The following is a 72,089-nucleotide window of genomic DNA, read 5'->3' on the forward strand; positions in this document are numbered from 1 at the left end:
TTCCCGCGCTGACTCCCGAGACTGCAGACTTCCGACTCCCGCCGTCCTGGATTTTGAATGCGTCTGACGTGGTCTGGGCTCTCGTCAACAGGAAGGCTGCAGGCAACCTCCCTCCCCACCACCGCAGCCAGCACCGATTGGTTCGGACGGCTGCCCCAACAGCGTCATTTCTCTCAGTCTGTATGCTGCAGAGAACGGAGAGGAGGAAGCGGAGTACTTAATCGCTGTATCCTATCTACTTTATCAGAGAGCATTGCAGTGGCATTCCTAGCTTCAGTTAAATCTGTTTGCATCTGAACAATAACCCTCATTAAATCATCCATGGTGGCCATAATGTCAAAACTCTCAGACCGGGAGGAATATTATTCGTGGGCTCACTATTCTGTCAGGTTGCTTCTTCCTCAGGGTCTGGAGTGATGATATAAGGGGCCCACCTCTCAATACCTCCAACTCTGATTGTAATGATTACACAGAGTATTGAAGTGATTAAGCGGGGGGAAAGGGAGCAGCTGGGAAGGAGATCTGAAAAGGAAAAGTTACTCGCAAACAAAAATACACGCACTTTCCTCCGCACAAAGACGTAATTTAGGACATCAGATTCTGTCCTTCAATCAGGAACTAGCTTAAGAGTTTTGTGGCTTGCGTTTATTCAGACAATCAGACCCTTAGTTGACCTTTCTTAGATCCGCTATATTGTGGCGATAATACTTCACTTCAGTATCAACTGCTCAAAGGCATAAGCGGCAGAATTTGGTTTAGGTCTTTCTATGACTAGGTTTTCAATGACCTAAACAATCAGTGTCTTATATTTCCTTATTTTATGTGACTTAAAAGTGTTCCCAAAAACATTCATGGAACTACTATAGAACGAGAATCGCACTCGTGAATATGGTAAATGATCTTGAAAATCAAATTGAATGTTCCTAATAAATCACTGAAATGGTTTTACCAAGATTCGCAATCTTACCTGTAGAGTGGACCTCTGTCTCCTTTCTCTCACTCTGCTCCTTCACTCGTTTTTCTATCCTTTCTATCTTTCACCTTTCTGCATCTCGGCTCTTTTGTGCGTTATTTCTGCCCATTTTCCCTTTCTCTCCCTCTGCTCCTTCACTCGTTTTTCTACCCTTTCTATCTTTCACCTTTCTGCACCTCTGCTCTTTTGTGCCTTATTTCTGCCCATTTTCCCTTTCGCTCCTTCACTCGTTTTCACTCGTTTTTCTACCCTTTCCATCTTTCACCTTTCTGCCCTTTTCTGCATCTCTGCTCTTTTGTGCCTTATTTCTGCTTATTTTCCCTTTTTTCTTTATCCCTTCTTTCCTCCCTTTACCTTTCCCCGCCGCTGCTGCCCCCGCGGCCCCTCCCCCCCAGTGCGACTGGCCCAATCCAGCTCTGCTCCCCGCTCCCGCATCCCAGCTGTCCAGCCCTCCCCGACCCCTACTTAATGGTAGCCACTGGTGCACCGAAGGCACGTCAAAGGCAAGCATGTCTGCGCCCGTCCGCGACCAGCACCAGGAACCCTGGACCTCCGCCCCGCCAACGCTACGACCCAGCAGCACTCCACGCACTCAACCCAGGCTGCAACAACAACTGCAAGCTAGCATCACCAGCCGACACCCATGGACCTTTCAGCTGTCACCGCTGCCGGCACACCTGCAGCACCGCCAAGAACACGGATCCAGCACAACCCGCCCCCAAGAACACAACCGAACCGAAGACCCTGCAATGCATCCTCCTCAACGTCCGATCCCTCCACAAACACGTCACAGAAATCTGGGACCTCCTCGACAGCACCACCCTGGACGTAGCATTCTTCACCGAAACCTGGACCAATGCCACCTCGGGACCGGACATCGCCATCGCCTTCCCGCAAGGATACAAGATCTCCAGGAAGGACCACCCCACCCACCCAGGAGGAGGAATCGCCATCGTCCACAAATCTAGCCTCCGCCTGAGCACACTACCTGACGAGTCCACAAAACTGATGGAACACCTTCACTTCAAGATACTGGCCAGCCCCACCGCCGCCCTCCGAGGAACCCTCATCTACCGACCCCCTGGGCCCCGCGGACCCTTCGCCAACTCCATCATCTCCCCGCAAGCCATCGCATTCACCAACTACACCCTGCTGGGAGACCTCAACTTCCACCTCGACAATCAACTGGACCCCAACACCACATGCCTCCTGGACAACCTCCACAACATTGGACTCTGCCAGATCGTGACAGAGCCCACGCACTCAGCAGGACACACCCTCGACCCCCTCTTCACTACAGGAAACTCCATCACCTTCAGCCACACCACCAAACTCCCATGGACCGACTATTGTTGCGTCCACTTCACCTGCAGAACACACACCATCCGCAGACACCAGCACCTGCTTCCAGAAAGAAACTGGACCAAAATCACCAACGACCAGCTCACCTCCTCACTCAACAACTCCACCCCAACCATTGCGGAAAACGACGACCCCAACAACGCAGCTCGAACCCTGCATAGATGGATCTCGGACAGCACCAACACCATAGCCCCCCTCAAGAAAAACAACAATACCCGTGCCAAGAAAGCCAGATGGTTTACCACCGAACTTCGAGAGTCCAGGCGCACATGCCGCCGCCTCGAAAAGGCCTGGAGAAACACCAAATCCACAGAAGCCCACAGCAACTTCAGAGCCTCCACCAACGCCCACCATCAACTCATCAGAGAAACGAGGAAAAAAGCGATTGAAGACAGAATCTCCACCCACGCACACAACAGCAAGAAACTCTTCAGCATCATCAAGGAGTTCGCCCAACCCACCAGCGAGTCTACTGACATCCCTCTCTCACAAGACCTCTGCGACAAACTCAGCACCTTTTTCCACCACAAAATCAAGAGCATCTACGACAACTTCGACAAAGACAACCAACACACTGAACCCTCACGAACCACCCCCGACACCCGGAAACCAGCGATTGATGACTGGACAGCCCTCACCATCGAAGACACACTGAAGACAATGAAATCAATCCACTCAGGGGGCCCCACGGACCCCTGCCCCCACCACATCTTCAACAGAGCCACCGATACCATCGCACCCGTGCTCCACCACACCATCAACCGCTCCCTGGCGACCGCCTCCGTCCCCGACGACTGGAAACACGCGGAGGTCAACCCCCTCCTAAAGAAACCCTCAGCGGACCCCACCGACCTCAAAAACTACAGACCCATCTCCCTGCTCCCTTTCCCAGCGAAAGTCATTGAGAAAGCCATCAACAGCCAACTCGCCACATTCATTGAAGAACACAACATCCTCGACTCCTCCCAATCCGGCTTCAGAAAAAACCACAGTACGGAAACCGCCCTCCTCGCCGCAACAGACGACATCCGCACCCAACTGGACAAAGGAGAAACAGTAGCCCTCATCCTCCTAGACCTATCAGCGGCGTTCGACACAGTCTCCCACCGCACCCTAATACGCAGACTTTACGACGCAGGAATCCAGGACAAGGCCCTTGACTGGTCTGCTCCTTCCTCTCCGGGCAGGACGCAACGGGTCAGACTCCCCCCTTTCCTCTCAGACCCCACACCTACACCTGCGGAGTCCCCCACGGCTCCTCCCTCAGCCCGACGCTCTTCAACGTCTACATGGCTCCACTTGCCCCCATCGTCAGAACCCACGGACTCAACATCGTGTCATATGCAGACGACACCCAGCTCATCCTCTCCCTATCCAACGAGCCCAACACCGCCAGACGCAACTTTCGAGAAGGCATGGAAGCCGTCGCCAAATGGATGAAAAACAGCTGCCTACAACTAAACACCAACAAAACAGAAGTACTCATCATGGGCCCAAACCCCAACGCCTGGAGCGACACCTGATGGCCCACCGCCCTTCGAAACCCGCCAACCCCCACAGACCACGCACGCAACCTGGGAATCATCCTGGACTCCGAGCTCAAAATGGACCGCCAGATCAAATCTGTCTCATCTTCCTGCTTCCACACCCTCCGCATCCTTCGTAAGACCTTCAAATGGATCCCCCTCGAACACCGAAAGACAGTCACTCACGCCCTGGTCACCAGCAGACTACTACGGCAACGCACTCTACGCCGGAATAAACAAAATCATCATCCGCAAGCTACAGAACATCCAGAACGCCGCCGCAAGACTGGTCCTCAACCTGCCAAAACACTGCCACACCTCTCAGCACCTGCGAACACTCCACTGGCTCCCCGTCGAGGCGAGAATCACCTTTAAGATGCTCACCCACGCACACAAGGCCCTCCACGGCACCGGACCAGCATACCTGAACAGCCGGCTCAAATTCCAGGCACTCCCAAAGGACCCTACGATCAGCCCAGCTCTCCTACGCCGTGGTCCCCCGCACCAGAAAGACCAGATCGGGAGGCCGCTCCTTCTCCTTCCTCGCCGCCAAAGCATGGAACGCCCTTACACTCCACCTCAGACAGACAACATCGCTCCCCATCTTCGCAAGAAACCTCAAAACTTGGCTCTTCGACAGACCCCCTCCTTGATGGAATGGAACCTGCACCCCCCACCCCTAGCGCCTTGAGACCCTTACGGGTGAGTAGTTGCGCTTTAACAAACTCCTGATTGATGGATTGACTCTACTTCTGAATCTGGGTTAGTGACAGGTAATCCCCCAAAACCTAGCCTCACCGGGAGCCCATCAAGAAGAGAAGTCTCTACAGATTCTAAACTCCTCCTGCAGCTCAGCGAGCGTTGTAGCAGATTTCAGGCACCCAGAACTCTCCACCGATCAAAAGAACAAAGCTGGCCTTGCAGAGAAACGGAGCCCCAAGATCCTCTTCCTCCTTCACCAAAAGACGCTGAATAGTGAGCACGGGGAACTGGGCACGGCCGCTGACATCATCGCAGGCACGCCCCGTGCCGAACCTCATGCATCTCGGGTGAGATACCGAATCTCATGCATCTCGCGTGAGGTGCCAAACCTCACGCATCTCGTGTGTGTGTGGCACGGTAGTAAATGTCCTCCCTTTCTTTGTTGCGCAGAGTCCGCCCTAGTTCCCTCTCCCATCTAGCCCGTCCTGCATCATAAACGCGCGAGTATCTGTCCAAGAGGAGCCGATATATGTCTGAAATGAGTTGCTTATCTGTGGTGCGCGAGAGAAGCCAGTATTCATATTTACTGAGCTTGCGTGTAGCGTCTCCACGGATCTGGGGTTGAAGCGCCCAATGTCGGACCTGTAGATAACTAAGGTGTTCAGCCTCCGGGAGGTCATAGGTCTTCCGGAATTCCTCAAAAGGCATCACTCCCGCATCTGAATACATGTGAAAGAGGCATCGGCATCCTGCTGGGCGCCACCGTGCAAAGGCATGGACATCCCTACCCGGGCCGAAGACAGGGTTCTCTAACAGGGTTGTGAGGGGAGACGGGAAGGTCGTCAGGTCGTGTAAGACGCATGTTCGATCCCATACCTCTAGCGGTACCCTCGTGACGAAGGAGGCGTATAGGTTAGGGGGTCGGTGTTGTCGCTGCAGGAAAGGCACCTCCTGGAGTGGACGCACGCGACCGCTTGGACCTGGAACAACCAATGGCGCTCCGATTCCCATTTGCTCCATTCCCCTAGGGTTCTGAGTTGGGTCGCCTGCTAATCGTGACACAAATCCGGCAGGCCCAGCCCACCACTCTCCGGGGGAAGCATCTCTAGCCTCAGCTTGAGTCTGGGCCGTTTCCCGTTCCACACAAACTGAGCCAGCTCCGATTGCGTGCGGCGAATCCATCCCTCCGGGGGACGGAGCGGGCTAGCCCGAAAAACGTATAAAACTTGCGGGAGGATTGTCATCTTTACTGCTGCCACTCGGCCCAGCCAAGATAGTGGGAGGTGCAGCCACCGCCCGACCTCCGCGCGGATAGTGCGACTAAGGTTAGCGTAGTTGAGACGCACCGTTTCTGGTAGCGTGGCAGCCAATTGTATGCCCAGGTAGGGGACTGCACCGTCTGCCCATTGGAAGGGGAATTGTGCTTCTAGGGAGGCCCGCGTGTGTGCCTCCAAGGAAAGGTCAAGTGCTACTGATTTCGTCATGTTCAGCTTAAAGCCAGAGGCCTTCGCCAACGCATCCAGGATGGCCGCCCAGGCCAGCAGGGATGCCGCAGGGGAAGCAAAGGAAAGCAAGACGTCATCAGCGTATAAGCTAATCGTGTGGATATCAGCCCCAAATTTAATCCCCTTAATGGTCGGATGCGATTGCATGGCCTGCGCCAGGGGTTCTATATACAGCGCGAAGAGCAGGGGCGAGAGTGGACACCCCTGCCGAGTTCCGCGTTCGACGGGGAATACGGACAATGAGCAGCCATTCACCCGAACCGACGCCATGGGGAAGGTATAGCAGTTCAGAACACACGTACGAAATCTCGCGCCTAACCCTGCCTTGATGAGCACCTGTTCCAAGTACGGACAGTGGACACGATCGAAGGCCTTCTCCGCATCAATTGCCAACATCATGAACTCTCCTGGCAATCTGGAGGCTCGTTCCACTAAGTGGAGTGCTCTTTTTGTGTTGTCGACCGTCTGGCGCTCCGGTATAAAGCCGGCCTGGTCCGGATCAATCAGACCAGGCATAAGTGGGCCCAGCCGCTTCGACAGTATACTGGTGTAAAGCTTCAGATCTACGTTAAGTAACGAGATAGGGCGGTAGGCCCCGCATTGCGTTCGGTCCTTCCCCGGTTTGGGAATGACCGAGATCATGGCACTCATCAGATCTCTTGGGATGGCGCCGGGCTCCGAGAAGGAATTAAAGAGGGCAGTCAACAACGGAGCAACCTGGGGGCAGAATGTTTTGTAAAAGGCGGCGGTGAAGCCATCCGGTCCCGGCGCCTTGGCCAGCTTGAGGGGGGAGATCGCGGCAATGACTTCTTCAGGACGGATCTCCCTGTCAAGGAGTTCTGATTGTTCCGTTGATAAAGCGGGTATGGACACAGAGTCCAGGAAGCCCGCCCCGTCCGCTGGATCCAGAGCAGCCCCCTCGTATAGTGTGGTATAAAAGTCAATAAATGCCTGCGCTATAGCTCCGTCCTCCGTCACTGTGACTCCGTCCTGCGTGTGTATTTCCTGCACCGAGTGTCGTTGCTGCTGTTCGCGGAGTGCCCGACCCAACAGCCTCCCGCATCTGTCGCCTCCCGTGTAGTATGCATGTCGTACCCGTAGTGCCGCGTATTCTGCTTTATCTTGATCTAGTGCTGCTAACTGTTGGCGTGCCACTCACAACTGTTTCCACACCCACGGCGCCCCTGTCCTCTGATGTACCTGCTCCAATTCCTTCGTGCGGGCTGAGAGCTCGTCTCTCTTACGGGCCCTCTCCGCATTTTCTGCTGCCGCGATTGCAATGAACTCGCCCCGTATGACTGCCTTGAGTGCTGCCCAATGTGTTGCATGTGAAGTGTCCGTCGGTGTGTTGTGTACCAGGTATTCAGCTATAGCTTCCTTGATCTTGGCCACAACCCCCTGTCTGTGCAGCAGCGTGTCCCTAAGCCTCCAGCAACGGGCACTGCGACCCACCGGTGGACAGGTAAACACCGCTGTGAGTGGTGCATGATCGGAAAGGGCTGCCGCTCCTATCTGAACGCTTGACGCCAGCGCTCTAAATATAGTGGATGTTAGAAAATAATCTAGGCGCGCATAGGTTTTGTGGGGGTTGGAGTAATATGTGTAGTCCCGGTCGTCCGGGTGGAGGGAGCGCCACAAGTCCGTCATACCCAGTTCTGACAATCTGTTCCGTCCCCCCTCCGATAAAGTGCCTGCCTGCGTGGATCGCTGCGCTGACCTGTCAAGTAGGTTGTCAAAAACTAAATTGAGGCCCCCCCCAACCAGAACGGGTCTCAGGTGCCGCCGCTGCTTCAGTAAGCACTTGGTGGAAGAAGTTCTCCTGCCCCTCATTTGGCGCATAAACCGCAATCACCGTGAAGGTGTGAGCACCCAGTGAGAATCTGCAGGATAGGAGTCGCCCTTTAACCTCTGTCCCCTGGTGTAACTGCTTCCCCTTAAATCGCTTTGACACCAGGAGCCCACCCCAGCAGTCTTTGTGGTCGTGGATTAGAAAAGTGGTGTCGGAAAGTGACGGGATTTAAGCCTATGACAATCCTTAGTTAGAAAATGCGTTTCCTGGAGGAGACCGATATCTGCTTTTGAATTCTCCGGCAGGGACAGCACCTCTCGCCGCTTAACCGGACTGTGCCCACGCACATTCAACGTGAGCACACTCAACTCAGTCGCAGGCATAAGGAGTCATACCCCACACGCTCTCTGAGAAAACTTCCAGTGGCCAAAACATCAGCCAAGCCCTGTCTCGCAGCTGCCCCGGCCACCCAGGACCCTCAGATCTGCGCAATTCGCCACACCCTTTTAGTCCAACATTCACTCGGATCCGGAGTTCCTCCCCCTTACCAACACCAGCCCCCTCCCCACAATGAACAAAACCCTTGACAGCCCCCCACCCCCCCCGCAATCCCAAGATGGTCCTTCATCCAGAGATGAATGGGAAAGGTCTCTCCCAGTCCAGAAACCCCCTTTTCCTGACTGGCCAAAGAAGAAAAACAGTCTCTCCCCACCCTCCACCTGCCAAGGAGACCACCCTCCATCCCCTTTCCCCAACTTGAATACCAAAAATAGTCCTGTCCAACGTCCATAGTTGTAGACGAGGAGGTTGGGACACCTTCGGGGGAATATGTCGGAGTCCAATACCTCCGCCACCGCTGCCGACTCAGTTGGCCCCAATCCCCACAGTCTTATCAAAAGCCCTCGTGCCACCTCATCGTTGGTTATCCGCTGTCGGAGTTTGCCAGTCCCAGCGCTACGGTTTCTACCGCAGCACGGCGACCATCTTCGATCTCTTGCGCGGCCGGGCGCCTCGGTCTTCGTCGTCGCCGTTGCGGTTTCCTCTGCCCAGGGCCGTCCGTGCCATTTGCTCCCCCTCCGGGCTGATCGTCATCCTCCGTCGGTTCCTCAAGGCCTAGCAATTTGCATGCATCCCTGAAAGACCGCAACTGGTGAACCTTGTTGTCCAGCTTAAACACCAGGCGAAAGGGGTGACCCCAGCTATATGGGATGTCGCGTCGCAGTTCTGCCGTGATCGGTCGGAATGACCGTCGTTTCTCCAGGGTGATGGAGGCGAGGTCCTGATATAGAGTCGGCGAGTGGGCACCATATAAGATGGTTCCCATCTGGCGCGCTTTGCTAAGGATCTCCTCCTTCGTGCGGAAGTCCTGCACGCAGACCAAGATGTCGGCCGGTTGGGACGAGGCCGCCCTGGGCGGGCCCATCCTATGGGCCCTGTCCAACTGAAGCGTTGAGTCCGCCGGTCGGCCCAGGATGTGGTTGAAGAGGCCTTGGGTGACATGGAAGAGGTGGTCTGTGTCGGGAGCCTGCTTCACTCCCCGAATCCTGATGTTGTGCCGCCGGGAGCGGTTCTCCAGGTCCTCGGCGTGAGACTGGAGGTCCACCTGTTGGTCGTGAATGTGAGAAGTTGGCCTGATATGCAGTGCTCACTATTCTAGTGATCACTATGTATCAGTCCAAACAACCCTTATTGATGATTGGTTGTAAGTCAACCGTAGACCAGCTATCCTAGTAGCATGGACAAGAGCAGTCTTTAGGCTTGACTCTAGAGGGCGTGTTAAGCCAGCTGTTATACCATCACATATACCCCTTGAACACAAAGTGAAAGGACACCACACAAGTTGTTATGAAAATAAAAGTATATTTATTTAGAACACAACAGCCATGGACTCTTTATGAGGACAGGGCGCTAAGCACAATACAAAGCTCTTAGGAAAATACGCAAAGTCGCACAATTTACACAAATGCCCGAGGGGCACGAAAAACCATATACTCTAAAAGTGGAATGCGAAATTACTAGCAGGTAAGTACTACTCTAATAGGCTTTGGGATCGCTAGGACTTGACTACTGAACCTTCAGATTACTAGCAGGAGGCCTAGGGAGATCGGGTGCAGAGTGTGCAATCTCACGCGGGATGCGGGACAAAGTCTATGGATGCTAGATTTCGTAAAGTTAGTGTTATCGGATGAATCCGACTAGGTAGAGCTGAAACGAAAAAGGATCTGGACCTTTGGATAGCAAAGCTATGCTGGAGCACCGAAATGCTGAGTTTACCTAGCCCAGGGGCTGCGGATGCATAGGTCTGGAAAGACGTCGGGAATCCTCGTTGCAGTCTACGGAGCCTGAAAGAAGAAGTTGCTGGCAGGCGACCAGTGAAGAGATTCGGAGGGATCCAAGCCTGGATCGAAGATGGAAGACACCTGTAAGCAGAGGGGACCAAGTTCTGAATCACTACCCAGCCATTCTGCCGTGGTGCTCATGCATCGATGGAAGACCTCCTGTGACACCCCGTCCTTACCCTCAAACGAGAAGATAAGTTGGGTGTCATCGGCGTAGTTGGTGACTGTTATGCCAAAAGATTTAATCAGCTTGATCAGGGGACGGAGGTAAAGATTGAAAAGAACGGGGCTGATGGCCGAGCCCTGGGGTACTCCCTGACCAACCCTCCTGATGTTGGATTTAAAGGGTGGCAGGGGACCTACCTGGTGCCTTTGATCGAGATATGACACCAGCCATTCAAGGGCCAAGCCCGACACCCCAGCCTCCGTCAGTCCCCTGACCAGGATTGCATGGCTGACCGTGTCGAACGCAGCCGGCATGTCGAGCAGCACTAAAAAGGCTGCTCGACCCTGGTCGGCACGCGTTCGAAGGTCATCGAGAACAGTCACCAATGCCGACTCTGTCCCATGTGCCGGTCTAAACCCAAACTGATCAAACAAACAAACAAACCCAAACAATCAGTAGTCTCAAGAAAGTTGGAGAGATGTTTTGTGGCCAGTTTCTCTAGAATTTTAATAGGGAATGGCAAGAGGGAGATGGGCCTAAAGTTGGCTGGGCATGTGGGGTCCAGATTCTCCTTTTTAAGCAGTGGGGAGACCACCGCCAATTTCCAGCAATCTGGAACCTGTGCTGAAGTGAGAGACTGGCGACAGACGGAAAAAAGTGGGGGAAACAGCTCTTCACAAAAACGTTTCCAGAATTTGGGTGGAAGAGGATCAGAAGATGAGCCAGAGGACACCCCGTCAGCGAAAGAGCAGAAGTCCTCAAAAGATGGTAGAGGAAAGTTGCTCAGCTCACCTGATTTAGTACACTCCTTCCTATTCTCAAACGAGATGGAATCGTGCACAGCACGGCCAGTTGACGAGGGAAGATTGTTTAAGATGTTGGCAATCTTATCCTCAAAGGCCTGTGCTAGCGAATCACAGAGAGCTTGAGAGGCCGGGATGACAATTTTGGTACAGCCAGGATGGGCCAGGTCCTTTACGATCTTAAATAAGGCCTGAGATTTATTTACAGCTGCCATCAAAGATTCTTCTAAGAATCTAGCTTTGGCAAGCTTCATCTGGATTTTATAGGACGCCAGTGCTTGTTTGAAGAGGACTCTATGTGATTCCAGGTACTGTTTCCTCCAGGTCCGCTCAGCCTGTTTACATTGGAGCTTGAGCTGCCGAAGTTCTTCCGAGTACCATGGCATAGCAAGATTAGTCCTATCTTTGATTTTTCGCAGCGGGGCCAAAGAGTCCAGAGAAGTTGAGATTCGCTGACAGAGAGTCTCGTAACTTACGTCCACATTCGCTCCCAATACAAAGCCATCTGGCAGCAGAGAGGGCAAGATCGTTTGTTTGAGGAGTCTAGACCATTGTCTCCCCATTCTAGTGCCCCCCACACTCCCTTTCTTTAATGGAGCACTAGTGCACGAGAGGGAGAACTGGACGAGGGCGTGATCCGTCCAACACTGAGGCAGGACGTCAAGTATAGCCGTTCGACAAGCGTCAGCAAAAAGTAGATCAAGAATATTGCCCTTTGAATGGGTTTTGGAGAGTACCAGTTGTTGTAGCTCAATATTATGACAAGCTTGGACCAGCTCTACATAGGCCGTCTTGGTCGGTCTCTCTGACCAAAGATTGAAATCCCCTAACACCATCAACTTTGTGTGGGAGTGGGAGAGATCGTATATTAAGTCTATGAGCTCAGGTACAGCAGATAACGAGCTAGCCGGGGGTCTATAACATAGTAGACACGTGAATAGCACGCCTCCTTGGTCCTTGATGAAGAAACCCAATGTTTCGCACCCAGCGATTGCTTGATGATAAGCTGGGAGACGTCAAGAGTCTGCCTAAAAATTAATCCAGTTCCACCTCCTCTGGCTCCCATCCTGGGATTATGCCTTATTTTGAAGCCAGTGGGACAAGCTGTCCCCAGTTCCACCGAGCTAGTCGGTGTTGTCCAAGTCTCTATCATGAAGAGTACGTCTAGATGGTAAGAATCGATAAGTAACGCAATTTCTTCACAGTGTTTGATGAGAGATCTCACATTTAACAAGCCACAGGACAAGGCAACTGGGTGCTTACTGGTGGTGATATACTTTCGGTTACTGAGTGAACCGAGATTAAGGCGTAAAAGTTCATCGCGGGAATAAGAGTAAGAAGTTACATCTTGGTTCCGAGAGGCAGAACTTTCGGCGCCCGGCGCGTCCTGTGCGCGAACGGGCGCAAACGGGCTTACCTCTGGCGCACCTCCGGCGCTCCGCCGGAGCGCCTGCTGCGCGCCTACGCTGCGCGCTTTAGGGGCGTCCATCATATATAGCCGTATACGCAAGAGTCCTGTAGTGAGTGATTGAGCTTTTATTCGATATGCAAGATATCTTGTAAGCGTACACAAAATACAGCCATTTACAAAACTACAAAAGACATTATTTAAAAAAGCAATTATTAAATGCACATTTAAAAAGGATAAAAGGACATGTGATGCCAGAATAATTTAACTAAAAGTGAATTAAACCGCTATTGACAGTCTCTTGCATCGAATCAACCAAAACTGTTTTAAAAATTTGGCTATACCACAAAAAATAGGGGGGGAAGTGTCCGTCATTAGGATGCGCAGGGCTACTAGATAACTACGTGTGCCCATATTGCGGCAAAGGGGTTTAAGCCTGAAACTCCTGGGTTTTGCATAGTCCGGACATTCAAATAGGATATGCTTAATAGACTCTATCCTAGTAGGACAACATGCACAAAAAGGGGACGTGTGAGCACCTGATTTCCACTTAGACACCAGAGCCCCAACTGGAAGGGAGCCCACTCTAAATTTAAAATACAGAGCTCGATCGACTGGAAGAGTAATTAGGTCCAGATAAGGCTCATAGACTACTGCATCTTTTACTGTTAAAAAGGCAGCTGTGGATTTACAATGTTCAGAGTTTGTAACTAGCGGTTCCGCAACCCAATTCCAGTAATGTCTCTTCAGAACCTCTTTTGGTGGAGCCAATCTTGATAACCAACAGTCCCCCAGTCCAATTTCCTCCAAGAGTTTTTTGGTGTCTCTCAGCCATCTAATTTTTGTCCAACCACCCAAGCTCATTATCTCCGCCAACCCTTCAGCGTACGATTTTAACTCTTCACCCCTCCAGATACGTGTCCATAAAAGGAGTGGGCGAAGCCGGGCTTGGTCTTTAATGTTCTTACAACCTGTGTCCAGCAGCACGAGTACTGTTGGAGTGCTCGGAGGGATGGCGATTAAAGATTTCAGGAGCTTGCTCTCAGCTGTTGCCAAGGAGTCCAGACAGCAATGCCCCCACAGTTCGGCCCCGTACAAGGCTGATGTTACTACCTTAGCCTTGTAGATGTCAATTACTGGGGTAAGCGACCGCCTTGGTGATGCCCGGAATTCCCTCAGGAGGGCACCTCCTACTCTCTTGTGGTTGAGGACCATCTTAGCAATGTGAGGTGACCAGTTCATGCTATCCGTGATCCGAATTCCGAGGTAGTCAAATTCGGATACTTTCTCCAAGGCAACAGAATTGAGAATAGGAGGGCGGCCCAGTTTCCTTGGTGGATTTAGGACTAAAAACTTAGTTTTGTCCACATTGATTACTAGGCCCTTTGCAACACAGAAGCTCTGGAAACGGGTTAACAGTTTCTGGAGGCCTAGCGGAGTCTTAGAGATCAAGAGCGTGTCGTCCGCAAAAAGCAGGGTGGGGATCCGCACTCCTCCGAGGCAGGGGGCGTCGGCTGGTTCTTGCTGGAGATATTCCACCACCCCATTCACATATAATGAGAAAAGGGTGGGCGCCAGAACGCATCCCTGTCTCACACCCCTAGACACTGGTATTTTCTCTGTTAGCTCTCCATTTCTCCCCCAGCGGACCTGAGCAAAGGTGTGGGCGTGAAGGCTAATAAGGAGGGACAAGATGTAAGGAGGCAATCCCAGCCCATAAAGCACCCTCCATAGCTCCTCCCGGGGGACTAGGTCAAAGGCAGTCCTCAGGTCTATAAAAGCCAGGTATAGACTGCCCTTGCCTAGCTCCACCACCTTCCACCCAAGAAGTGCCGACCTAAACGCCTGCTCTATCGTCCCCATTCCTGCCCGAAAGCCTGCCTGGAAGTCTGATAATATTTTATTTTCCTCCACCCAATGGAGAATCCTACCAAGTATAGCTTTTCCTGCTATCTTTTGGGTGGAGTCTATCAGGCTTATGGGGCGGTAGTTCCCCGGGATTTCTCTGCATCCTTTTTTATAGATCGGGACCACCACCGCCCCCTTCCAGGAATCGGGCACTGGCCCTCCCATCATAATGTCATTACGGAGAGCTGCAATAACCCTTCCCCACGCCACTGGATATGCCCGCATAAGGTCCCCCGGCAGACCATCTGGACCTGCTGCCTTGCGGGGGGCTACCCACCCAATTACCTTTTCGATCTCTAAAGGTGTAAAGAGATTATAGGTATGGGGCTCGGATACCAGTGGGGAGGTCACCCTAACATTTAGTTCTCCATGTGCCGGGAGGTATAAAGCCCCAAAGTGTTTTACCCAGCTTTGTGGGGGAATATTACAGGGTCTCATAGTTTCCTCGGGCCTGTTCCGGGAACCTACAAGGTTCCAGAAGCCCCTTGAATCTTTACTTTTGCTGGCATGGAGTAGGTCCTCCCAAAATTTCTCTTCCCACTCCATCCTAGCAATTTTAAGGGATCTATTGTAGGCCTTCCTTGCTTCCAGTATATCGCTATGGGATTTGTGCTTCACTGCCTCTACAAGAGTTGTTTTGTGTGCCCTACATGTTTGTGTGTACCAACCATTACCTTGTTTTTTACCTCGTTTATTTCCTGACTTGCTAGAAGGGATGGTAAACACGTTTGTCAAAGCCTCTACTAGAGAGACAAAGACCCCACTCACCCTACCCACCCCTTCCGAGACCGACCCCAGATCTGACACTGCTTGATTTAAGAGGGTTGAGATTTCTCCCACCCTTTCCTCTGAGAGGACCAATTTAGCCCATTTTAGGCGCCCTCCACAGAGAGAGACTACAGACTCATCGGGGGGAGCTACTACGGGGTTAATGGGACCCTTTTTAGGAAGACACCACCACTGGGCCATGGTTAAGGAAAGTGGGTTGTGGTCACTTTCAATTGTCGGGACCACAACCATATCCCTCACTTGGCTCCAGAGACATACATCTAATAAGATGTAGTCTATTCTAGAGGTGTGTCCTGGTCTGTTATATGTATGCCCCCCCCCCCTATCCGAAGTTGTCCTTTCATTCACTGCCCTTAGGTTTAATTCAAGGCTTAGGGAGTATAGCTGTAACGCCACCTCTGACCATCTCCTAATGGGTGGAATCTCTAAAACAGGGATCCCTATCCTAGTGTCCTCCTCGTCCTGGTCTAGGGCAACGTCCGAGCCCAAGGGCTCGAACGTACAGTTCATGTCACCCACGACCAGGATACATGACTTGTGTGGAGTTGTAATCAAAAGGGTCTCTAGGAGAGATAGTACAGAGGACTTCCTCCCGCCCTTAGTCCCTGTGGCGTACACATTATAGACATTTAATAATATTCTACCCCTTGGGTCTCTTAAAATAATATTTTGGATATCCGGACAACCTGTCTGTGCCTCCTCTATTCTGCAGTCTAAGGATGCTGCTACCCATATGAGCAGGCCACCCGAGGGGCGTCCTCTCCCTGTTTCCGAGGTTAGCGCAGGCACAGAGTAGGAGGAGAATCCCACCCTATGTACCGACTCCAAACTCCAAGTCTCTTGGAAGATGCATAAGGAGTGCTCATCAACCAGGGCATTCCAGTCTGGGAGGGCCAACTTTCTTGCGATCCCTGCGACATTCCAGCTGAAAACCTTAAAGACTAGGTCCGTCACAGCTGATGTGTCGCTGGTCGCGAGAACACTACTGTCCGCAGGCCTCACAGAAGGAACTTGCAAATGACAATCTAGAGAAATGGGCAGAGAGGCTACCAACCCACTGGTGCTTGCAGATGAGGGTGAGGCTGTTCGGAGTGGAGATACTACCATTGGGTCTATTCTATTAACAGTTGCAGTATCTGCAACTGCAACTGTGGTTTCCCTCGTGTCGCCCTCCTCCAGTCAACAACTCCCTGGCACCCAAAGGGGGTTTAGCCCATTGCCCCCAAGGCCCCCAACCCAGCGTGTGTCCCAGTTTTGACAAAAACCAAGAACACTAGGACTCTCCCATGGCGACATAGCAATTTGCCTTGGGTAAAAAAGGGTTAAGTCCACTACTTTAACCCCTACTGAATCCATGTTTTTTATAGGACTACAGATGGTGCTCACTACTCTGGGATCTTGGAAGTTTATTATTATACAGTCCCCCTCCTGTGTTTTTTTCCCCTGCCCTACCCACCCTACTCTGCGAACACTTAGGATAAGCCTATCCACGCCAGTCGGAATTGGCTTATTTGACTTTAGCCAGTGGATGCACTTATTCTTAAGAGATTGGTGGTTCTCCAACTGGCCTTCTTTCAGAGGGGGAACATTTACTAATACGGCGACAAAAGGTTGACAATCTGGTGGGAGGTTTACAGGGGGGATCCGCCGTGTGAGATTTCGAGGGGCCACTGTAGTGACAGCTGGGGCTATAGATTGGGGAGCAGTTTTGGCGACCATTCCTGTCGCTGCTCCCTTGACTTTATCTTGTATACCAGGTGTTTGGCTAGCTTTTACTTTACCTCTGCTTGCCTGGGGCTGCACTTGTGGAAGTGGCTTAGGTGTAGTTTTGGCAACCTCTATAGGTGTTGACGTTCCCTTGGGTTGGGGCCCTGCTGTAGGTGGGGAAGGAATTTTAGGTGCTAGGGCTTGCACTCTGCTAGCTTCAGCCTTATTTGGCCTGTTTGGAGGATTAGAATCTACCTGTGGTGGTAAGGAAGCTACTGGGGGCGCACTCCCCTTTGGTCCCATGTCCTGATTGTCGCTCACTCTTTTTAGCTGTTTAAATGTAGTTTTAAGTGAGTAGAACCCATCGAGGGTTGATTGCTCTAGTTTATCTATTCTAGCCCCCAGGCCCTTAACCTGAGTCAGCAAGGGCATCAAGAGGCTATTTACCCTCTCCAAAATGGTATCAATGGTCATGGGATCGATAAATTTGGGGACATTATCAGTACTATTACTAGTGGGTGGGCAGTTATTTATACCCATGTGTGAGACCACAGCATCCCCCTCCTCCTCAGCCTTATCCTCTGGGAACAGGCCCTTTGCGTCTTTCCCGCCTTGGCCAAAAGACTTTCTTGTTCGTTTGTAGAGCGCGGCCTGTCTCACCAGCCTGCCCTTAGTATGGTTACCTGCCTTTTTGCTTTTAGCCCTTTTGTTCTGCCTACTTGCGTCAGTTACAGAAGGCACCCCAGCTGGGATTACTATGGTGGGGGTGGGCGATATTGGCAATGGTGACTGAGTTGTAGTTTTGTTTAAGGGCGAATGGGGTGCAGGTGGAGATGATGTGCTTGGGCCACCCTCTTCCTCAATGCCACTAGGAAGAAGCGCGGCCAGATGTTCCAACCTGTCTATGTTTTGCCCTATTTCTAGCACATATAGGGTCACAGGTCAGCAACAACGATCCGTGGCTCCTTCACCTCTTCCTCAACAGAGTTTGAGCGTCCCACCGGCTGTTTGGAGACTGCCGCCTTTAGTGCTTGGTTGGGCGGGGGGAGTGTCTCCCAGGAGGCGTGGCCGTGCGCACCTGGGCTGATGCAGGGACTCCTGGGCTCTGTAGTCCAGGTGATGTTTCGCCCTCCTCCTTGCCGCCTCCTGACTCCAGTGAAGTCCTTAGTGCCTGGCCCCTCGCTGCAGCCCGCGATGCGGCCCCCGCGAAGCGGGTGCGGCGAGCAGTGGCAGAAGCAGCGGTGCAGCGGTGTCCAAGGGTCACAGGTCAGCAACAACAATCCGTGGCTCCTTCACCTCTCCCTCAACAGAGTTTAAGCGTCCCCAGCGATTGCCTTGATGATAAGCTGGGAGACGTCGAGAGTCTGCCTAAAAATTAATCCAGTTCCACCTTCTCTGGCTCCCATCCTGGGATTATGCCTTATTTTGAAGCCAGTGAGACAAGCTGTCCCCAGTTCCACCGAGCTAGTCGGTGTTGTCCAAGTCTCTGTCATGAAGAGTACGTCTAGATGGTAAGAATCGATAAGTAACGCAATTTCTTCACAGTGTTTGATGAGAGATCTCACATTTAACAAGCCACAGGACAAGGCAACTGGGTGCTTACTGGTGGTGATATACTTTCGGTTACTGAGTGAACCGAGATTAAGGCGTAAAAGTTCATCGCGGGAATAAGAGTAAAAAGTTATATCTTGGTTCCGAGAGGCAGAACTTTCGGCGCCCGGCGCGTCCTGTGCGCGAACGGGCGCAAACGGGCTTACCTCTGGCGCTCCGCCGGCACGCCTGCTGCGCGCCTACGCTGCGCGCTTTAGGGGCGTCCATCATATATAGCCGTATACGCAAGAGTCCTGTAGTGCGATCACTAGCCCCCCAACCAAGATGGTGCCAGCAATTCGGCACTCCCTGGTTCCCTCACTCACCCAAGATGGCGGCTACCAACACCGCAGCGCGATGTCCCCAGGAGCCCTAAGGTGCCCTGAAGGGCTCGAATTCCCGCAAAGTGCGGAATGAGGTCACAATTATAGTGCGGGTAAGAGTGGTACTAATAACACGCTATGAGAGAGGTAGCGCCTAGCGCCAAGATCGACAGCGCGAGCGCGCAGTAAAGTAGATTAATTTTAAAATAATTAAAACAGCAATGCGGCAATAGATTCTGCAGCGCGCAATGGTCATGTAAGTCTGACCTGTCGATGGGGAAGTTCTGCTTTTATGCACTTCTAGACGCAAGAGTCCTGTAGTGCGATCACTAGCCCCCCAACCAAGATGGCGCCAGCAATTCGGCACTCCCTGGTTTCCTCCCTCACCCAAGATGGCGGCTACCAAAACCGCAGCGCGATGTCCCCAGGAGCCCTAAGGTGCCCTGAAGCGCTCAAATTCCCGCAAAGTGCGGAATGAGGTCACAATTATAGTGCGGGTAAGAGTGGTACTAATAACACGCTATGAGAGAGGTAGCGCCTAGCGCCACGATCGACAGCCCGAGCGCGCAGTAAAGTAGATTAATTTTAAAATAATTAAAACAGCAATGCGGCAATAGATTCTGCAGCGCGCAATGGTCATGTAAGTCTGCGATATGCGATAATATTACATAATAAAATATTATATAAAACTTACCTTGGCTTCCCGCGCAGACTCCCGAGACTGCAGACTTCCGACTCCCGCCGTCCTGGATTTTGAATGCGTCTGACGTGGTCTGGGCTCTCGTCAACAGGAAGGCTGCAGGCAACCTCCCTCCCCTCCACCGCAGCCAGCACCGATTGGTTGGGACGGCTGCCCCAACAGCGTCATTTCTCTCAGTCTCTATGCTGCAGAGAACAGAGAGGAGGAAGCAAAGTAATTAATCGCTGTATCCTATCTACTTTATCAGAGAGCATTGCAGTGGCATGCCTAGCTTCAGTTAAATCTGTTTGCATCTGAACAATAACCCTCATTAAATCATCCATGGTGGCCATAATGTCAAAACTCTCAGACCGGGAGGAATATTATTCGTGGGCTCACTATTCTGTCAGGTTGCTTCTTCCTCAGGGTCTGGAGTGATGATATAAAGGGCCCACCTCTCAATACCTCCAACTCTGATTGTAATGATTACACAGAGTATTGAAGTGATTAAGCGGGGGGAAAGGGAACAGCTGGGAAGGAGATCTGAAAAGGAAAAGTTACTCGCAAACAAAAATACACGCACTTTCCTTCGCACAAAGACGTAAATTAGGACATCAGATTCTGTCCTTCAATCAGGAACTAGCTTAAGAGCTTTGTGGCTTGCGTTTATTCAGACAATCAGACCCTTAGTTGACCTTTCTTAGATCCGCTATATTGTGGCGATAATACTTCACTTCAGTATCAACTGCTCAAAGGTATAAGCGGCAGAATTTGGTTTAGGTCTTTCTATGACTAGGTTTTCAATCACCTAAACAATCTGTGTCTTATATTTCCTTATTTTATTTGACTTAAAAGTGTTCCCAAAAACATTCATGGAACTACTATAGAACAAGAATCGCACTCGTGAATATGGTAAATGATCTTGAAAATCCAATTGAATGTTCCTAATAAATCACTGAAATGGTTTTACCAAGATTCGCAATCTTACCTGTAGAGTGGACCTCTGTCTCCTTTCTCTCACTCTGCTCCTTCACTCGTTTTTCTATCCTTTCTATCTTTCACCTTTCTGCATCTCTTCTCTTTTGTGCGTTATTTCTGCCCATTTTCCCTTTCTCTCCCTCTGCTCCTTCACTCGTTTTTCTACCCTTTCTATCTTTCACCTTTCTGCACCTCTGCTCTTTTGTGCCTTATTTCTGCCCATTTTCCCTTTCGCTCCTTCACTCGTTTTCACTCGTTTTTCTACCCTTTCCATCTTTCACCTTTCTGCCCTTTTCTGCATCTCTGCTCTTTTGTGCCTTATTTCTGCTTATTTTCCCTTTTTTCTTTATCCCTTCTTTCCTCCCTTTACCTTTCCCCGCCGCTGCTGCCCCCGCGGCCCCTCCCCCCCAGTGCGACCGGCCCAATCCAGCTCCTCTCCCCGCTCCCGCCTCCCAGCTGTCCAGCCCTCCCCGACCCCTACTTAATGGCGGCCACTGGTACACCGAAGGCGCGTCAAAGGCAAGCACGTCTGCGCCCGTCCGCGACCAGCACCAGGAACCCTGGACCTCCGCCCCGCCAACGCTACGACCCAGCAGCACTCCACGCACTCAACCCAGGCTGCAACAACAACTGCAAGCTAGCATCACCAGCCGACACCCATGGACCTTTCAGCTGTCACCGCTGCCGGTACACCTGCAGCACCGCCAAGAACACGGATCCAGCACAACCCGCCCCCAAGAACACAACCGAACCGAAGACCCTGCAATGCATCCTCCTCAACGTCCGATCCCTCCACAAACACGCCACAGAAATCTGGGACCTCCTCGACAGCACCACCCCGGACGTAGCATTCTTCACCAAAACCTGGACCAATGCCACCTCGGGACCGGACATCGCCATCGCCATCCCGCAAGGATACAAGATCTCCAGGAAGGACCACCCCACCCACCCAGGAGGAGGAATCGCCATCGTCCACAAATCTAGCCTCCGCCTGAGCACACTACCTGACGAGTCCACAAAACTGATGGAACACCTTCACTTCAAGATACTGGCCAGCCCCACCGCCGCCCTGCGAGGAACCCTCATCTACCGACCCCCTGGACCCCGCGGACCCTTCGCCAACTCCATCACGGACATTATCTCCCCGCAGGCCATCGCATTCACCAACTACACCCTGCTGGGAGACCTCAACTTCCACCTCGACAATCAACTGGACCCCAACACCACATGCCTCCTGGACAACCTCCACAACATTGGACTCTGCCAGATCGTGACAGAGCCCACGCACTCAGCAGGACACACCCTCGACCCCTTCTTCACTACAAGAAACTCCATCACCTTCAGCCACACCACCGAACTCCCATGGACCGACTATTGTTGCGTCCACTTCACCTTCAGAACACACACCATCCGCAGACACCAGCACCTGCTTCCAGAAAGAAACTGGACCAAAATCACCAACGACCAGCTCACCTCCTCACTCAACAACTCCACCCCAACCATTGCGGAAAACGACGACCCCAACAACGCAGCTCGAACCCTGCATAGATGGATCTCGGACAGCACCAACACCATAGCCCCCCTCAAGAAAAACAACAATACCCGTGCCAAGAAAGCCAGATGGTTTACCACCGAACTTCGAGAGTCCAGGCGCACATGCCGCCGCCTCGAAAAGGCCTGGAGAAACACCAAATCCACAGAAGCCCACAACAACTTCAGAGCCGCCACCAACACCCACCATCAACTCATCAGAGAAACGAGGAAAAAAGCGATTGAATACAGAATCTCCACCCACGCACACAACAGCAAGAAACTCTTCAGCATCATCAAGGAGTTCGCCCAACCCACCAGCGAGTCTACTGACATCCCTCCCTCACAAGACCTCTGCGACAAACTCAGCACCTTTTTCCACCACAAAATCAAGAGCATCTACGACAACTTCGACAAAGACAACCAACACACTGAACCCTCACGAACCACCCCCGACACCCGGAAACCAGCGATTGATGACTGGACAGCCCTCACCATCGAAGACACACTGAAGACAATGAAGTCAATCCACTCAGGGGCCCCCACGGACCCCTGCCCCCACCACATCTTCAACAGAGCCACCGATACCATCGCACCCGTGCTCCACCACACCATCAACCGCTCCCTGGCGACCGCCTCCGTCCCCGACGACTGGAAACACGCGGAGGTCAACCCCCTCCTAAAGAAACCCTCAGCGGACCCCACAGACCTCAAAAACTACAGACCCATCTCCCTGCTCCCTTTCCCAGCGAAAGTCATCGAGAAAGCCATCAACAGCCAACTCGCCACATTCATTGAAGAACACAACATCCTCGACTCCTCCCAATCCGGCTTCAGAAAAAACCACAGTACGGAAACCGCCCTCCTCGCCGCAACAGACGACATCCGCACCCAACTGGACAAAGGAGAAACAGTAGCCCTCATCCTCCTAGACCTATCAGCGGCGTTCGACACAGTCTCCCACCGCACCCTAATACGCAGACTTTACGACGCAGGAATCCAGGACAAGGCCCTCGACTGGATCTGCTCCTTCCTCTCCGGCAGGACGCAACGGGTCAGACTCCCCCCTTTCCTCTCAGACCCTACACCTACACCTGCGGAGTCCCCCAGGGCTCCTCCCTCAGCCCGACGCTCTTCAACGTCTACATGGCTCCACTTGCCCCCATCGTCAGAACCCACGGACTCAACATCGTGTCATATACAGACGACACCCAGCTCATCCTCTCCCTATCCAACGAGCCCAACACCGCCAGACGCAACTTTCGAGAAGGCATGGAAGCCGTCGCCAAATGGATGAAAAACAGCTGCCTACAACTAAACACCAACAAAACAGAAGTACTCATCATGGGCCCAAACCCCGACGCCTGGAGCGACACCTGGTGGCCCACCGCCCTTGGAAACCCGCCAACCCCCACAGACCACGCACTCAACCTGGGAATCATCCTGGACTCCGAGCTCAAAATGGGCCGCCAGATCAAATCTGTCTCATCTTCCTGCTTCCAAACCCTCCGCCTCCTTCGTAAGACCTTCAAATGGATCCCCCTCAAACACCGAAAGACAGTCACTCACGCCCTGGTCACCAGCAGACTACTACGGCAACGCACTCTACGCCGGAATAAACAAAATCATCATCCGCAAGCTACAGAACATCCAGAACGCCGCCGCAAGACTGGTCCTCAACCTGCCAAAACACTGCCAGATCTCTCAGCACCTGCGCACACTCCACTGGCTCCCCGTCGAGGCGAGAATCACCTTTAAGATGCTCACCCACGCACACAAGGCCCTCCACGGCACCGGACCAGCATACCTGAACAGCCGGCTCAAATTCCAGGCACTCCCAAAGGACCCTACGATCAGCCCAGCTCTCCTACGCCGTGGTCCCCCGCACCAGAAAGACCAGATCGGGAGGCCGCTCCTTCTCCTTCCTCGCCGCCAAAGCATGGAACGCCCTTACACTCCACCTCAGACAGACACCATCGCTCCCCATCTTCGCAAGAAACCTCAAAACTTGGCTCTTCGACAGACCCCCTCCTTGATGGAATGGAACCTGCACCCCCCACCCCTAGTGCCTTGTGACCCTTACGGGTGAGTAGTTGCGCTTTAACAAACTCCTGATTGATGGATTGACTCTACTTCTGAATCTGGGTTAGTGACAGGTAATCCCCCCAAAACCTAGCCTCACCGGGAGCCCTTCAAGAAGAGAAGTCTCTACAGATTCTAAACTCCTCCTGCAGCTCAGCGAGCTTTGTAGCAGATTTCAGGCACCCAGAACTCTCCACCGATCAAAAGAACAAAGCTGGCCTTGCAGAGAAACGGAGCCCCAAGATCCTCTTCCTCCTTCACCAAAAGACGCTGAATAGTGAGCACGGGGAACTGGGCACGGCCGCTGACATCATCGTAGGCACGCCCCGTGCCGAACCTCACGCATCTCGGTGAGGTGCCAAACCTCATGCATCTCGGGTGAGGTGCCAAACCTCCCGCATCTCGGGTGAGGTGCCAAACCTCGCGCATCTCGCATGAGGTGCCAAACCTCACGCATCTCGGTTGAGATGCCAAACCTCACGCATCTCGGGTGAGGGGCCAAACCCCACGCATCTCGGGTGAGGTGCCAAACCTCACGCATCTCGGGTGAGGGGCCAAACTCACGCATCTCGGGTGAGGTGCCAAACCTCACGCATCTCGGATGAGGTGCCAAACCTCCCACATCTCGGGTGAGGTGCCAAACCTTAAGCATCTCGCGTGAGGTGCCAAACCTCACGCATCCCGCATGAGATACCGAATCTCACGCATCTTGCGTGAGGTGCCAAACCTCACGCATCTCGTGTGTGTGTGGCGCGGTAGTAAATGTCCTCCCATTCTTTGTTGCGCAGAGTCCGCCCCAGTTCCCTCTCCCATCTAGCCCGTCCTGCATTATAAACGCGCGAGTATCTGTCCAAGAGGAGCTGATATATGTCTGAAATGAGTCGCTTATCTGTGGTGCGCGAGAAAAGCCAGTATTCATATTTACTGAGCTTGCGTGTAGCGTCTCCACGGATCTGGGGTTGAAGCGCCCAATGTCGGACCCTTAGATAACTAAGGTGTTCAGCCTCCAGGAGGTCATAGGTCTTCCGGAATTCCTCAAAAGGCATCACTCCCGCATCTGAATACATGTGAAAGAGGCATCGGCATCCTGCTGGGCGCCACCGTGCAAAGGCCTGGACATCCCTACCCGGGCCGAAGTCAGGGTTCTCTAACAGGGGTGTGAGGGGAGACGGGAAGGTCGCCAGGTCGTGTAAGACGCATGTTCGATCCCATACCTCTAGCGGTACACTCGTGATGAAAGAGGCGTATAGGTTAGGGGGTCGGTGTTGTCGCTGCAGGAAAGGCACCTCCTGGAGTGGACGCCCGCGACCGCTTGGACCTGGAACAACCAATGGCGCTCCGATTCCCATTTGCTCCATTCCACTAGGGTTCTGAGTTGGGTCGCCTGGTAATAGTGACGCAAATCCGGCAGGCCCAGCCCACCACTCTCTGGGGGAAGCATCCCTAGCCTCAGCTTGAGTCTGGGCCGTTTCCCGTTCCACACAAACTGAGCCAGCTCCGATTGCGTGCGGCGAATCCATCCCTCTGGGGGACGGAGCGGGATAGCCCGAAAAACGTATAAAACTTGCGGGAGGATTGTCATCTTTACTGCTGCCACTCGGCCCAGCCAAGATAGTGGGAGGTGCCGCCACCGCCCGACCTCCGCGCGGATAGTGCGACTAAGGTTAGCGTAGTTGAGACGCACCGTTTCTGGTAGCGTGGCCGCCAATTGTATGCCCAGGTAGGGGACTGCACCATCTGCCCATTGGAAGGGGAATTGTGCTTCTAGGGAGGCCCGCGTGTGTGCCTCCAAGGAAAGGTCAAGTGCTACTGATTTCGTCATGTTCACCTTAAAGCCAGAGGCCTTCGCCAACGCATCCAGGATGGCCGCCCCGGCCAGCAGGGATGCCGCAGGGGAAGCAAAGGAAAGCAAGACGTCATCAGCGTATAAGCTAATCGTGTGGATATCAGCCCCGAATTTAATCCCCTTAATGGTCGGATGCGATCGCATGGCCTGCGCCAGGGGTTCCATATACAGCGCGAAGAGCAGGAGCGAGAGTGGACACCCCTGCCGAGTTCCACGTTCGACGGGGAATACGGACGATGAGCAGCAATTCACCCGAACCGACGCCATGGGGAAGGTATAGCAATTCAGAACACACGTACGAAATCTCGCGCCTAACCCTGCCTTGATGAGCACCTGTTCCAAGTACGGCCAGTGGACATGATCGAAGGCCTTCTCCGCATCAATTGCCAACATCATGAACTCTCCTGGCAACCTGGAGGCTCGTTCCACCAAGTGGAGTGCTCTTTTTGTGTTGTCGACCGTCTGGCGCTCCGGTATAAAGCCGGCCTGGTCCGGATCAATCAGACCAGGCATAAGTGGGCCCAGCCGCTTCGACAGTATACTGGTGTAAAGCTTCAGATCTACGTTAAGTAACGAGATAGGGCGGTAGGCCCCGCATTGCGTTCGGTCCTTCCCCAGTTTGGGAATGACCGAGATCATGGCACTCATCAGATCTCTTGGGATGGCGCCAGGGTCCGAGAAGGAATTAATGAGGGCAGTCAACAACGGAGCAACCTGGGGGCAGAATGTTTTGTAAAAGGCGGCGGTGAAGCCATCCGGTCCCGGCGCCTTGGCCAGCTTGAGGGGGGAGATCGCGGCAATGATTTCTTCAGGACGGATCTCCCTGTCAAGGAGTTCTGATTGTTCCGTCGATAAAGCGGGTATGGACACAGAGTCCAGGAAGGCCGCCCCGTCCGCTGGATCCAGAGCAGCCCCCTCGTATAGTGTGGTATAAAAGTCAATAAGTGCCTGCGCTATAGCTCCGTCCTCCGTCACTGTGACTCCGTCCTGCGTAAGTATTTCCTGCACCGAGTGTCCTTGCTGCTTTTCGCGGAGTGCCCGACCCAACAGCCTCAGGCATCCGTCGCCTCCTGTGTAGTATGCATGTCGTACCCGTAGTGCCGCGTATTCTGCTCTATCTTGATCTAGTGCTGCTAACTGTTGACGTGCCACTCACAACTGTTTCCACATCCGCGGCGCCCCGGTCCTCTGGTGTACCTGCTCCAATTCCTTCGTGCGGGCAGAGAGCTCGTCTCTCTTACGGGCCCCCTCCGCATTTTCTGCTGCCGCGATTGCAATGAACTCGCCCCGTATGACTGCCTTGTGTGCTGCCCAATGTGTTGCATGTGAAGTGTCCGTCGGTGTGTTGTGTACCAGGTATTCAGCTATAGGTTCCTTGATCTTGGCCACAACCCCCTGTCTGTGCAGCAGCGTGTCCCTAAGCCTCCAGCAACGGGCACTGCGCCCCAATGGTGGAAAGGTAAACACCGCTGTGAGTGGTGCATGATCGGAACGGGCTGCCGCTCCTATCTGAACGCTTGACGCCAGCGCTCTAAATGAAGTGGATGTTAGAAAATAATCTAGGCGCGCATAGGTTTTGTGGGCGTTGGAGTAATATGTGTAGTCCCGGTCGTCCGGGTGGAGGGAGCGCCACAAGTCCGTCATACCCAGTTCTGACAATCTGTTCCGTCCCCCCTCCGATAAAGTGCCTGCCTGCGTGGATCGCTGCGCTGACCTGTCAAGTAGGTTGTCAAAAACTAAATTGAGGTCCCCCATACCAGACCGTGTCTATCAGGTGCCGCCGCTGCTTCAGTAAGCACTTGGTGGAAGAACTTCTCCTGCCCCTCATTTGGCGCATAAACCGCAATCACCGTGAAGGTGTGAGCACCCAGTGAGAACCTGCAGGATAGGAGTCGCCCTTTAACCTCTGTCCCCCGGTGTAACTGCTACCGCTTAAATCGCTTTGACACCAGGAGCGCCACCCCAGCAGTCTTTGTGGTCGTGGATGAGAAAAGTGGTGTCGGAAAGTGACGGGATTTAAGCCTATGACAATCCTTAATTAGAAAATGCGTTTCCTGGAGGAGACAGATATCTGCTTTTGAATTCTCCAGCAGGGACAGCACCTCTCGCCGCTTAACCGGACTGTGCCCACGCACATTTAACGTGAGCACACTCAACTCAGTCGCAGGCATAAGGAGTCATACCCCACACGCTCTCTGAGAAAACTTCCAGTGGCCAAAACATCAGCCAAGCCCTGTCTCGCAGCTGCCCCGGCCACCCAGGACCCTCAGATCTGCGCAATTCGCCACACCCTTTTTAGTCCAACATTCACTCGGATCCGGAGTTCCTCCCCCTTACCAACACCACCCCCATCCCCACAATGAACAAAACTTTTGACAGCCCCCCACACCCCCCGCAATCCCAAGATGCCATCATTGATAGTCCTTCATCCAGAGATGAATGGGAAAGGTCTCTCCCAGTCCAGAAACCCCCTTTTCCTGACTGGCCAAAGAAGCAAAACAGTCTCTCCCCACCCTCCACCTGCCAAGGAGACCACCCTCCATCCCCTTTCCCCAACTTGAATACCAAAAATAGTCCTGTCCAACGTCCATAGTTGTAGACGAGGAGGTTGGGACACCTTCGGGGGAATGTGTCGGAGTCCAATACCTCCGCCACCGCCGCCGACTCAGTCGGCCCCAATCCCCACAGTCTCATCAAAAGCCCTCGTGACACCTCATCGTTGGTTATCCGCTGTCGGAGTTTGCCAGTCCCAGCGCTACGGTTTCTACCGCAGCACGGCGACCATCTTCGATCTCTTGCGCGGCTGGGCGCCTCGGTCTTCGTCGTCGCCGTTGCTGTTTCCTCTGCCCAGGGCCGTCCGTGCCATTTGCTCCCCCTCCGGGCTGATCGTCATCCTCCGTTGGTTCCTCAAGGCCTAGCAATTTGCGTGCATCCCTGAAAGACCGCAACTGGTGAACCTTGTTGTCCAGCTTAAACACTAGGCGAAAGGGGTGACCCCAGCTATATGGGATGTCGCGTCGCAGTTCTGCCATGATCGGTCGGAATGACCGTCGTTTCTCCAGGGTGATGGAGGCGAGGTCCTGATATAGAGTCGGCGAGTGGGCACCATATGAGATGGTTCCCATCTGGCGCGCTTTGCTAAGGATCTCCTCCTTCGTGCGGAAGTCCTGCACGCAGACCAAGATGTCGGCCGGTTGGGACGAGGCCGCCCTGGGCGGGCCCATCCTATGGGCCCTGTCCAACCGAAGCGTTGAGTCCGCCGGTCGGCCCAGGATGTGGTTGAAGAGGCCTTGGGTGACATGGAAGAGGTCGTCTGTGTCGGGAGCCTGCTTCACTCCCCGAATCCTGATGTTGTGCCGCCGGGAGCGGTTCTCCAGGTCCTCGGCGTGAGACTGGAGGTCCACCTGGTGGTCGTGAATGTGAGAAGTTGGCCTGATATGCAGTTCTCACTATTCTAGTGATCACTATGTATCAGTCCAAACAACCCTTATTGATGATTGGTTGTAAGTCAACCGTAGACCAGCTATCCTAGTAGCATGGACAAGAGCAGTCTTTAGGCTAGACTCTAGAGGGTGTGTTAAGCCAGCTGTTCTACCATCACATATACCCCTTGAACACCAAGTGAAAGGACACCACACAAGTTGTTATGAAAATAAAAGTATATTTATTTAGAACACAACAGCCATGGACTCTTTATGAGGACAGGGCGCTAAGCACAATACAAAGCTCTTAGGAAAATACGCAAAGTCGCACAATTTACACAAATGCCCGAGGGGCACGAAAAACCATATACTCTAAAAGTGGAATGCGAAATTACTAGTAGGTAAGTACTATTCTAATAGGCTTTGGGATCGCTAGGACTTGACTACTGAACCTTCAGATTACTAGCAGGAGGCCTAGGGAGATCGGGTGCAGAGTGTGCACTCTCACGCGTTATGCGGGACAAAGTCTATGGATGCTAGATTTCGTAAAGTTAGTGTTATCGGACGAATCCGACTAGGTAGAGCTGAAACGAAAAAGGATCTGGACCTTTGGATAGCAAAGCTATGCTGGAGCACCGAAATGCTGAGTTTACCTAGCCCCGGGGCTGCGGATGCATAGGTCTGGAAAGACGTCGGGAATCCTCGTTGCAGTCTATGGAGCCTGAAAGAAGAAGTTGCTGGCAGGCGACCAGTGAAGAGATTCGGAGGGATCCAAGCCTGGATCGAAGATGGAAGACACCTGTAAGCAGAGGGGACCAAGTTCTGAATCACTAGCCAGTGATTAGATGGGCACCAGGATGGCACCGGATGGAGTCACCTCGACCAGGTGAGTGGGCGACGCTGGGCTCTGCAGTCTCACGGACCAGGAGGCGTTGTCGGCGACCAGGATGGAGGTGCGAGCTGTCCCACGATGGTATCTGCTGTCGACGTCGCTGGACCCAGGATTGGGGCAACAAGTCTTGGCAAATGCAAGCCCACGCGGTGGATTTAAAATGGCGTCTGGAGTGGACCAGGAGGGCCCGGGGTGCTCCTCTGTTGGAGGGGAGCAAGGGCCAGTCTGGAGCAACCAGACCAGCGGTGTTGTCGTCGTGGAGCGTTGTCAAGAGGGTCACAAGCCAGCAGGCAAGTAGCCGGACAACACAGTGAGCAGCAAAGAGCAGAAGGGCCCCACGCAGATCTGGTGGATGCTGGGGGGCTGGACTTCGGTGCTGGAGCTGCTCAGGGTTAGGGCTTCTCGAACCCCAAAGCACTCACTCGAGGATCCCTCGGCGGTCGTGCTGGATAAGCGTCATGCAGTTCTGAAGATGGCCGGTCCCTCGAGGTCTCATCTTACCCACGGATCTCAGCTGAGCTGAAGATGTAGGTAGAGGTCAGAGGTGCCAGGGAAGCCGGGTCTCGTCATGCTGGTCGGTCGGATTCCGGAGGAAGGACGTGCAGCAAACCGCAGTGTTCTTAGATGGTGCCTGCGGGTGCAGGGTGACTACTCCTTAGTCACAAGGGAGAAATCTTAAGAAGAAGTCGAGAGTTCCTTTCGTAGAAAGTAGTTTCAGGATTCAAAGATGATCTAATTTGGAAGGGGGCCCGCTCCTATCTTTATACTAGGAAAAGGGGCTGGCACGCGACTAGGTCCTGCCCATGGGTGGGACCAGGAAGGGGGGTGGTTACACCCCTCTCCCATGCCGGACTTTCCCTAGCTCAGGGGCTGGTGTGCCCCTGGAACTGGTTCTAGCCGGCAGATGCATAGTGAGCACCGGGGTGCCACTTGCAGTCACCTTCCTCTAAAACCCTGCCTACCCAGGATACACAAAACCCTGTCTGGGATGGTGCTAGCACCGCCCCTGACAGGAAACCCTTTGTCCAAGCCTCCCTCGCTGGAAGGAGTCCCAGCAGCAGGAGGTCAGACTTGTGTCTGTGGTGGCAGCATCCATTTTGTGATGCTGAGGTTCGAGTTAACTTTAACCGGGGTTCACAGTTACATACATGTCGTGTCCCTCTAGAAGGGTGGAATGCTAACCCCGTAGCCAGAATTGGCGAGGGGTTAGTATTCCAATTCGTATGACACCTTACTCGACATGTTTTGATAAAGCGATACCAAAGATAGCAAATAACCGCGAGGATTATAATGCACTTAAGAGTATATGTAAATGTAAATGTAAATGTAGGGAACCCGTCCTGGTATTCCCCTGTGAGATAACCCTGGCAGGGTATCCACAAGGTGAAAGCCAGGCATCCCACCGCGAGGGGCCGATGTGGAGATTAAGCAAGCTATTGCCCAGAGTCGCAGAGTGTGAACCAGTGAGTCGAGAAGGCACCGGAGCGAGAATTATCCAGTCCGTGGAATTATTGAGCCTAAGACCCGCCGAGGCGGGGAATTGAACCCTGGTCCAGGGCCGAACTCAACTTCCAGGTCTGCCGCCTCTAACCCCTGAGCCACACTTCTCCACGGTACGCGTTATCATAGAACAGCTATTAGGACTTGGTTCCGCAAGCTGCAGATGGGCTCAGCTCAGGCCAGAGCACCATCTCACATGATTCCACGCACTCTGCCTTCAGGATTGTTAAGACCTGCCATAGGAGTGACTGATAGGAATCTATGTGTCCATTTTAGGGTTAGATATAGGTATACTATATCTACAGCCAAGGGTTATTACACCACTTTGCCCCAGCTGTCGTGCAGCCAGTTGTGTCAGATTTAGATGGCCAGCCAGGGGTGGCATAATACATGCTGCAGCCCCTGGTAGGCCCTGGGTACACCTATGCCCTGAGTTACAGGGTCTGATAAGGTGGCCCAGTACCAATTAGATATGTACCTAGGGTACATGGAATCCATTTTAGAGAGAGCAGGGTCCCAGGTCAACTAAGTCGAAACCAGCAAAACACCAGGAAAAAAGTTGGGGGCAACCATAGTCAGATATCCAATTGCCCTGTTGCCCCGTTGATCCAATGTCACTCCGAACTGAGGGAGTTCTTGCTGGGTCGGAGGTGCACTCACACGGAGCTGTTTACATAACGTGCTCGCCGTGCAAACCGTAGCAGCCCTCTCAATTGACTCCAGTGACGCCATTTAAACTTATTTTAATTAATGTTTAACCTATCGCAGATACTGTTTTTAACACTCCGTCGATCGTCAGCCCCTCCTTATCCTCTCACTCCCAAATATACAATTTGGCACCAGCATGACTGAGCTAAACTGTGTGAATCAGGCGAGTGACGAAGGTGCTGGTACTGACAAGTTTGTGTCTAGTCAGAGGCCAGTCACTCCTCTGATGTCCCTACTTGTTCGGTGTGCAGGGGAACACCAGTTCTCTTGTGTCAGTGAATTAACGAGACACGCGTTTGTGCCTGCTTTCTGGCACTAGGACTATGAGAGATGGAAACAAACATACAAACTACTGCCACAAACGGATGAGAGAAACTCGCACTTTATTTACTCAGAACTTTTATACAGAATGCAAAGCATGACTGTATTTTCGGCTGAATTGGGTTACATGTTACAACTCATTTACACACAGTCACAGAGGCCCTTATTTAAGGCAACCCAAGGAACGTGCCAACAATGTACAGTCTTCAGAGTTTATTCGATGTTATATTGTTTTCATTTTTAATTATTATGTATGCACATGCACAATGGCACTCACCACATGGGAAGGAAGTCGGAACGGGAAACCAAGAATCAGGCGTGAGCGCTCTCACTGCACAGGACCATCTCTTCCCAGAGTAAGGGCAGGTGGCACGGCGACATCGCAGTCCCACCTGCCCCAGGCACGGGTTGCCAAACGCAGCCGCAAGAAGAGCTCAGAGCATCCATAGAAGCACCAAGCACCTGCACGCCACTGACAAGGGACCCGAGCCGCCGGACAAGGAGGCATGCATGAGCTGAGCATCCCGGGTAACAGAGCAAAGGAGTCCCGGCGCGTGGCGCAACACAAACCACCTCAACCCCCAGACTAGAGAGCTTCTTCTTCACCCCTCTGAAACCCGCCTCCTTAACGAAATCCCCCTCACTCCGAAGCCGGCAGAGACAGGCAACATTTAAATACTTAAGTATAATTTACATGCAATATGTATGTATGTATGTATGTATAGGCGTTCTTTTATAGCACTATAGCTGTCACCCGACGGGCATCCTGGCGCTTAGACTGTTATGACACAATACATGATGTTTCCAGCTTCCAGTCTATTTACATTGTTCTGGGGAACAGATGGGTCTTTAATGCTTTTTTAAAGGAAGAAAAATCTTCCAGGCCCCTCAGGCCTACCGGTAGAGAATTCCACAGCCGCGCTGCGGTAAACCTGAAGGACCGACCACCCATCCGGGACCTCAGAAACTTGGGTACTACCACCAAGTAAGCCGAGGCTGACCGGAGTGGTCTTGGAGGGATGTACCATGAGAAAAGGTCCTGCATAGGAGACGGGCCTTGTCCGTGTAGAGCCCTAAAAACCAAACACAAAGCTTTGAAGTTCACCCGTTGAGAGATTGGCAACCAATGGAGGTCCCTAAGTGCCTTGTCAGAAGAGTCCAGGTCGCGAGAGTGCCAGTTTGGCAGCAAAATTCTGTACTCGTTGGAGTTTTCCTAGCAGAGTAACTGGTGCCCCCAGCAGCAGTGCGTTGCAGTAGTCAAGACGACTTAAAATTATGCTCCGCACTACCTCTGGTCTGGCCTGTACCGGGAGCAAGGGTAGAATCTTTCGCAATGATCCAAGTAATGCCATACAAGTGGCCACCGTTTTGTTCACTGATGTGTCCAGCTGTAAGTCGGAACTAAACATTACCCCCAAATTCTGAACCGATTCGGCAGGCAGACTAGTACCTTGGAAATCAGGAGGCCAAAAACCCTGCGGTAAGGGTCTGGGGTCCGATCCATAGAGCAATGTAGCACCTCGGTTTTCGAGCTGTTAAATTGTAGGGAGTTGTTACCCAGCCATTCTGCCGTGGTGCTCATGCATCGATGGAAGACCTCCTGTGACACCCCGTCCTTACCCTTAAACAAGAAGATAAGTTGGGTGTCATCGGCGTAGTTGGTGACTGTTATGCCAAAAGATTTAATCAGCTTGATCAGGGGACGGAGGTAAAGATTGAAAAGAATGGGGCTGATGGCCGAGCCCTGGGGTACTCCCTGACCAACCCTCCTGATGTTGGATTTAAAGGGTGGCAGGGCAACTACCTGGTGCCTTTGATCGAGATATGACACCAGCCATTCAAGGGCCAAGCCCGACACCCCAGCCTCCGTCAGTCCCCTGACCAGGATTGCATGGCTGACCGTGTCGAACGCGGCCGACATGTCGAGCAGCACTAAAAAGGCTGCTCGACCCTGGTCGGCACGCGTTCGAAGGTCATCGAGAACAGTCACCAATGCCGACTCTGTCCCATGTGCCGGTCTAAACCCAAACTGAGCCACATCCAAACAATCAGTAGTCTCAAGAAAGTTGGAGAGATGTTTTGTGGCCAGTTTCTCTAGAATTTTAATAGGGAATGGCAAGAGGGAGATGGGCCTAAAGTTGGCTGGGCATGTGGGGTCCAGATTCTCCTTTTTAAGCAGTGGGGAGACCACCGCCAATTTCCAGCAATCTGGAACCCGTGCTGAAGTGAGAGACTGGCGACAGATCGAAAAAAGTGGGGGAAACAGCTCTTCACGAAAACGTTTCCAGAATTTGGGTGGAAGAGGATCAGAAGGTGAGCCAGAGGACACCCCGTCAGCGAAAGAGCAGAAGTCCTCAAAAGATGGTAGAGGAAAGTTGCTCAGCTCACCTGATTTAGTACACTCCTTCCTATTCTCAAACGAGATGGAATCGTGCACAGCACGGCCAGTTGACGAGGGAAGATTGTTTAAGATGTTGGCAATCTTATCCTCAAAGGCCTGTGCTAGCGAATCACAGAGAGCTTGAGAGGCCGGGATGACAATTTTGGTACAGCCAGGATGGGCCAGGTCCTTTACGATCTTAAATAAGGCCTGAGATTTATTTACAGCTGCCATCAAAGATTCTTCTAAGAATCTAGCTTTGGCAAGCTTCATCTGGATTTTATAGGACGCCAGTGCTTGTTTGAAGAGGACTCTATGTGATTCCAGGTACTGTTTCCTCCAGGTCCGCTCAGCCTGTTTACATTGGAGCTTGAGCTGCCGAAGTTCTTCCGAGTACCATGGCATAGCAAGATTAGTCCTATCTTTGATTTTTCGCAGCGGGGCCAAAGAGTCCAGAGAAGCCGAGATTTGCTGACAGAGAGTCTCGTAACTTACGTCCACATTCGCTCCCAATGCAAAGCCATCTGGCAGCAGAGAGGGCAAGATCGTTTGTTTGAGGAGTCTAGACCATTGTCTCCCCATTCTAGTGCCCCCCACATTCCCTTTTTTTAATGGAGCACTAGTGCACGAGAGGGAGAACTGGACGAGGGCGTGATCCGTCCAACACTGAGGCAGGACGTCACGTATAGCCGTTCGACAAGCGTCAGCAAAAAGTAGATCAAGAATATTGCCCTTTGAATGGGTTTTGGAGAGTATCAGTTGTTGTAGCTCAATATTATGACAAGCTTGGACCAGCTCTACATAGGCCGTCTTGGTCGGTCTCTCTGACCAAAGATTGAAATCCCCTAACACCATCAACTTTGTGTGGGAGTGGGAGAGATCGTATATTAAGTCTATGAGCTCAGGTACAGCAGATAACGAGCTAGCCGGGGGTCTATAACATAGTAGACCCGTGAATAGCAAGCCTCCTTGGTCCTTGATGGAGAAACCCAATGTTTCGCACCCAGCGATTGCCTTGATGATAAGCTGGGAGACGTCAAGAGTCTGCCTAAAAATTAATCCAGTTCCACCTCCTCTGGCTCCCATCCTGGGATTATGCCTGATTTTGAAGCCAGTGGGACAAGCTGTCCCCAGTTCCACCGAGCTAGTCGGTGTTGTCCAAGTCTCTGTCATGAAGAGTACGTCTAGATGGTAAGAATCGATAAGTAACGCAATTTCTTCACAGTGTTTGATGAGAGATCTCACATTTAACAAGCCACAGGACAAGGCAACTGGGTGCTTACGGGTGGTGATATACTTTTGGTTACTGAGTGAACCGAGATTAAGGCGTAAAAGTTCATCGCGGGAATAAGAGTAAGAAGTTACATCTTGTTTCCGAGAGGCAGAACTTTCGGCACCCAGCGCGTCCTGTGCGCGAACGGGCGCAAACGGGCTTACCTCTGGCGCACCTCCGGCGCTCCGCCGGCGCGCCGGCTGCGCGCCTACGCTGCACGCTTTAGGGGCGTCCATCATATATAGCCGTATACGCAAGAGTCCTGTAGTGCGATCAATAGCCCCCCAACCAAGATGGTGCCAGCAATTCGGCACTCCCTGGTTCCCTCACTCACCCAAGATGACGGCTACCAACACCGCAGCGCGATGTCCCCAGGAGCCCTAAGGTGCCCTGAAGCGCTCGAATTCTCGCAAAGTGCGGAATGAGGTCACAATTATAGTGCGGGTCTGAGTAGTACTAATAACACGCTATGAGAGAGGTAGCGCCTAGCGCCATGATCGACAGCGCGAGCGCGCAGTAAAGTAGATTAATTTTAAAATAATTAAAACAGCAATGCGGCAATAGATTCTGCAGCGCGCAATGGTCCTGTAAGTCTGACCTGTCGATGGGGAAGTTCTGCTTTTATGCACTTCCAGACGCAAGAGTCCTGTAGTGCGATCACTAGCCCCCCAACCAAGATGGCGCCAGCAATTCGGCACTCCCTGGTTCTCTCCCTCACCCAAGATGGCGGCTACCAAAACCGCAGCGCGATGTCCCCAGGAGCCCTAAGGTGCCCTGAAGCGCTCAAATTCCCGCAAAGTGCGGAATGAGGTCACAATTATAGTGCGGGTAAGAGTGGTACTAATAACACGCTATGAGAGAGGTAGCGCCTAGCGCCAAGATTGACAGCGCGAGCGCGCAGTAAAGTAGATTAATTTTAAAATAATTAAAACAGCAATGCGGCAATAGATTCTGCAGCGCGCAATGGTCATGTAAGTCTGCGATATGCGATAATAATACATAATAAAATATTATATAAAACTTACCTTGGCTTCCCGCGCTGACTACCGAGACTGCAGCCTTCCGACTCCCGCCGTCCTGGATTTTGAATGCGTCTGACGTGGTCTGGGCTCTCGTCAACAGGAAGGCTGCAGGCAACCTCCCTCCCCTCCACCGCAGCCAGCACCGATTGGTTCGGACGGCTGCCCCAACAGCGTCATTTCTCTCAGTCTGTATGCTGCAGAGAACGGAGAGGAGGAAGCGGAGTACTTAATCGCTGTATCCTATCTACTTTATCAGAGAGCATTGCAGTGGCATTCCTAGCTTCAGTTAAATCTGTTTGCATCTGAACAATAACCCTCATTAAATCATCCATGGTGGCCATAATGTCAAAACTCTCAGACCGGGAGGAATATTATTCGTGGGCTCACTATTCTGTCAGGTTGCTTCTTCCTCAGGGTCTGGAGTGATGATATAAGGGGCCCACCTCTCAATACCTCCAACTCTGATTGTAATGATTACACAGAGTATTGAAGTGATTAAGCGGGGGGAAAGGGAACAGCTGGGAAGGAGATCTGAAAAGGAAAAGTTAGTCGCAAACAATACACGCACTTTCCTCCGCACAAAGACGTAAAGTAGGACATCAGATTCTGTCCTTCAATCAGGAACTAGCTTAAGAGCTTTGAGGCTTGCGGTTATTCAGACAATCAGACCCTTAGTTGACTTTTCTTAGATCCGCTATGTTGTGGCGATAATACTTCACTTCAGTATCAACTGCTCAAAGGCATAAGCGGCAGAATTTGGTTTAGGTCTTTCTATGACTAGGTTTTCAATGACCTAAACAATCAGTGTCTTATATTTCCTTATTTTATGTGACTTAAAAGTGTTCCCAAAAACATTCATGGAACTACTATAGAACAAGAATCGCACTCGTGAATATGGTAAATGATCTTGAAAATCAAATTGAATGTTCCTAATAAATCACTGAAATGGTTTTACCAAGATTCGCAATCTTACCTGTAGAGTGGACCTCTGTCTCCTTTCTCTCACTCTGCGCCTTCACTCGTTTTTCTATCCTTTCTATCTTTCACCTTTCTGCATCTCTGCTCTTTTGTGCGTTATTTCTGCCCATTTTCCCTTTCTCTCCCTCTGCTCCTTCACTCGTTTTTCTACCCTTTCTATCTTTCACCTTTCTGCACCTCTGCTCTTTTGTGCCTTATTTCTGCCCATTTTCCCTTTCGCTCCTTCACTCGTTTTCACTCGTTTTTCTACCCTTTCCATCTTTCACCTTTCTGCCCTTTTCTGCATCTCTGCTCTTTTGTGCCTTATTTCTGCTTATTTTCCCTTTTTTCTTTATCCCTTCTTTCCTCCCTTTACCTTTCCCCGCCGCTGCTGCCCCCGCGGCCCCTCCCCCCCAGCGCGACCGGCCCAATCCAGCTCCTCTCCCCGCTCCCGCCTCCCAGCTGTCCAGCCCTCCCCGACCCCTACTTAATGGCAGCCACTGGTGCACCGAAGGCGCGTCAAAGGCAAGCACGTCTGCGCCGGTCCGCGACCAGCACCAGGAACCCTGGACCTCCGCCCGCCAACGCTACGACCCAGCAGCACTCCACGCACTCAACCCAGGCTGCAACAACAACTGCAAGCTAGCATCACCAGCCGACACTCATGGACCTTTCAGCTGTCACCGCTGCCGGCACACCTGCAGCACCGCTAAGAACGAGGATCCAGCACAACCCGCCCCCAAGAACACAACCGAACCGAAGACCCTGCAATGCATCCTCCTCAACGTCCGATCCCTCCACAAACACGCCACAGAAATCTGGGACCTCCTCGACAGCACCACCCCGGACGTAGCATTCGTCACCGAAACCTGGACCAATGCCACCTCGGGACCGGACATCGCCATCGCCTTCCCGCAAGGATACAAGATCTCCAGGAAGGACCACCCCACCCACCCAGGAGGAGGAATCGCCATCGTCCACAAATCTAGCCTCCGCCTTAGCACACTACCTGACGAGTCCACAAAACTGATGGAACACCTTCACTTCAAGATACTGGCCAGCCCCACCGCCGCCCTCCGAGGAACCCTCATCTACCGACCCCCTGGACCCCGCGGACCCTTCGCCAACTCCATCATCTCCCCGCAGGCCATCGCATTCACCAACTACACCCTGCTGGGAGACCTCAACTTCCACCTCGACAATCAACTGGACCCCAACACCACATGCCTCCTGGACAACCTCCACAACATTGGACTCTGCCAGATCGTGACAGAGCCCACGCACTCAGCAGGACACACCCTCGACCCCCTCTTCACTACAGGAAACTCCATCACCTTCAGCCACACCACCGAACTCCCATGGACCGACTATTGTTGCGTCCACTTCACCTTCAGAACACACACCATCCGCAGAAACCAGCACCTGCTTCCAGAAAGAAACCGGACCAAAATCACCAACGACCAGCTCACCTCCTCACTCAACAACTCCACCCCAACCATTGCGGAAAACGACGACCCCAACAACGCAGCTCGAACCCTGCATAGATGGATCTCGGACAGCACCAACACCATAGCCCCCCTCAAGAAAAACAACAATACCCGTGCCAAGAAAGCCAGATGGTTTACCACCGAACTTCGAGAGTCCAGGCGCACATGCCGCCGCCTCGAAAAGGCCTGGAGAAACACCAAATCCACAGAAGCCCACAACAACTTCAGAGCCGCCACCAACGCCCACCATCAACTCATCAGAGAAACGAGGAAAAAAGCGATTGAAGACAGAATCTCCACCCACGCACACAACAGCAAGAAACTCTTCAGCATCATCAAGGAGTTCGCCCAACCCACCAGCGAGTCTACTGACATCCCTCTCTCACAAGACCTCTGCGACAAACTCAGCACCTTTTTCCACCACAAAATCAAGAGCATCTACGACAACTTCGACAAAGACAACCAACACACTGAACCCTCACGAACCACCCCCGACACCCGGAAACCAGCGATTGATGACTGGACAGCCCTCACCATCGAAGACACACTGAAGACAATGAAGTCAATCCACTCGGGGGGCCCCACGGACCCCTGCTCCCACCACATCTTCAACAGAGCCACCGATACCATCGCACCCGTGCTCCACCACACCATCAACCGCTCCCTGGCGACCGCCTCCGTCCCCGACGACTGGAAACACGCGGAGGTCAACCCCCTCCTAAAGAAACCCTCAGCGGACCCCACCGACCTCAAAAACTACAGACCCATCTCCCTGCTCCCTTTCCCAGCGAAAGTCATCGAGAAAGCCATCAACAGCCAACTCGCCACATTCATTGAAGAACACAACATCCTCGACTCCTCCCAATCCGGCTTTAGAAAAAACCACAGTACGGAAACCGCCCTCCTCGCCGCAACAGACGACATCCGCACCCAACTGGACAAAGGAGAAACAGTAGCCCTCATCCTCCTAGACCTATCAGCGGCGTTCGACACAGTCTCCCACTGCACCCTAATACGCAGACTTTACGACGCAGGAATCCAGGACAAGGCCCTCGACTGGATCTACTCCTTCCTCTCCGGCAGGATGCAACGGGTCAGACTCCCCCCTTTCCTCTCAGACCCCACACCTACACCTGCGGAGTCCCCCACGGCTCCTCCCTCAGCCCGACGCTCTTCAACGTCTACATGGCTCCACTTGCCCCCATCGTCAGAACCCACGGACTCAACATCGTGTCATATGCAGACGACACCCAGCTCATCCTCTCCCTATCCAACGAGCCCAACACCGCCAGACGCAACTTTCGAGAAGGCAAGGAAGCCGTCGCCAAATGGATGAAAAACAGCTGCCTACAACTAAACACCAACAAAACAGAAGTACTCATCATGGGCCCAAACCCCGACGCCTGGAGCGACACCTGGTGGCCCACCGCCCTTGGAAACCCGCCAACCCCCACAGACCACGCACGCAACCTGGGAATCATCCTGGACTCCGAGCTCAAAATGGACCGCCAGATCAAATCTGTCTCATCTTCCTGCTTCCACACCCTCCGCCTCCTTCGTAAGACCTTCAAATGGATCCCCCTCGAACACCGAAAGACAGTCACTCACGCCCTGGTCACCAGCAGACTACTACGGCAACGCACTCTACGCCGGAATAAACAAAATCATCATCCGCAAGCTACAGAACATCCAGAACGCCGCCGCAAGACTGGTCCTCAACCTGCCAAAACACTGCCACATCTCTCAGCACCTGCGCACACTCCACTGGCTCCCCGTCGAGGCGAGAATCACCTTTAAGATGCTCACCCACGCACACAAGGCCCTCCACGGCACCGGACCAGCATACCTGAACAGCCGGCTCAAATTCCAGGCATTCCCAAAGGACCCTACGATCAGCCCAGCTCTCCTACGCCGTGGTCCCCCGCACCAGAAAGACCAGATCGGGAGGCCTCTCCTTCTCCTTCCTCGCCGCCAAAGCATGGAACGCCCTTACACTCCACCTCAGACAGACAACATCGCTCCCCATCTTCGCAAGAAACCTCAAAACTTGGCTCTTCGACAGACCCCCTCCTTGATGGAATGGAACCTGCACCCCCCACCCCTAGCGCCTTGAGACCCTTATGGGTGAGTAGTTGCGCTTTAACAAACTCCTGATTGATGGATTGACTCTACTTCTGAATCTGGGTTAGTGACAGGTAATCCCCCCAAAACCTAGCCTCACCGGGAGCCCATCAAGAAGAGAAGTCTCTACAGATTCTAAACTCCTCCTGCAGCTCAGCGAGCGTTGTAGCAGATTTCAGGCACCCAGAACTCTCCACCGATCAAAAGAACAAAGCTGGCCTTGCAGAGAAACGGAGCCCCAAGATCCTCTTCCTCCTTCACCAAAAGACGCTGAATAGTGAGCACGGGGAACTGGGCACGGCCGCTGACATCATCGCAGGCACGCCCCGTGCCGAACCTCACGCATCTCGGGTGAGATACCGAATCTCACGCATCTCGCGTGAGGTGCCAAACCTCACGCAACTCGTGTGTGTGTGGCACGGTAGTAAATGTCCTCCCTTTCTTTGTTGCGCAGAGTCCGCCCCAGTTCCCTCTCCCATCTAGCCCGTCCTGCATTATAAACGCGCGAGTATCTGTCCAAGAGGAGCCGATATATGTCTGAAATGAGTCGCTTATCTGTGGTGCGCGAGAGAAGCCAGTATTCATATTTACTGAGCTTGCGTGTAGCGTCTCCACGGATCTGGGGTTGAAGCGCCCAATGTCGGACCTGTAGATAACTAAGGTGTTCAGCCTCCGGAAGGTCATAGGTCTTCCGGAATTCCTCAAAAGGCATCACTCCCGCATCTGAATACATGTGAAAGAGGCATCGGCATCCTGCTGGGCGCCACCGTGCAAAGGCATGGACATCCCTACCCGGGCCGAAGTCAGGGTTCTCTAACAGGGGTGTGAGGGGAGACGGGAAGGTCGTCAGGTCGTGTAAGACGCATGTTCGATCCCATACCTCTAGCGGTACCCTCATGACGAAGGAGGCGTATAGGTTAGGGGGTCGGTGTTGTCGCTGCAGGAAAGGCACCTCCTGGAGTGGACGCATGCGACCGCTTTGACCTGGAACAACCAATGGCGCTCCGATTCCCATTTGCTCCAATCCACTAGGGTTCTGAGTTGGGTCGCCTGGTAATCGTGACACAAATCCGGCAGGCCCAGCCCACTACTCTCCGGGGGAAGCATCCCTAGCCTCAGCTTGAGTCTGGGCCGTTTCCCGTTCCACACAAACTGAGCCAGCTCCGATTGCGTGCGGCGAATCCATCCCTCCGGGGGACGGAGCGGGCTAGCCCGAAAAACGTATAAAACTTGCGGGAGGATTGTCATCTTTACTGCTGCCACTCGGCCCAGCCAAGATAGTGGGAGGTGCCGCCACCGCCCGACCTCCGCGCGGATAGTGCGATTAAGGTTAGCGTAGTTGAGACGCACCGTTTCTGGTAGCGTGGCCGCCAATTGTATGCCCAGGTAGGGGACTGCACCGTCTGCCCATTGGAAGGGGAATTGTGCTTCTAGGGAGGCCCGCGTGTGTGCCTCCAAGGAAAGGTCAAGTGCTACTGATTTCGTCATGTTCACCTTAAAGCCAGAGGCCTTCGCCAACGCATCCAGGATGGCCGCCCCGGCCAGCAGGGATGCCGCAGGGGAAGCAAAGGAAAGCAAGACGTCATCAGCGTATAAGCTAATCGTGTGGATATCAGCCCCGAATTTAATCCCCTTAATGGTCGGATGCGATTGCATGGCCTGCGCCAGGGGTTCCATATACAGCGCGAAGAGCAGGGGCGAGAGTGGACACCCCTGCCGAGTTCCGCGTTCGACGGGGAATACGGACAATGAGCAGCCATTCACCCGAACCGACGCCATGGGGAAGGTACAGCAGTTCAGAACACACGTACGAAATCTCGCGCCTAACCCTGCCTTGATGAGCACCTGTTCCAAGTACGGCCAGTGGACATGATCGAAGGCCTTCTCCGCATCAATTGCCAACATCATGAACTCTCCTGGCAACCTGGAGGCTCGTTCCACTAAGTGGAGTGCTCTTTTTGTGTTGTCGACCGTCTGGCGCTCTGGTATAAAGCCGGCCTGGTCCGGATCAATCAGACCAGGCATAAGTGGGCCCAGCCGCTTCGACAGTATACTGGTGTAAAGCTTCAGATCTACGTTAAGTAACGAGATAGGGCGGTAGGCCCCGCATTGCGTTCGGTCCTTCCCCGGTTTGGGAATGACCGAGATCATGGCACTCATCAGATCTCTTGGGATGGCGCCGGGCTCCGAGAAGGAATTAAAGAGGGCAGTCAACAACGGAGCAACCTGGGGGCAGAATGTTTTGTAAAAGGCGGCGGTGAAGCCATCCGGTCCCGGCGCCTTGGCCAGCTTGAGGGGGGAGATCGCGGCAATGACTTCTTCAGGACGGATCTCCCTGTCAAGGAGTTCTGATTGTTCCGTCGATAAAGCGGGTATGGACACAGAGTCCAGGAAGGCCGCCCCGTCCGCTGGATCCAGAGCAGCCCCCTCGTATAGTGTGGTATAAAAGTCAATAAATGCCTGCGCTATAGCTCCGCCCTCCGTCACTGTGACTCTGTCCTGCGTGTCTATTTCCTGCACCGAGTGTCGTTGCTGCTGTTCGCGGAGTGCCCGACCCAACAGCCTCCCGCATCTGTCGCCTCCCGTATAGTATGCATGTCGTACCGGTAGTGCTGCGTATTCTGCTTTATCTTGATCTAGTGCTGCTAACTGTTGACGTGCCACTCACAACTGTTTCCACACCTGCGGCGCCCCTGTCCTCTGGTGTACTTGCTCCAATTCCTTTGTGCGGGCAGAGAGCTCGTCTCTCTTATGGGCCCTCTCCGCATTTTCTGCTGCCGCGATTGCAATGAACTCGCCCCTTATGACTGCCTTGAGTGCTGCCCAATGTGTTGCATGTGAAGTGTCCGTCGGTGTGTTGTGTACCAGATATTCAGCTATAGCTTCCTTGATCTTGGCCACAACCCCCTGTCTGTGCAGCAGCGTGTCCCTAAGCCTCCAGCAACGGGCACTGCGCCCCACCGGTGGAAAGGTAAACACCGCTGTGAGTGGTGCATGATCGGAAAGGGCTGCCGCTCCTATCTCAACGCTTGACGCCAGCGCTCTAAATGAAGTGGATGTTAGAAAATAATCTAGGCGCGCATAGGTTTTGTGGGCGTTGGAGTAATATGTGTAGTCCCGGTCGTCCGGGTGGAGGGAGCGCCACAAGTCCGTCATACCCAGTTCTGACAATCTGTTCCGTCCCCCCTCCGATAAAGTGCCTGCCTGCGTGGATCGCTGCGCTGACCTGTCAAGTAGGTTGTCAAAAACTAAATTGAGGTCCCCCCCAACCAGAACGTGCCTATCAGGTGCCGCCGCTGCTTCAGTAAGCACTTGGTGGAAGAACTTCTCCTGCCCCTCATTTGGCGCATAAACTGCAATCACCGTGAAGGTGTGAGCACCCAGTGAGAACCTGCAGGATAGGAGTCGCCCTTTAACCTCTGTCCCCCGGTGTAACTGCTTCCCCTTAAATCGCTTTGACACCAGGACCGCCACCCCAGCAGTCTTTGTGGTCGTGGATGAGAAAAGTGGTGTCGGAAAGTGACGGGATTTAAGCCTATGACAATCCTTAGTTAGAAAATGCGTTTCCTGGAGGAGACCGATATCTGCTTTTGAATTCTCCAGCAGGGACAGCACCTCTCACCGCTTAACCGGACTGTGCCCACGCACATTCAACGTGAGCACACTCAACCCAGTCGCAGGCATAAGGAGTCATACCCCACACGCTCTCTGAGAAAACTTCCAGTGGCCAAAACATCAGCCAAGCCCTGTCTCGCAGCTGCCCCGGCCACCCAGGACCCTCAGATCTGCGCAATTCGCCACACCCTTTTAGTCCAACATTCACTTGGATCCGGAGTTCCTCCCCCTTACCAACACCACCCCCCTCCCCACAATGAACAAAACCCTTGACAGCCCCCCACCCCCCCGCAATCCCAAGATGCCTACATTGATAGTCCTTCATCCAGAGATGAATGGGAAAGGTCTCTCCCAGTCCAGAAACCCCCTTTTCCTGACTGGCCAAAGAAGCAAAACAGTCTCTCCCCATCCTCCACCTGCCAAGGAGACCACCCTCCATCCCCTTTCCCCAACTTGAATACCAAAAATAGTCCTGTCCAACGTCCATAGTTGTAGACGAGGAGGTTGGGACACCTTCGGGGGAATGTGTCGGAGTCCAATACCTCCGCCACCGCCGCCGACTCAATCGGCCCCAATCCCCACAGTCTCATCAAAAGCCCTCGTGCCACCTCATCGTTGGTTATCCGCTGTCGGAGTTTGCCAGTCCCAGCGCTACGGTTTCTACCGCAGCACGGCGACCATCTTCGATCTCTTGCGCGGCCGGGCGCCTCGGTCTTCGTCGTCGCCGTTGCGGTTTCCTCTGCCCAGGGCCGTCCGTGCCATTTGCTCCCCCTCCGGGCTGATCGTCATCCTCCGTCGGTTCCTCAAGGCCTAGCAATTTGCATGCATCCCTGAAAACCGCAACTGGTGAACCTTGTTGTCCAGCCTAAACACCAGGCGAAAGGGGTGACCCCAGCTATATGGGATGTCGCGTCGCAGTTCTGCCGTGATCGGTCGGAATGACCGTCGTTTCTCCAGGGTGATGGAGGCGAGGTCCTGATATAGAGTCGGCGAGTGGGCACCATATAAGACGGTTCCCATCTGGCGCGCTTTGCTAAGGATCTCCTCCTTCGTGCGGAAGTCCTGCACGCAGACCAAGATGTCGGCCGGTTGGGACGAGGCCGCCCTGGGCGGGCCCATCCTATGGGCCCTGTCCAACCGAAGCGTTGAGTCCGCCGGTCGGCCCAGGATGTGGTTGAAGAGGCCTTGGGTGACATGGAAGAGGTTGTCTGTGTCGGGAGCCTGCTTCACTCCCCGAATCCTGATGTTGTGCCGCCGGGAGCGGTTCTCCAGGTCCTCGGCGTGAGACTGGAGGTCCACCTGTTGGTCGTGAATGTGAGAAGTTGGCCTGATATGCAGTGCTCACTATTCTAGTGATCACTGTAGGAGAGTAGGGTCTGCAATCCTATGATCACCCAGATTTTTTGCTTTTGTTTCACTGGTTTACGACTTTCTCTGGCTGTGGGCCTGCCAATCAGACCCACAGCCTGGCTGTTCTCTTTCTAAATTACGATATGTACCCTAGGTGCATTTACCAATTGGTACTGGGCCACCTTATCAGACCCTGTAACTCAGGGCATAGGTGTACCCAGGGCCGCCAGGGGCTGCAACATGTATTATGCCACCCCTGGCTGGCCTCCTAAATTTGACACAACTGGCTGCATGACAGCTGGGGCAAAGTCGTGTAATCACCCTTTGCTTTAGGTATAGTAGCTCTATATCTAACCATACAATGGACACCCGAGTTCCTATCAGTCACTCCTATGGCAGGCCTTGACAATCCTGAAGGCAGAGTGCGTGGGCTCGTGTGAACTAGGTTTTGGCCCGAGCCGAGCCCGGTTGCAGCTTGCGGAATCAAGACCCAATGGCTGTTCCATGATAACGCGTACCACATCGGTAACTTCGGTGTCGCGTTATCAAAGCATGTCGAGTAAGGTGTCATACGAATCGGGATGCTGCCCTCTCACCAATTCTGGCAACGAGGTTAGCATTCCGCCCTTCTAGAGGGACACGACATGTACGTAACTGTGAACCCCGGTTAAAGTTAACTAAAGCCTCAGCTCCACCAAATGGATGCTGCCACCACAGACACGAGTCTGACCTCCTGCTGCTGGGAGTCCTTCCAGCGAGGGGCGCTTGGACAAAGGGTTTCCTGTCGAGGGCGGTGTTCGCACCGTCCCAGACAGGGTTTGTGTATTCTGGGTAGGTAGGGCTTCTGCGAGAAGGTGACTGCGGAGTGGCACCCCGGTGCTCACTACGCATCTGCCGGTCAGAACCAGTTCCAGGGGCGCCAGCCCTGGCCTGGGGAAAGTCCGGCAGGGGAGAGGGGTGTAACTACCCCCCTTCCTGGTCCCACCCTTAGGGCAGGACCTAGTCATGTACCCACCCCTTTCTTTAGGATAAAGGCCGGAGCGGGGACCCTTCCAAATTAGATCATCTTTGAATCAAGAACTACTTTCTACGAAAGGACATTCGAGACTCTTCTCAAGATTTCTCCCTTGTGACTAAGGAGTAGTCACCCTGCATCAGCGGGCACCATCTAAGAACTCTGCGGTTTGCTGCAAGTCCTTCCTCAAGGATCCGACGGCCCAGCTCGACGAGAACCGGCTTCCCTGGCACCTCTGACCTCTACCCACGTCATCAGCTCAGCTGTGATCTGTGGGTGCGACGAGACCTCGAGGGACCGGCCATCATCAAAACCTGCCCGCTTTCTTAACCAGCACGACCATCGAAGCAATTCTCTGGTGAGTGCTCTGGGGTCCGAGAAGCCCCGACCCTGAGCCGCTCCAGCACTGAAGTACAGTCTCCCAGCATCTCCACGATCTGCGTGGGGCCCTTCTGCTCGCTGCTCAGCACGTTGTCTGGTCACTAGCCGCTGGCTTGTGCCCTTCCTTGACGACATCCGACAAACAACACTGCTGGTCTGGTTGCTCCAGATCGGCCCTTGCTCCCTTTTCCGAGAGGAGCACCCCGGACCCTCCTGGTCCATTCAAGACGCCATCTTAGGCCTACCACGTGGCCCTGAGATCTGCCAAGGCTTGTTGCCCCAATCCTGGGCCCAGCGATGCCGACAGCATCATCCTTCGTGGGACAGCTCGCACCTCCATCCTGGTCGCCGACAACGCCTCCTGGTCCGTGAGACTGCAGGGCCTAGCGTCGCCCACTCACCTGGTCGAGGTGACGGCCAACCGGTGCCCTCCTGGTACCCTCTGACTACTGGCTAGTAGTACGAACTTGGTCCCCTCTGCTTTCAGGTGTCATCGATCTCTGATCCAGGCTTGGATCTCTACGAACTATTCATCACTGGTCGCCGGCCAGCAACTCCTTTTCTTCCGGCTTCTGGCTCGTCAGCGAAGACCCCCGACGCCTGTAAGACTTGTGCAGCCGCAGCCCTCGTGGCTAGGTAACTTCGGCATTTCGGTGCCTGCATAGCATCCTTACTCTAGGGTCCCGAGTCCCTCGCTTCCGACTTGCCTTATCGGGTCCGCCCGAGACCACTAAACCTTCCGTGTCTTCGGACACTTGTTTTAATTGTGCACTTGAAGTATTTTCCTAAGAGATTTGGTTTGTGCTTAGTACCCTGTCCTCATCAAGAGTACAGGGCTGTTGTGATTCTTAATAAATAACTGTTTATTTTCATAACACTTGTGTGGTGTCCTTTCACTTGGTGTTCAAGGGGTGTATGTGGTATAACAGCTGGCTTAACACGCCCTCTCGAGTCTTTAGCCTTAGACTGCTCGTATCCACGCTACTAGGATAGCTGGTCTATAGGTTGACTTACAACCAAACACCATAAGGGTCGTTGGAACGATACATAGCGGTCGCTAGAATAGCGAACGTTGCATATCGGGCCAACTTCTCACAATCACTATGTATCAGTCCAAACAACCCTTATTGATGATTGGTTGTAAGTCAACCGTAGACCAGCTATCCTAGTAGCATGGACAAGAGCAGTCTTTAGGCTAGACTCTAGAGGGCGTGTTAAGCCAGCTGTTATACCATCACATATACCCCTTGAACACCAAGTGAAAGGACACCACACAAGTTGTTATGAAAATAAAAGTATATTTATTTAGAACACAACAGCCATGGACTCTTTATGAGGACAGGACGCTAAGCACAATACAAAGCTCTTAGGAAAATATGCAAAGTCGCACAATTTACACAAATGCCCGAGGGGCACGAAAAACCATATACTCTAAACGTGGAATGCGGAATTACTAGCAGGTAAGTACTACTCTAATAGGCTTTGGGATCGCTAGGACTTGACTACTGAACCTTCAGATTACTAGCAGGAGGCCTAGGGAGATCGGGTGCAGAGTGTGCACTCTCACGCGGGATGCGGGACAAAGTCTATGGATGCTAGATTTCGTAAAGTTAGTGCTATCGGACGAATCCGACTAGGTAGAGCTGAAACGAAAAAGGATCTGGACCTTTGGATAGCAAAGCTATGCTGGAGCACCGAAATGCTGAGTTTACCTAGCCCAGGGGCTGCGGATGCATAGGTCTGGAAAGACGTCGGGAATCCTCGTTGCAGTCTACGGAGCCTGAAAGAAGAAGTTGCTGGCAGGCGACCAGTGAAGAGATTCGGAGGGATCCAAGCCTGGATCGAAGATGGAAGACACCTGTAAGCAGAGGGGACCAAGTTCTGAATCACTAGCCAGTGATTAGATGGGCACCAGGATGGCACCGGATGGAGTCACCTCGACCAGGTGAGTGGGCGACGCTGGGCTCTGCAGTCTCACGGACCAGGAGGCGTTGTCGGCGACCAGGATGGAGGTGTGAGCTGTCGCACGATGGTATCTGCTGTCGACGTCGCTGGACCCAGGATTGGGGCAACAAGTCTTGGCAAATGCAAGCCCACGCGGTGGATTTAAAATGACGTCTGGAGTGGACCAGGAGGGCCCGGGGTGCTCCTCTGTTGGAGGGGAGCAAGGGCCAGTCTGGAGCAACCAGACCAGCGGTGTTGTCGTTGTGGAGCGTCATCAAGAGGGTCACAAGCCAGCAGGCAAGTAGCCGGACAACACAGTGAGCAGCAAAGAGCAGAAGGGCCCCACGCAGATCTGGTGGATGCTGGGGGGCTGGACTTCGGTGCTGGAGCTGCTCAGGGTTAGGGCTTCTCGAACCCCAAAGCACTCACTCGAGGATCCCTCGGCGGTCGTGCTGGATAAGCGTCATGCAGTTCTGAAGATGGCCGGTCCCTCGAGGTCTCGTCTTACCCACGGATCTCAGCTGAGCTGAAGATGTAGGTAGAGGTCAGAGGTGCCAGGGAAGCCGGGTCTTGTCATGCTGGTCGGTCGGATTCCAGAGGAAGGACGTGCAGCAAACCGCAGTGTTCTTAGATGGTGCCTGCGGGTGCCGGGTGACTACTCCTTAGTCCCAAGGGAGAAATCTTGAGAAGAAGTCGAGAGTTCCTTTCGTAGAAAGTAGTTTCAGGATTCAAAGAAGATCTAATTTGGAAGGGGGCCCGCTCCTATCTTTATACTAGGAAAAGGGGCTGGCACGCGACTAGGTCCTGCCCATGGGTGGGACCAGGAAGGGGGGTGGTTACACCCCTCTCCCATGCCGGACTTTCCCCAGCTCAGGGGCTGGTGTGCCCCTGGAACTGGTTCTAGCCGGCAGATGCATAGTGAGCACCGGGGTGCCACTTGCAGTCACCTTCCTCTAAAACCCTGTCTACCCAGGATACACAAAACCCTGTCTGGGATGGTGCTAGCACCGCCCCTGACAGGAAACCCTTTGTCCAAGCCTCCCTCGCTGGAAGGACTCCCAGCAGCAGGAGGTCAGACTTGTGTCTGTGGTGGCAGCATCCATTTTGTGATGCTGAGGCTCGAGTTAACTTTAACCGGGGTTCACAGTTACATACATGTCGTGTCCCTCTAGAAGGGTGGAATGCTAACCCCGTCGCCAGAATTGGCGAGGGGTTAGTATTCCAATTCGTATGACACCTTACTCGACATGTTTTGATAAAGCGATACCAAAGATAGCAAATAACCGCGAGGATTATAATGCACTTAAGAGTATATGGTACGCGTTATCATAGAACAGCTATTAAGACTTGGTTCCGCAAGCTGCAGATGGGCTCAGCTCATGCCAGAGCACCATCTCACATGATTCCACGCACTCTGCCTTCAGGATTGTTAAGGCCTGCCATAGGAGTGACTGATAGGAATCTATGTGTCCATTTTAGGGTTAGATATAGGTATACTATATCTACAGCCAAGGGTTATTACACCACTTTGCCCCAGCCTTCGTGCAGCCAGTTGTGTCAGATTTAGATGGCCAGCCAGGGGTGGCATAATACATGCTGCAGCCCCTGGTAGGCCCTGGGCACACCTATGCCCTGAGTTACAGGGTCTGATAAGGTGGCCCAGTACCAATTAGATATGTACCTAGGGTACATGGAATCCATTTTAGAGAGAGCAGGGTCCCAGGTCAACTAAGTCGAAACCAGCAAAACACCAGGCAAAAAGTTGGGGGCAACCATAGTCAGATATCCATTTGCCCTGTTGCCCTGTTGGTCCAGTGTCACTCCGAACTGAGGGAGTTCTTGCTGGGTCGGAGGTGCACTCACACGGAGCTGTTTACATAACATGCTCGCCGTGCAAACCGTAGCAGCCCTCTCAATTGACTCCAGGAACTGTTTTGAAAGCGAACAGCTGCTGGAAAACCCTTTGCTGCTTGAGGAGAACAAAAACCTCAGTATCCTGTGCCCTTGCCCACCCGCCTCCCGCCGCCTGACCCCTGCTCCATCTTCGGGTCTGGCCGCCGAGCGGAGCGCGGTGCTGGGTCCAGTAAAAAAACTACACTACCCAGCATTCCCGGCGACGCAGTCCGCGTCAATCACGCGCCAGGAGGCGCTTAAATCTGCTGTCACCCCGGTCGAGGGGGGGAACTGCTTTGAAAGCGAACCGCTGCTGGAAAACCCTTTGCTGCTTGAGGAGAACAAAAACCTCAGTATCCTGTGCCCTTGCCCACCCGCCTCCCGCCGCCTGACCCCTGCTCCATCTTCGGGTCTGGCCGCCGAGCGGAGCGCGGTGCTGGGTCCAGTAAAAAAACTACACTACCCAGCATTCCCGGCGACGCATTCCGCGTCAATCACGCGCCAGGAGGCACTTAAATCTGCTGTCACCCGGTCGAGGGGGGGAACTGCTTTGAAAGCGAACCGCTGCATGAAAACCCTTTGCTGCTTGAGGAGAACAAAAACCTCAGTATCCTGTGCCCTTGCCCACCCGCCTCCCGCCGCCTGACCCCTGCTCCATCTTCAGGTCTGGCCGCCGAGCGGAGCGCGGTGTTGGGTCCAGTAAAAAAACTACACTACCCAGCATTCCCGGCGACGCTTTCCGCGTCAATCACGCGCCAGGAGGCGCTTAAATCTGCTGTCACCCCGGTCGAGGGGGGGAACTGCTTTGAAAGCGAACCGCTGCTGGAAAACCCTTTGCTGCTTGAGGAGAACAAAAACCTCAGTATCCTGTGCCCTTGCCCACCCGCCTCCCGCCGCCTGACCCCTGCTCCATCTTCGGGTCTGGCCGCCGAGCGGAGCGCGGTGCTGGGTCCAGTAAAAAAACTACACTACCCAGCATTCCCGGCGACGCATTCCACGTCAATCACGCGCCAGGTGGCGCTTAAATCTGCTGTCACCCCCGTCTCGCGGGACGCCGGGCGAAGCCCGGGCCAAGGGCGGGCCCGTTTCAGCCCGTTCCAGACCGCTCCAGGCTGGGCTGGGCCACCCCCCTTGCTTCGTTCCTTCCTGATACTGCCTTAAAGGTACTAACTTTGCCCATTAACTTTGGATACTTAAACATTTCACTGAGAGACTTTAAACTGCTATAATTATGACTAGGGGTTCAAGAAGCAAAACAGCCCTTAAAGCTGCCTCGTTTACAGGACCTATTGATTTATTCATTTCTAAAACAACTGAGGCCATTAATCAAAATATTGCTGTTTTAGAACGCAGGGTATCCCAGGATCTTGCGATTGCTCGGAGATCTTCAATGGGCCCCATAGCAGCAGCCCTAACCCCACTGCCATCAGCTACCCCTATCCCAATTCTAATACAGTCTGGCACCACAGCACACGTTCATTCCATCCCTAGTGCTGTAGATTTATCAGCCACCAATCTGTCACTGGAATTGGAATCGACTGAGAACCTTGAGACAACCCCAGACCTTGAGCATATCTTATCCGAAGATCAGGTACAGGATCCAGTACAAGTTAATAAGCTTAGGGGGGTCAGAGAAGGTGCTGTCCCAAAACAGACAGAAGCACACAAAAAGGGGAACACCAACACAGACCACCATATTACCAACAAAAAGAATGGGCCTACTGTTCCATCATCCAACAATGCCCCTCCCAGTAGAAACTCTGCTACTTCAGATCCATCCAATCTGCAATGCCCTACTTTGGACAATGCCCAAGAGGGTGGCCCCAGTCTGCCTGACAGTGATACTTCACAACTTCTTGCCAGTTTCAGGGGCTTACTAAAATTCCATCTCCAACCCTTGGAGAGGAGTGTCATGGCAATAGAAAAGCAACTCGCCATACTCCTCACCAAAATACCCAATCAGAATAGGGTGGGTACCACCAAAACCGGATGGGTACCGGTAGCAATTAATTCTGGGACCACACCGGTTAATCCACCCAGACCGCCTGGTACACCCAAAGTACAGGCAAAAACTAAAGAGCCTTTAACCACCTCACTACCTGCTCCAAACAATTGTGCAATTTCCAAATCCAATGTCAAATCCACACCTCAGTTACACTTATCTAGTCAAATAAACATCACCCAACCCTCCTCTGCAGTTTTACCCACAGCTGCCAATGTCACCGCGGCTAAGGGGCCTCTGCAGCCATCCCAAGATAAACCCTCGGTGACCCATGAATCAAATCACACAGATGCTAAGAGGGGGCCAAAGTCTAAACGCTCAGTTCATCTGCCACCTGAGGTCTCCCCATTTACGGTTATCCTAACAGGTGTCCCGGAACTTCCAGCAGGTACCGATGAACCTTCCTGGTCCCTCTTGAACAAAATTCTCCAATGGCTTAGTATCAACAGGCCACTACAGCCTACTAATACCTGTAGAATATCCTCTGTCCGTAGGGTATCATGGGTGGGGGCAAGTCCAAAGAGCATTCAGGGGGATTGCGTCATTGTTACTTGCGAAGACGCATCCTCGGTGAATCATATCTGCTCGTGGCCAGAGTTGGAGAAGAAGGGGGGAATCGATACCCAGCGGCTCTCCTTTTTCTATCCACCTGTATTTAATTTTCATCCCCCAATACTACCCCCCAATTGGGTTATTCCTCAAGAACAAGCATGGCATTATGGAGGTCCCTGGATGACACAAAAGAGCAGGAACAGGGATTGGGTACCCCGTCCCTGGTACCCCAATAAAGGCCATCTCATGGGGAATGGATGGCAAGGTATTCACACCAGCAACAGATTTGACTGTCTGGAGATGGTTGACTGACTTAGTGCTCCATCACCCTCTAGCCAGCCAGCCATCAAGCAGTTAGGGTCCCCCCATGTACGTAAGCCACCCACCCACGATAGAGTTGCAGCAACCCTTATCTCAGTCTGTGTACCCTACGTTGGACGGGCGGACCTACGGTATGATTCGGTAAATGAAGGAAGCCCCACAGAACCTTTTCCATCTAATACTATTATAAGTAATAACCAAACGATCCAGGAGCTTGCTGATGGGCACTCATGTAAAGGTGCCTCACGTATTTGTTCTGAAGTGAGTGCGGCTCCTGACGTCCCTAGTTCCGGCTTAGTTGGGAGTACCCTAGAAGTTAGTCCGATTATACCTTGTGTTCCCCAGCCGGTGATGGCTGCTTATGATACCATCAAGTCTACAGGTCTAACCCTTATCTCCTGGAACATTGCCGGTATTGCAGGGAAATTAGACTCCCCTTTCTGGTCCAGGTTTATTGGGGAAGGTTTTGATATAATCCTCCTCCAGGAAACCTGGTGCCAGGAACAAATTAATATCGAAGGTTATTCATCCCAGTTTTGGAATTCTCATCTCAAGTTTTGCTAGAGTTAGGGGCACCGAAGGAAATTGTCCACTTTTTAGCCAGGCTTTACGAAAAACTCTCTTGCAAGGTCCGTTACGGCACCCTAGGCGAATGCACCCCTTTCCTTAAAGTCTCAAGGGGAATTCGCCAGGGATGCGTTTTGGCCCCTCTTTTATTTTCCCTTTTTATTAATTGTGTTGATCGTACCCTGGTCGATATCTCAGCGGACGCCCCTTCGATTGGAGGTAAACCCGTCCCACTTTTACTATATGCGGACGACGCTGTTCTTTTATCCCGCACCCAGATTGGCTTACAGCGCCTAATCGATAGTTTTATGCTGTTTATCAAAAATAGGAGGCTCTGTGTGAACAAATCCAAGACCTATGTTATGTTATGCGGGCAGGCTGTAAACAAATCGAAGCATAGTTTTTTCTTGGATAGTGATAAATTGACACACGTTAAATCTTTCTGTTATCTGGGAATTACTTATACCAACAATGGGTCATGGACTTCCGAGTTTGATAATATCAGTTTGAAAATGTTGCGGACCACTAGCAGTATATTTCGATTTGCTTCTAAACTTGGATCGAGAAGCATCCCAGATATGATCAATATATACAACATCCGCTGTGTTTCTTCCGCACTGTATGGGGCGGGTGTGTGGGGCCATAGTGAAGGTCCTTCGCTCCAAATTGATGAAAACAAGTTTTTAAAGAGACTGTTATGTGTCCCTCCTTCTGCCTCTGTACAATTAATTCACGATGAGGTAGGGATCGAGTTTATATCTGACTTAGCAGCCGTTCGGCCACTCTTATTGTGGCGTTCTATTTGGGCTAAGCCAGAGACTCGATTCACTCAAGAGATTATTCTTGATTGTATAGGTTTGGACCACTCGTCACGTATACAGTGGCTGAGATACATTCAATTCTGGTATAAACTTTTATTTGATATTGATGTCTTTCTTGACCCAGAACTGGCAGTCGCTATTCCTTAAAAAGAAATCAAGTTAACGTTTTTAAACTTTAAAAAGGCTGAGCGAGACAAAGTGCACGGTAAGTTAGCCACCGTGAAGTTCTATAAGGAACTGAATTTAACTCCGGGGCTCCAATCCTACCTTGTGAACGTGACTCGTCCCTCCCACCAATTTATACTAACCCGAGTCAGATTGGGCATCGTACATCACCTTGTGGCTTTCCCAAACCAGAAAGTCAGATCCGAGACCCCCTGCCCGTGCGACAATACCTCACGACAGAGCTGTTGCCATTTTTTACTTTTTTGCAAATTTTACTACTTTCTAAGGGTAAAATACCTTAAGCCTATTTTTATAAAATATAACACCCGATCTTCAAAGACTGCTTTGATATTACTATCTTCCTTGGAGAATGTGGATATTTGCTTTTTTGTGGCCACTTTTATTTTGAAATGTACAGCTGCCAGGAAAAGTATAGTGTTGTAATAATCTTATACATACCTGTCTGTACATAAACGATTTGTATATGTTGTATATAAAACATTTTAACTATGTACTACGCCCGTTTTATGCCCTTCGAGATGTACAGCTGCCAGGAAATGTATAGTGCTGTTATTATTATTTTTATACATTCCTGTCTGTACTTAAATGTTTCTGTAAATGCTGAATTATTATTCATGTACTATGTTTACAGTATGTATTGTATGGTCCTTTTTCATAAATCAAATTTATCCTCCCGTGCCCATTTGAGCCGTTCGGATCCCTGTCTTAACGTACAGCTGCCAGGAAATATCACTTGGTGTGACAAATATATTGTCTTCCTGTCTGTACACATTCGATCCTTTTGTATAAATTCTATATTGCTTATATTTTTAAATTATTAACTGTTGCCCACTAATTGTTTGTACATGTTTCCTATCCCTTTTTTGCACTTTCCATGTGCACATTTTGAGTCATTTTTTTTATATATAAGGAATTGTATTTTTAATGTTCTGCTTGTATGATTTGTACTTTCAAATTGAATAAAAGCTTATGAATTGAATTGAATTGACTCCAGTGACGCCATTTAAACTTATTTTAATAATGTATTTTCGGCTGAATTGGGTTACATGTTACAACTCATTTACACAGTCACAGAGGCCCTTATTTAAGGCAACCCAAGGAACGTGCCAACAATGTACAGTCTTCAGAGTTTATTCGATGTTATATTGTTTTCATTTTTAATTATTATGTATGCACATGCACAATGGCACTCACCACATGGGAAGGAAGTCGGAACGGGAAACCAAGAATCAGGCGTGAGCGCTCTCACTGCACAGGACCATCTCTTCCCAGAGAAGGGCAGGTGGCACGGCGACATCGCAGTCCCACCTGCCCCATCACAGTCAGGCACAGGTTGCCAAACGCAGCCGCAAGAAGAGCTCAGAGCATCCATAGAAGCACCAAGCACCTGCACGCCACTGACAAGGGACCCGAGCCGGCGCACAAGGAGGCATGCATGAGCTGAGCATCCCGGGTGACAGGGTAAAGGAGTCCCGGCCCGTGGCGCAACACAAACCACCTACACCCCCAGACTAGAGAGCTTCTTCTTCACCCCTCTGAAACCCGCCTCCTTAACGAAATCCCCCTCACTCCGAAGCCGGCAGAGACAGGCAACATTTAAATACTTAAGTATAATTTACATGCAATATGTATGTATGTATGTATGTATAGGCGTTCTTTTATAGCACTATAACTGTCACCCGACGGGCATCCTGGCGCTTAGACTGTTATGACACAATACATGATGGTTCCAGCTTCCAATCTATTTACATTGTTCTGGGGAACAGATGGGTCTTTAATGCTTTTTTAAAGGAAGAAAAATCTTCCAGGCCCCTCAGGCCTACCGGTAGAGAATTCCACTGCCGCGCTGCGGTAAACCTGAAGGACCGACCACCCATCCGGGACCTCAGAAACTTGGGTACTACCACCAAGTAAGCTGAGGCTGACCGGAGTGGTCTTGGAGGGATGTACCATGAGAAAAGGTCCTGTATAGGAGACGGGCCTTGTCCGTGTAGAGCCCTAAAAACCAAACACAAAGCTTTGAAGTTCACCCGTTGAGAGATTGGCAACCAATGGAGGTACCTAAGTGCCTTGGCAGAAGAGTCCAGGCAGCGTCGCGAGAGTGCCAGTTTGGCAGCAAAATTCTGTACTCGTTGGAGTTTTCCTAGCAGATTAACTGGTGCCCCCAGCAGCAGTGCGCTGCAGTAGTCGAGACGACTTAAAATTATGCTCCGCACTACTTCTGGTCTGGCCTGTACCGGGAGCAAGGGTTGAATCTTTCGCAATGATCCAAGTAATGCCATACAAGTGGCCACCGTTTTGTTCACTGATGTGTCCAGCTGTAAGTCGGAACTAAACATTACCCCCAAATTCTGAACTGATTCGGCAGGCAGACTAGTAAATTGGAAATCAGGAGGCCAAAAACCCTGCGGTAGGGGTCTGGGGGTCCGATCCATAGAGCAATGCAGCACCTCGGTTTTCGAGCTGTTAAATTGTAGGGAGTTGTTACCCAGCCATTCTGCCGTGGTGCTCATGCATCGATGGAAGACCTCCTGTGACACCCCGTCCTTACCCTCAAACGAGAAGATAAGTTGGGTGTCATCGGCGTAGTTGGTGACTGTTATGCCAAAAGATTTAATCAGCTTGATCAGTGGACGGAGGTAAAGATTGAAAAGAATGGGGCTGATGGCTGAGCCCTGGGGTACTCCCTGACCAACCCTCCTGATGTTGGATTTAAAGGGTGGCAGGGCAACTACCTGGTGCCTTTGATCGAGATATTCTATTTTAAACAACAAGGGAACCCATTCGGTTATCCAGGGACCGTGGGTAGCTATACTTTATAAACAACAGTGGTCCCAAGGAGTCTGTGGATATAAATTTAGATAAAATACAGTCCACAATAGGAGCTATATTGGCCACTGTCCAGCCGGACAGGGTATTTTTATTTTTCAGTGAAATATATAGTAGAGTAGACAAAGGCACAATCCTGTACCGTTTTGTGAACGAACAAAGAGGGTTTTTTAGGCAAGAAAGAGCATAGTTGGCCACTTGTAATTCGATAAGGTTTTTTAACATTTTTAACACACATCCGCCCAGTGGGGGTCGGAAGGGTTCGTAATTGAAGACGAGGCAGAGTACACATCACTACCGGTATTTACCAGGTTCTTAAAGCAGTGTCCACATTTGCATTCTTATCCCTGAACCCTTCCGACCCCCACTGGGCGGATGTGTGTTAAAAATGTTTATACCAGGCAAGCAAATGTATTGTTAGTCCTGATGATGATCCCGTAATATTGAGCATAAGGGATCGAAACGTCGACTTGTTAAAAGTGTTCTTACAGCCTAACAATTCTGTTTGATTGATGCTGTGACTAGCACTTTCTTGGCACTACTTAAAAAACCTTATCGAATTACAAGTGGCCAACTATGCTCTTTCTTGCCTAAAAAACCACAGACTCCTTGGGACCACTGTTGTTTATAAAGTTTGATCGAGATATGACACCAGCCATTCAAGGGCCAAGCCCGACACCCCAGCCTCCGTCAGTCCCCTGACCAGGATTGCATGGCTGACCGTGTCGAACGCGGCCGACATGTCGAGCAGCACTAAAAAGGCTGCTCGACACTGGTCGGCACGCGTTCGAAGGTCATCGAGAACAGTCACCAATGCCGACTCTGTCCCATGTGCCGGTCTAAACCCAAACTGAGCCACATCCAAACAATCAGTAGTCTCAAGAAAGTTGGAGAGATGTTTTGTGGCCAGTTTCTCTAGAATTTTATTAGGGAATGGCAAGAGGGAGATGGGCCTAAAGTTGGCTGGGCATGTGGGGTCCAGATTCTCCTTTTTAAGCAGTGGGGAGACCACCGCCAATTTCCAGCAATCTGGAACCCGTGCTGAAGTGAGAGATTGGCGACAGATGGAAAAAAGTGGGGGAAACAGCTCTTCACGAAAAAGTTTCCAGAAATGGGGTGGAAGAGGATCAGAAGGTGAGCCAGAGGACACCCCGTCAGCGAAAGAGCAGAAGTCCTCGAAAGATGGTAGAGGAAAGTTGCTCAGCTCACCTGATTTAGTACACTCCTTCCTATTCTCAAACGAGATGGAATTGTGCACAGCACGGCCAGTTGACGAGGGAAGATTGTTTAAGATGTTGGCAATCTTATCCTCAAAGGCATGTGCTAGCAAATCACAGAGAGCTTGAGAGGCCGGGATGACAATTTTGGTACAGCCAGGATGGGCCAGGTCCTTTACGATCTTAAATAAGGCCTGAGATTTATTTACAGCTGCCATCAAAGATTCTTCTAAGAATCTAGCTTTGGCAAGCTTGATCTGGATTTTATAGGACGCCAGTGCTTGTTTGCAGAGGACTCTATGTGATTCCAGGTACTGTTTCCTCCAGGTCCGCTCAGCCTGTTTACATTGGAGCTTGAGCTGCCGAAGTTCTTCCGAGTACCATGGCATAGCAAGATTAGTCCTATCTTTGATTTTTCGCAGCGGGGCCAAAGAGTCCAGAGAAGCCGAGATTCGCTGACAGAGAGTCTCGTAACTTACGTCCACATTCGCTCCCAATACAAAGACATCTGGCAGCAGAGAGGGCAAGATCGTTTGTTTGAGGAGTCTAGACCATTGTCTCCCCATTCTAGTGCCCCCCACACTCCCTTTCTTTAATGGAGCACTAGTGCACGAGAGGGAGAACTGGACGAGGGCGTGATCCGTCCAACACTGAGGCAGGACGTCACGTATAGCCGTTCGACAAGCGTCAGCAAAAAGTAGATCAATAATATTGCCCTTTGAATGGGTTTTGGAGAGTACCAGTTGTTGTAGCTCAATATTATGACAAGCTTGGACCAGCTCTACATAGGCCGTCTTGGTCGGTCTCTCTGACCAAAGATTGAAATCCCCTAACACCATCAACTTTTTGTGGGAGTGGGAGAGATCGTATATTAAGTCTATGAGCTCAGGTACAGCAGATAACGAGCTAGCCGGGGGTCTATAACATAGTAGACCCGTGAATAGCACACCTCCTTGGTCCTTGATGGAGAAACCCAATGTTTCGCACCCAGCAATTGCCTTGATGATAAGCTGGGAGACGTCAAGAGTCTGCCTAAAAATTAATCCAGTTCCACCTCCTCTGGCTCCCATCCTGGGATTATGCCTTATTTTGAAGCCAGTAGGACAAGCTGTCCCCAGTTCCACCGCGCTAGTCGGTGTTGTCCAAGTCTCTGTCATGAAGAGTACGTCTAGATGGTAAGAATCGATAAGTAACGCAATTTCTTCACAGTGTTTGATGAGAGATCTCACATTTAACAAGCCACAGGACAAGGCAACTGGGTGCTTACTGGTGGTGATATACTTTCGGTTACTGAGTGAACCGAGATTAAGGCGCAAAAGTTCATCGCGGGAATAAGAGTAAGAAGTTACATCTTGGTTTCGAGAGGCAGAACTTTCGGCACCCGGCGCATCCTGTGCGCGAACGGGCGCAAACGGGCTTACCTCTGGCGCACCTCCGGCGCTCGGCAGGCGCGCCTGCCGCGCGCCTAAGCTGCGCGCTTTAGGGGCGTCCATCATATAAAGCCGTATACGCAAGAGTCCTGTAGTGCGATCACTAGCCCCCCAACCAAGATGGCGCCAGCAATTCTGCACTCCCTGGTTCCCTCCCTCACCCAAGATGGCGGCTACCAAAACCGCAGCGCGATGTCCCCAGGAGCCCTAAGGTGCCCTGAAGCGATCAAATTCTCGCAAAGTGCGGAATGAGGTCACAATTATAGTGCGGGTAAGAGTGGTACTAATAACACGCTATGAGAGAGGTAGCGCCTAGCGCCAAGATCGACAGCGCGAGCGCGCAGAAAAGTAGATTAATTTTAAAATAATTAAAACAGCAATGCGGCAATAGATTCTGCAGCGCGCAATGGTCATGTAAGTCTGCGATATGCGATAATAATACATAATAAAATATTATATAAAACTTACCTTGGCTTCCCGCTCTGACTCCCCAGACTGCAGACTTCGGACTCCCGCCGTCCTGGATTTTGAATGCGTCTGACGTGGTCTGGGCTCTCGTCAACAGGAAGGCTGCAGGCAACCTCCCTCCCCTCCACCGCAGCCAGCACCGATTGGTTCGGACGGCTGCCCCAACAGCGTCATTTCTCTCAGTCTGTATGCTGCAGAGAACGGAGAGGAGGAAGCGGAGTACTTAATTGCTGTATCCTATCTACTTTATCAGAGAGCATTGCAGTGGCATTCCTAGCTTCAGTTAAATCTGTTTGCATCTGAACAATAACCCTCATTAAATCATCCATGGTGGCCATAATGTCAAAACTCTCAGACCGGGAGGAATATTATTCGTCGGCTCACTATTCTGTCAGGTTGCTTCTTGCTCAGGGTCTGGAGTGATGATATAAGGGGCCCACCTCTCAATACCTCCAACTCTGATTGTAATGATTACACAGAGTATTGAAGTGATTAAGCGGGGGGAAAGGGAACAGCTGGGAAGGAGATCTGAAAAGGAAAAGTTACTCGCAAACAAAAATACACGCACTTTCCTTCGCACAAAGACGTAAATTAGGACATCAGATTCTGTCCTTCAATCAGGAACTAGCTTAAGAGCTTTGTGGCTTGCGTTTATTCAGACAATCAGACCCTTAGTTGACCTTTCTTAGATCCGCTATATTGTGGCGCTAATACTTCACTTCAGTATCAACTGCTCAAAGGCATAAGCGGCAGAATTTGGTTTAGGTCTTTCTATGACTAGGTTTTCAATCACCTAAACAATCAGTGTCTTATATTTCCTTATTTTATGTGACTTAAAAGTGTTCCCAAAAACATTCATGGAACTACTATAGAACAAGAATCGCACTCGTGAATATGGTAAATGATCTTGAAAATCAAATTGAATGTTCATACTAAATCACTGAAATGGTTTTACCAAGATTCACAATCTTACCTGTAGAGTGGACCTCTGTCTCCTTTCTCTCACTCTGCTCCTTCACTCGTTTTTCTATCCTTTCTATCTTTCACCTTTCTGCATCTCTGCTCTTTTGTGCGTTATTTCTGCCCATTTTCCCTTTCTCTCCCTCTGCTCCTTCACTCGTTTTTCTACCCTTTCTATCTTTCACCTTTCTGCACCTCTGCTCTTTTGTGCCTTATTTCTGCCCATTTTCCCTTTCGCTCCTTCACTCGTTTTCACTCGTTTTTCTACCCTTTCCATCTTTCACCTTTCTGCCCTTTTCTGCATCTCTGCTCTTTTGTGCCGTATATCTGCTTATTTTCCCTTTTTTCTTTATCCCTTCTTTCCTCCCTTTACCTTTCCCCGCCGCTGCTGCCCCCGCGGCCCCTCCCCCCCAGTGCGACCGGCCCAATCCAGCTCCTCTCCCTGCTCCCGCGTCCCAGCTGTCCAGCCCTCCCCGACCCCTACTTAATGGCGGCCACTGGTGCACCGAAGGCGCGTCAAAGGCAAGCACGTCTGCGCCCGTCCGCGACCAGCACCAGGAACCCTGGACCTCCGCCCCGCCAACGCTACGACCCAGCAGCACTCCACACACTCAACCCAGGCTGCAACAACAACTGCAAGCTAGCATCACCAGCCGACACCCATGGACCTTTCAGCTGTCACCGCTGCCGGCACACCTGCAGCACCGCCAAGAACACGGATCCAGCACAACCCGCCCCCAAGAACACAACCGAACCGAAGACCCTGCAATGCATCCTCCTCAACGTCCGATCCCTTCACAAACACGCCACAGAAATCTGGGACCTCCTCGACAGCACCACCCCGGACGTAGCATTCTTCACCGAAACCTGGACCAATGCCACCTCGGGACCGGACATCGCCATTGCCATCCTGCAAGGATACAAGATCTCCAGGAAGGACCACCCCACCCACCCAGGAGGAGGAATGGCCATCGTCCACAAATCTAGCCTCCGCCTGAGCACACTACCTGACAAGTCCACAAAACTGATGGAACACCTTCACTTCAAGATACTGGCCAGCCCCACCGCCGCCCTCCGAGGAACCCTCATCTACCGACCCCCTGGACCCCGCGGACCCTTCGCCAACTCCATCACGGACATTATCTCCCCGCAGGCCATCGCATTCACCAACTACACCCTGCTGGGAGACCTCAACTTCCACCTCGACAATCAACTGGACCCCAACACCACATGCCTCCTGGACAACCTCCACAACATTGGACTCTGCCAGATCGTGACAGAGCCCACGCACTCAGCAGGACACACCCTCGACCCCTTCTTCACTACAGGAAACTCCATCACCTTCAGCCACACCACCTAACTCCCATGGACCGACTATTGTTGCGTCCACTTCACCTTCAGAACACACACCATCCGCAGACACCAGCACCTGCTTCCGGAAAGAAACTGGACCAAAATCACCAACGACCAGCTCACCTCCTCACTCAACAACTCCACCCCAACCATTGCGGAAAACGACGACCCCAACAACGCAGCTCGAACCCTGCATAGATGGATCTCGGACAGCACCAACACCATAGCCCCCCTCAAGAAAAACAACAACACCCGTGCCAAGAAAGCCAGATGGTTTACCACCGAACTTCGAGAGTCCAGGCGCACATGCCGCCGCCTCGAAAAGGCCTGGAGAAACACCAAATCCACAGTAGCCCTCAACAACTTCAGAGCCGCCACCAACGCCCACCATCAACTCATCAGAGAAACGAGGAAAAAAGCGATTGAAGACAGAATCTCCACCCACGCACACAACAGCAAGAAACTCTTCAGCGTCATCAAGGAGTTCGCCCAACCCACCAGCGAGTCTACTGACATCCCTCCCTCACAAGACCTCTGAGACAAACTCAGCACCTTTTTCCACCACAAAATCAAGAGCATCTACGACAACTTCGACAAAGACAACCAACACACTGAACCCTCACGAACAACTCCCGACACCCGGAAACCAGCGATTGATGACTTGACAGCCCTCACCATCGAAGACACACTGAAGACAATGAAGTCAATCCACTCAGGGGCCCCCACGGACCCCTGCCCCCACCACATCTTCAACAGAGCCACCGATACCATCGCACCCGTGCTCCACCACACCATCAACCGCTCCCTGGCGACCGCCTCCGTCCCCGACGACTGGAAACACGCGGAGGTCAACCCCCTCCTAAAGAAACCCTCAGCGGACCCCACCGACCTCAAAAACTACAGACCCATCTCCCTGCTCCCTTTCCCAGCGAAAGTCATCGAGAAAGCCATCAACAGCCAACTCGCCACATTCATTGAAGAACACAACATCCTCGACTCCTCCCAATCCGGCTTCAGAAAAAACCACAGTACGGAAACCGCCCTCCTCGCCGCAACAGACGACATCCGCACCCAACTGGACAAAGGAGAAACAGTAGCCCTCATCCTCCTAGACCTATCAGCGGCGTTCGACACAGTCTCCCACCGCACCCTAATACGCAGACTTTACGACGCAGGAATCCAGGACAAGGCCCTCGACTGGATCTGCTCCTTCCTCTCCGGCAGGACGCAACGGGTCAGACTCCCCCCTTTCCTCTCAGACCCCACACCTACACCTGCGGAGTCCCCCAGGGCTCCTCCCTCAGCCCGACGCTCTTCAACGTCTACATGGCTCCACTTGCCCCCATCGTCAGAACCCACGGACTCAACATCGTGTCATATGCAGACGACACCCAGCTCATCCTCTCCCTATCCAACGAGCCCAACACCGCCAGACGCAACTTTCGAGAAGGCATGGAAGCCGTCGCCAAATGGATGAAAAACAGCTGCCTACAACTAAACACCAACAAAACAGAAGTACTCATCATGGGCCCAAACCCCGACGCCTGGAGCGGCACCTGGTGGCCCACCGCCCTTGGAAACCCGACAACCCCCACAGACCACGCACGCAACCTGGGAATCATCCTGGACTCCGAGCTCAAAATGGACCGCCAGATCAAATCTGTCTCATCTTCCTGCTTCCACACCCTCCGCCTCCTTCGTAAGACCTTCAAATGGATCCCCCTCGAACACCGAAAGACAGTCACTCACGCCCTGGTCACCAGCAGACTACTACGGCAACGCACTCTATGCCGGAATAAACAAAATCATCATCCGCAAGCTACAGAACATCCAGAACGCCGCCGCAAGACTGGCCCTCAACCTGCCAAAACACTGCCACATCTCTCAGCACCTGCGCACACTCCACTGGCTCCCCGTCGAAGCGAGAATCACCTTTAAGATGCTCACCCACGCACACAAGGCCCTCCACGGCACCGGACCAGCATACCTGAACAGCCGGCTCAAATTCCAGGCACTCCCAAAGGACCCTACGATCAGCCCAGCTCTCCTACGCCGTGGTCCCCCGCACCAGAAAGACCAGATCGGGAGGCTGCTCCTTCTCCTTTCTCGCCGCCAAAGCATGGAACGCCCTTACACTCCACCTCAGACAGACAACATCGCTCCCCATCTTCGCAAGAAACCTCAAAACTTGGCTCTTCGACAGACCCCCTCCTTGATGGAATGGAACCTGCACCCCCCACCCCTAGCGCCTTGAGACCCTTATGGGTGAGTAGTTGTGCTTTAACAAACTCCTGATTGATGGATTGACTCTACTTCTGAATCTGGGTTAGTGACAGGTAATCCCCCCAAAACCTAGCCTCACCGGGAGCCCATCAAGAAGAGAAGTCTCTACAGATTCTAAACTCCTCCTGCAGCTCAGCAAGCGTTGTAGCAGATTTCAGGCACCCAGAACTCTCCACCGATCAAAAGAACAAAGCTGGCCTTGCAGAGAAACGGAGCCCCAAGATCCTCTTCCTCCTTCACCAAAAGACGCTGAATAGTGAGCACGGGGAACTGGGCACGGCCGCTGACATCATCGTAGGCACACCCGTGCCGAACCTCACGCATCTCGGGTGAGGTGCCAAACCCCAAGCATCTCGGGTGAGGTACCAAACCTCACGCATCTCGGGTAAGGTGCCAAACCTCACGCATCTCGGGTGAGGTGCCAAACCTCACGCATCTCGGGTGAGGCGCCAAACCTCACGCATCTCGGGTGAGATGCCAAACCTCACGCATCTTGGATGAGGTGCCAAACCTCACGCATCCCGCGTGAGATACCGAATCTCACGCATCTCGCGTGAGGTGCCAAACCTCACGCATCTCGTGTGTGTGTGGCGCGGTAGTAAATGTCCTCCTATTCTTTGTTGCGCAGAGTCCGCCCCAGTTCCCTCTCCCATCTAGCCCGTCCTGCATTATAAACGTGCGAGTATCTGTCCAAGAGGAGCCGATATATGTCTGAAATGAGTCGATTATCTGTGGTGCGCGAGAGAAGCCAGTATTCATATTTACTGAGCTTGCGTGTAGCGTCTCCACGGATCTGGGGTTGAAGCGCCCAGTGTCGGACCTGTAGATAACTAAGGTGTTCAGCCTCCGGGAGGTCATAGGTCTTCCGGAATTCCTCAAAAGGCATCACTCCCGCATCTGAATACATGTGAAAGAGGCATCGGCATCCTGCTGGGCGCCACCGTGCAAAGGCCTGGACATCCCTACCCGGGCCGAAGTCAGGGTTCTCTAACAGGGGTGTGAGGGGAGACGGGAAGGTCGTCAGGTCGTGTAAGACGCATGTTCGATCCCATACCTCTAGCGGTACCCTCGTGACGAAGGAGGCGTATAGGTTAGGGGGTCGGTGTTGTCGCTGCAGGAAAGGCACCTCCTGAAGTGGACGCCCGCGACCGCTTGGACCTGGAACAACCAATGGCGCTCCGATTCCCATTTGCTCCATTCCACTAGGGTTCTGAGTTGGGTCGCCTGGTAATAGTGACGCAAATCCGGCAGGCCCAGCCCACCACTCTCCGGGGGAAGCATCCCTAGCCTCAGCTTGAGTCTGGCCCGTTACCCGTTCCACACAAACTGAGCCAGCTCCGATTGCGTGCGGCGAATCCATCCCTCCGGGGGACGGAGCGGCCTAGCCCGAAAAACGTATAAAACTTGCGGGAGGATTGTCATCTTTACTGCTGCCACTCGGCCCAGCCAATATAGTGGGAGGTGCCGCCACCGCCCGACCTCCGCGCGGATAGTGCGACTAAGGTTAGCGTAGTTGAGACGCACCGTTTCTGGTAGCGTGGCCGCCAATTGTATGCCCATGTAGGGGACTGCACCGTCTGCCCATTGGAAGGGGAATTGTGCTTCTAGGGAGGCCCGCGTGTGTGCCTCCAAGGAAAGGTCAAGTGCTACTGATTTCGTCATGTTCACCTAAAAGCCAGAGGCCTTCGCCAACGCATCCAGGATGGCCGCCCCGGCCAGCAGGGATGCCGCAGGGGAAGCAAAGGAAAGCAAGACGTCATCAGCGTCATAGCTAATCGTGTGGATATCAGCCCCGAATGTAATCCCCTTAATGGTCGGATGTGATCACATGGCCTGCGCCAGGGGTTCCATATACAGCGCGAAGAGCAGGGGCGAGAGTGGACACCCCTGCCGAGTTCCGCGTTCGACGGGGAATACGGACGATGAGCAGCCATTCACCCGAACCGACGCCATGGGGAAGGTATAGCAGTTCAGAACACACGTACGAAATCTCGCGCCTAACCCTGCCTTGATGAGCACCTGTTCCAAGTACGGCCAGTGGGGATCTATGATGTTACACCGCGTTATTTTACAACGCAGACCGTTACATCGCAATTTTTACAACGCAGGATCCATTACAATGCATGCTTTTACAACGCATGTCATTACAATGCAGATACTATTACAACGCATGCCATTACAACGTAAGTATAGGTAAGTATATATTATTTTAAAAAATGTAATTAAGTTAATTTAATTAATTTAATTTAATAAATTTGATTTTATTAATTTTAAAAAAGTGATTAATTTAATTTAATTTAATTAATGAAAATTAATTAATATAAAAATTGTAATTAATTTAATTTATTTAATTTAACTAATGTAATTTAATTAATTTAAAAATTATAAATAATATAATTTAATTTAATAAAATAAATTTAATTTAAATAATATTTTAAAAATAATTAATATAATTTAATTTAATTTAATTAAAGTAATTTAATTAATTTAAAAATTGTAAATAATATAATTTAATTTTATTAATTTCATAAATTCAAAAAAATAATTAAACTAATTTAATTTAAGTAATGTAATTTATACATTTATTAATTATAAATAATATAATTAATTTAATTTAATTTAATTTACTAAATTTAATTAATTTAAATTATTTAAAGCCCTGTTTTTAAAAAAAGTGAGCCCTAAAAATACCCCTGTACCCCAAAAACCAAACCCAGCCCTAAAACCTAAAACTACCCCTGTACCCCAAAAACCAAACCCAGCCCTAAAACCTAAAAATACCCCTGTACCCCAAAAACCAAACCCAGCCCTAAAACCAAAAAATACCCCTGTACCCCAAAAACCAAACCCAGCCCTAAAACCTAAAAATACCCCTGTACCCCAAAAACCAAACCCAGCCCTAAAACCTAAAAATACCCCTGTACCCCAAAAACCAAACCCAGTCCTAAAACCTAAAAATACCCCTGTACCCCAAAATCCAAACCCAGCCCTAAAACCTAAAAATACCCCTGTACCCCAAAAACCAAACCCAGCCCTAAAACCTAAAAATACCCCTGTACCCCAAAAACCAAACCCAGCCCTAAAACCTAAAAATACCCCTGTACCCCAAAAACCAAACCCAGCCCTAAAACCTAAAAATACCCTTGTACCCCAAAAACCAAACCCAGCCCTAAAACCTAAAAATACCCCTGTACCCCAAAAACCAAACAAAGCCCTAAAACCTAAAAATACCCCTGTACCCCAAAACATATTCATAAACATTATTTAAATTAATATATTTAATTTATTTACTAAAAATACATAAATTAATATATTTATTTATTTTTAATATTAATTAAATTAATTAAATAATGTAAAATAAAATATTTTAAAAAATTATATACTTACCTATACTTACGTTGTAATGGCATGCGTTGTAATAGTATCTGCATTGTAATGACATGCGTTGTAAAAGCCTGCATTGTAATGGATTCTGCGTTGTAAAAGTTGCGATGTAATGGTAGTGCGTTGTAAAAGTTGCGTTGTAACGGGTGTTTCCCGGCCAGTGGACATGATCGAAGGCCTTCTCCGCATCAATTGCCAACATCATGAACTCTCCTGGCAACCTGGAGGCTCGTTCCGCTAAGTGGAGTGCTCTTTTTGTGTTGTCGACCGTCTGGCGCTCCGGTATAAAGCCGGCCTGGTCCGGATCAATCAGACCAGGCATAAGTGGGCCCAGCCGCTTCGACAGTATACTGGTGTCAAGCTTCAGATCTACGTTAAGTAACGAGATAGGGCGGTAGGCCCCGCATTGCGTTCGGTCCTTCTCCGGTTTGGGAATGACCGAGATCATGGCACTCATCAGATCTCTTGGGATGGCGCCGGGCTCCGAGAAGGAATTAAAGAGGGCAGTCAACAACGGAGCAACCTGGGGGCAGAATGTTTTGTAAAAGGCGGCGGTGAAGCCATCCGGTCCCGGCGCCTTGGCCAGCTTGATGGGGGAGATCGCGGCAATGACTTCTTCAGAACGGATCTCCCTGTCAAGGAGTTCTGATTGTTCCGTTGATAAAGCGGGTATGGACACAGAGTCCAGGAAGGCCGCCCCGTCCGCTGGATCCAGAGCAGCCCCCTCGTATAGTGTGGTATAAAAGTCAATAAATGCCTGCGCTATAGCTCCGTCCTCCGTCACTGTGACTCCGTCCTGCGTGTGTATTTCCTGCACCGAGTGTCGTTGCTGCTGTTCGCGGAGTGCCCGACCCAACAGCCTCCTGCATCTGTCGCCTCCCGTGTAGTATGCATGTCGTACCCGTAGTGCCGCGTATTCTGCTCTATCTTGATCTAGTGTTGCTAACTGTTGACGTGCCACTCACAACTGTTTCCACACCCGCGGCGCCCCTGTCCTCTGGTGTACCTGCTCCAATTCCTTCGTGCGGGCAGAGAGCTCGTCTCTCTTACGGGCCCTCTCCCCATTTTCTGCTGCCGCGATTGCAATGAACTCGCCCCGTATGACTGCCTTGAGTGCTGCCCAATGTGTTGCATGTGAAGTGTCCGTCGGTGTGTTGTGTACCAGGTATTCAGCTATAGCTTCCTTGATCTTGGCCACAACCCCCTGTCTGTGCAGCAGCGTGTCCCTAAGCCTCCAGCAACGGGCACTGCGCCCCACCGGTGGAAAGGTAAACACCGCTGTGAGTGGTGCATGATCGGAAAGGGCTGCCGCTCCTATCTCAACGCTTGACGCCAGCGCTCTAAATGAAGTGGATGTTAGAAAATAATCCAGGCGCGCATAGGTTTTGTGGGCGTTGGAGTAATATGTGTAGTCCCGGTCGTCCGGGTGG

Source organism: Lissotriton vulgaris, unplaced genomic scaffold (assembly GCF_964263255.1).
Source record: "Lissotriton vulgaris unplaced genomic scaffold, aLisVul1.2 SCAFFOLD_1521, whole genome shotgun sequence".
NCBI lineage: Eukaryota > Metazoa > Chordata > Amphibia > Caudata > Salamandridae > Lissotriton > Lissotriton vulgaris.